This window comes from Bos taurus, chromosome 11 (genome assembly GCF_002263795.3).
Source record: "Bos taurus isolate L1 Dominette 01449 registration number 42190680 breed Hereford chromosome 11, ARS-UCD2.0, whole genome shotgun sequence".
NCBI classification, from domain to species: Eukaryota; Metazoa; Chordata; class Mammalia; order Artiodactyla; family Bovidae; genus Bos; species Bos taurus.
In genome coordinates, this window is record NC_037338.1 from 87,500,594 (window position 1) to 87,570,983 (window position 70,390).

Here is a 70,390-nt window from a genome sequence, read left to right on the forward strand (position 1 = left end):
TGTCCATCTCTGCAACCCCATGGACCAGAGCACACCAGGCCTCCCTGTCCATCACCAACTCCCAGAGCTCAGTCAGACTCATGTCCATCGAGTCAGTGATGCTATCCCACCATCTCATCCTCTGTCGTCCCCTTCTCCTCCCACCTTCAATCTTTCCCAGCATCAGAGTCTTTTCTAATTAGTCAGTTCTTCGCATCAGGTGGCCAAAGTATTGGAGTTTCAGCTTCAACATCAGTCCTTCCAATGAATATTGAGGACTGATTTCCTTTAGGACGGACTGGTTGGATCTCCTTGCAATCCAAGGGACTGTCAAGAGTCTTCTCCAACACTACAGTTCAAAAGCATCAATTCTTCGGCACTCAGCTTTCTTTATGGTCCAACTCTCACATCTATACATGACTACTGGAAAAACCATAGCTTTGACTAGATGGACCTTTGTTGGCAAAGTAATGTCTCTGCTTTTTAATATGCTGTCTAGGTTGGTCGTAACTTTTCTTTCAAGGAGCAAGCGTCTTTTAATTTCATGGCTGCAGTCACCATCTGCAGTGATTTTGGAGCCCCCCAAAATAAAGTCTGTCAGTGTTTCCATTGTTTCCCCATCTATTTCCCTACATAGTTACAATTTTTTTTCTTGGGTTGAGGACTTTTAGGATCTACTCTCTTAGCAATATTCAAATATGCAATACAGTATTATTAACTAGATATGCATTACACCCTATGACTTGTAGCATAATGTCTTCAGCATTCAGTCATGTTATAGCCTGTGTCAGACCTTCATTCCTTTTTAAGGCTGGACAATATTCCCCTGTGTGGGTATCCCACAGTTTGTTGATAAGACTTCCTTTCTGCAGTCCATCGGGCCCTGCCCTCCATGGAGTTCTTTTGTTTCCCAACTGCTAGGAAGCAAGTCAACCCTCCTCTAAGCCAAGCTACATATGTGACTCTAGAGCACCTCCTTCCTCTTCCTGAACTTGGCACCGCCCCCTTCAGACCTTCTGGATGCTCAGACTCCTCTGTTGAAAACACATCGTTGGGAAGCAGGAAGATGGAATACTCCATTCCAGGCATGACTGTGGGCTGTGGAATTTCGAGAGCAAGACAGTGGGCTGAGGGGTGGGGTTGGGTCCACCTCCCTCTGCCCTCCAGTCTCTCTGCCTAATGCCAGAAAACTTGCCAAGGGACGTCCCCCTCCATATATCTATCTCCTTTGAAAATGCACCCCTCTATCTTACGCCAGGGGGACCCCATATTATCCTCCCTCCTCCAGCCTGGGCCTTTCCTTGCTCTCCTGTCTCCAGAGCCCTGCTCTGATCTTCCTGGGCCCAGGTCAAGCCCCTCTCCCAAAGGCTGTGGGTTTGCCCCTTCCAGGCTATGTCTGAAAGACTGACTTGAAAAAGAAAGAAAAATAAGAATGTCAGACCATGATTGTGCAGGTCTAAGGTTAGTTTATTTCTCTCCCCAATTCAGCTTACTGTCAGCTTATTACTGAATAATTTCTTCTCTAATAGCCTTCTTCCCTGGATAAAGAGGCCATCATATTGACTTTTTTCTAAGTACAATGGTGTGGGTGTGTGTATGTGTGTGTGTTTGGGAGGATAGGGGTGCAGCCAGCTTAATGTTACTCTGAGCTGGTCGACTGAGAGCAACCTAAGCAAATAGGATGCGATTCCTGGTTTTAGTGAGCGTGTAGGGGGCTGGGGGCTTGCTTCCCTGATGGCTCAGTGGTGAAGAATCCTCCTGCCAATACAGAAGACTCAGTTCAATCCCTGGGTTGGGAATATCCCCTGAAGATGAAAATGGCAACCCACTCCACTATTTTTGCCTAGAAAATCCTGTGGACAGAGGAGCCTGGTGGGCTACAGTCCATGGGGTTGCAGAAGAGTCAGACATGACTTAGGGAGTAAACAATAAAGGGGCTGGGGAGGGGAGCGGGGAAAGCAGGGTCAGCTCCAGCAAAGAGATAAAATATCCTAGGCCACCGCCCACCATCTTAGCTAAATAACAACTTCAAGAGGGAGAGAAAAGCCCAGGAAAATCCACCCAGCAAAACCCTGACGATTGACTTCCTGGAAGTTCAGGTGCTTTTAGACCAGATCAGTATAGTGGAATAAAGGGCCCAGCACTGGATTCAGGTCTGAATTTGTGTCACTTCTTATTTATTCGATGACCTTGGACCAATCACTTGACATTTCTGAGCCTGCTGCTCTACTGATAAAGTGGGTGTGATGATTTCTACACCACAGGGTGAGCCTAAGGACTAAATGGGATAAGATATTTAGTTCAATCCTTGCCATTTAGCCAGTCTCGCTGACCACTCTTAGCTCCTTGGAACACAAAACTCAAATAACTCCAGGGTGTTTTTCTTAGGTTCCTAGTTCAGTGCTTCTCTGGGTCGTCGGGTAACCACAGCCCTGGATTTGCTATTCCAGCTCCTCTGTCCCGATCTTTTTTGTCTCCTCCCTGTCACCACCACAGTATTCCTCATGCCGATGAGTGAAGCAGAAGCAGCCCCTGTCACCCAAGCCAGAGGGCCCTGCTGCACCTGCCGGCCATCACAAGTGGGGACCAGGTTTCCTCCAAGGAAACAAAGGGGTAACTCATTAGGAAGAGGGAAACAGGCCCAAGTGTCTCAACTCCACAAAGCCCCTATGCCTCCTCTCCCAATTCTTACTCTCATGAAAGCATCCATCCTTTGACATTCTGACCTGAGGCCTGTCCTAACTAGCCAGGTCTGATGACATCCATGCTAAAGGGTGTCACCTCTGGACACCCCAGCTACAGTGTGTGCCTGGTCTGGGCAGCAACTTGACTACTCTCTGCAGGCCTGATGTCTGTGTTATGGGGCTGCCCCATCACTCCTCAGCTTGTCATTGTCTGCTGTGCCCTCTTAGGTCGTCACATTGAGCATGGGGATGGGGATGAAGAAGGCAGTGCCCATGAGTGGGCACACAATGGTTGAATGAAAAGAATGAGGAAGAAGAGGCATCATGGCATAGAGATCTTGAACCTAGACTGTGCATCCCAGCTACACCAAGAAGCACTTCCAGCCTGCAAGAACCTTGCACTGGACCAAATTCAAGCACAGCCTTGATGCCAAAGAACAAAGAGATACATGGGGCGGCTTGGGTCAAAAGCCCAGGAAAAATTTTGTGCTCCTTCGTGTCTAACTCTTTGCAGCCCCATGGACTGTAGCCTGCCAGGCTCCTCTGTCCATGGAATTTCCCAGGTAAGAATACTGGAGTGGGTTGCTGTTTCCTGCTCCAAGGGATCTTCCCCACCCAAGGACTGAATCCATGTCTCTTGAGTCTCCTGCATTGGCAGGTGGATTCTTTACCACTAGTACCACCTGGGAAGCCCACTCAAAAGCCCAGATTTTCTCCTATTTAATGAGAAGGAGGACATCTTTGAAATTCACCTTTTCACTGTTCGAAAAGAACTAGCATTTGCTAAAGAGAATGTCTCTTCTTGGAAGAAATGCTGCCCACAGGTTTTCTCTAGTTGCATCCAGCAGGGGCTACTCTCTGGCTGTGGCAGGCAGGCTCCTTGGGGCAGTGGCTTCTCTCCTTACAGAGCACAGGTTCTAGGGCACCAGCTTCAGTAGTTGTGGCTCGAAGGTTAGGTATCCTCATGGCATGTGGGATCTTCCCGGACCAGGGATCGAACCCATGTCCCCTGCATTGGCTGGCAAATTCTTAACCACTGGACCACTTGGGAAGCCCTGGCCTACCTTTTAGTTAAAATTTTGAAATTAATTTATGTACGGCTCACCAGAATTGGGCAGGAAATGGTTAAACAGGAAGAGCCCCACCCCTCCTTGCCGCAAGCAGTTGGAGCCTTTGATGTGGGCCTTTAACCACACCAAAGATGGAAGAAGAATTCAGGCAGTTCTTGCCCCCACAGCCTGGTGGAACCGTAAATTCCAGACAAGCAGATTCAGGGCATCAGTCATCCAGGTAGGATCAGGCAGCCAGCACAGCGCAAGGCTGAGACCAGGGCTTTTCTTTTTGCTGGGGTAGCCCCTAAAAACTGACATTGAAAAGTAGCATGCTCCTTTGTATGCATATAAGTTGATCTTTAAACATCTTCGTGGTAAGTTAAAGTGGTTGTAGGGGATGTCATTTCCACCATGTGGCACAAATATTAGCATCTCAAAAACAATGTGTTTCTTAAAATCCCAAATCCACAGATTTCTGTAGGCTTATGTTTAAATTCTTGATCTTTTCCTTCTAATCTCCAGTGTTGATGGTATGACTTCCATTCCAGGTGGCTCAGAGGTAAAGAATTGCCTGCCAGTGGCAGTAGATGCAGGAGATCTGGTTTGATCCCTGGGCTGGCAAGATCCCCTGGAGAAGGAAATGACAACCAGCTCCAGTATTCTTGCCTGAGAAATCTCATGGACAGAAGAGCCTGGCAGGCTACTGTCTATCGGGTCGCAAAGAGTTGGACATGACTGAGCAGGTACGTGCACGAAAATCCAGTTTGTTGTTTTTCTTTTGAAGTTAGTTTACTTTGTTTGCCTGGGAAGGGTATCACCTCCCCAGGTAGAGCCGGCCTTGGAGAGCTCTGGAGAGGGTGGTCCCCCTACATAAGTCAGCACCTTCTGCATCCTCCTGGAAGCTTCACCTTCACCTCAAGGGACAAAGGAGCCCCAGCCAGAGGAAGAGCTTTGCAAGACACACGTCCCCTGGCTGGGGTGTGGGGGCTAAGGGCGGCGCCCCAGGCTATGCAGTTCCTATGTATGCTTTTTTTCTTCCAGTTTCATTGAGATATAGTTGACATACAGCACTGTGTATGTGTACAGCACAATGAATTTTGTTTTGTTTTGTTTTGTTTTTTGCTTACGAAAACATGTATTTCATGGAACAAAACATAATTTAGGAAATGCTGATATAAAAAAACAGCATAGGCTCTAGAGTCAGGCTTGGTGGGGACACATCACAGCTGTGTGATCCTGGGAAAGTTACAGAATTTCCCTAGATCTCAGATTTCTATCTCAAGGAGTTAGGAAGACTGATCCTGCCTATCTCATCATTTCCAAGTTGTGCGTGCTTAGTCATGTCCAACTCTTTGCAACCCCCATGGACTGTAGCCCCCTACCCCAGGCTCCTCTGTCCAAGGGATTTTCCAGGCAGAAGACTGGAGTGGGTGGTCATTTCCTACTCCAGGAGCAGAATGATTTTTGAAACCATTTGATGTCATTTCAGGGGCTCCAAAGAGCTCCTGTATCCCAATTCTTTATGTCTCAGAGCAGAAAAGAATTCAGTGGAAGGCAAAGTGATAGATAAGAAGTGGCTTATCAGAATAAGATGCTTGTAAGGTTTACAGTCGGGTGGGCAAAGGGATGCCACACCCCCAAGAACTTACTGCGCTACAGTTTTATAATCAAAGGAAAAGTGGGGAGAGTTAAGAACTTCTTTGTCTTTCTTGAGTAGACGTCATGCTTCCGTCATCAGCTCCTCACTGGCCCGTCTCCCCAGTGGTAAAACAGGTATAATAACAGTGTTTAGAACCTACCTCATAGGATGGTTGTGAGGATTAAACTGAGTTACTACATGTAAAATACTCAGGAAAGTTCCTGGAACATTGAAAGCAACCAGTGAGTAGTAGTTTCCATTATTGCAGTTTGTCTAACCAGCCCCCTGTAACAAGTATGCAAGCCATCTCCAGTTTTTTACTATTATAAATGATGCTGCAACATATATCTTTGTGTTTCCTAGAAGCAGAATTACTGGATCCAGTGAGGTAAACATTTAAAATTTGGATAGGTGCCACCAAGTTGCAGGTTAGACTGTTGGCCAATCCTTACTCTCACTGGCAGTGCCTGGGAACGGCTCTTCCTCTGTATCCATCAGTCTTTATGGATGGAAACTCAGATTTCCTTGTCTTAATCTGAATGTATTTGATTATTAGTGAGGTTGAATGTAAACATATGAACATTTATATTTCTTCTCTGAACTTCCTGATATTTGTCCACATATTGATTGAGCTATTTATTTTCATGGTGATTTATAGGAGCTCTATACATTTTGAATGGCACCTCTTTTTTCTGTAATATATGTTGCAGTTTTATTTCATCATTTTTCATTTACATCTTTTTTTACTAAATGATAAGTTTTTATTTTGAAAGATTTCGAGACACACAAGAAACTGCAAAATTAGAACAGGGTTCTTGTATATTTCACCCAAGTTCCCGTCACACCTTACACAACCATCGTGCGTTGTTAAAACCAGGAAGCTGGCACTGGTGCAATCCTGTTAAGTAAATTATCAACTTTATTTGATAATTTCACCAGTTACTACGTGCACATTTTACCAGTTACTACATGCATTCGTCTGTGTGTGTATGTACATGATTCTTGGAAATATTATCGCATGTGTAGATTTGAGTAAGCATCACCAAACCAGGATGCAGAACTGTTCTGTCACCAGAAGGAAACTCCCTGGGCTACTCCTTAATAGTTGTCTTTTTAAAACCATATATAATTTATTTATTTATTTTTGGTTGCACTCAGTCTTCATTGCCCGCGGGCTTTTTCTAGTTGCAGCGAGCGGGGACTACTCTTGGTTTCGGCGTGTGGGCTTTCATGGCAGTGGTTTCTCTTGTTGCAGAACATGGGCTCTGGGCACGCGGGCTTCAGCACTCGCAACGCGTGAACCCAGTCGGAGTGGCACAGGGGCTCAGTTGCTCCACAGCACGTGGAGTCTTCCCGGACCAGGGATCAGAGCCGTGTGCCCTGCATTGGCACGTGGTCTCACCAGTGTTTTATTATTTCAGCTGTTCTAATAAGCCTGTAGCATTGTCTCATCAATGCTACATGCCTATTTGAACACACTGATCTGAGTTACTTAGCAGGTCAAAAATGTTAATTATCCATGTTGGTTTGATTTCAGTTTGGGATTCTTATCCACTGCACCACCAGGGAAGACCTAGTCCTTAACAGTTACACCCTCCCCAACCCCCGACTCCTGGCAACCACTGGTCTGGCCTCCTTCCTCACAACTCTGTCACTTAGAAAACATCATATAAGTGGAATCCCAGTGAGTACCCTTTGAGACAGGGTTTTTCCACTCAGCATAGTGCCCTTGAGATGACCCAGTTTGCCGAGTGGATCAGAAGTTTGTTCCTTTTTGTGGCTGAGAGGTGTCCATGGTGCAGATGCGCCACCTGGTACAGGACCTCGGGGTTTTCTCCAGGCTTTGCTGAGAACAGATGAAGCTGTTAGGAATGTGTGCACACAGGTTTTGGTGTGAACACATGTTTTTATTTATCTAGGATGACTACACGGAGGTGTCACAGCTGCATCACACGCTGAGGGGATGCTAACCTTTACAAGAAACTGACAGACTGTCTTGCACGGTGGTTGTGCCCTCATTTGCATCCTCACCAGCAACGAAGGAGAACCCCGATCACTCCCCTTCCTCACGAGCACGTGGTATCACCAGTGTTTTTTTATTTCAGGTGTTCTAATAGGCCTGTAGCATTGTCTCATCAATGCTACATGCCTATTTGAACACGTTGATCTGAGTTGCTTAGAAGGTCAAAACTGTTAATTATCCATGTTGGTTTGATTTCAGTTTGGGATATCTTTTAGTTTCCACTCTCAGTTTTTACTGCAGTAGTTTGAACATTCTTTGGCATTGCGATCAGAAGACGTGGCATGTTTTTCTTCCTCTTTAAAAAAAAATGTCTTTCAGGGGACTTCCCTGGCAGTCCAGTGGTTAAGACTCCCAGCTTCTGATGCAAGGGGCACACGTTCTATCCCTGGTAGGGGAACTGAGAACCCATGTGTCACACAGCCAAAAAAAAAAAGTGTTCTTAAGTACAGAGAATAATCTAATTTTTTGAACAACTGCCATATTGTTTTCCACAGTGGCTGCATCATTTTATATTCCCACCAAGAGTGCATAAGGGTTCCAATTTCTGTATCTCCTCACCAACACATTATTTCATGTTTTTTTAAAAAAGAGGGACTTCCCTGGTGGTCCTGTGGCTGGGACTCTGAGCTCCCAATATAGGGGGCTTGAGTTAGATCCCTGGTTGGAGAATAGGATCCCACATGCCGCCTCCTGAATGTCACAGCTAAGACCTATCACAGACAAATAAATATTTAAAAAAAAAAAGTTGTGGTTTTTATGTACATTTCCAGCATTAACTTTTATAGGAGTATTTTAATAAGTGGACCATGTAGAGTCTGGAACAAAATTGATACTATTATCTGTTGCATATCACATGACACCATTCAGTGAAAAATGTTGACAAGAGACCAGATTCATGTGAGGTGGACATGGAAACGGCAGGGGCCTTTGGAGCCAGACACCCGAAGGCAGATCCTCCCTGCCACCTCCTGGCTGTGTAACTGGACAAGCTGCTTTTCCATCGCGCTTTACCTCCCTCATCTGTGAAATGGGTATCCGCACTGCAGTAGGATGTTGTGAGGCTTAAGTGAGGATCCACGGCAGGTCTGACACAGTGGCTGGCATGCTGCGATCCTCAGAAAATGGTAGCTCTTACTATGCTTTTGAATTTGCTCCAGGAGTTTCCAAGGCCCCTGCCCCGTACCCCTCACCCAAAAGGCCCACTGCCACGTTGCCCGAGGAGACCGGGGAGGCGTCGCTCTCCTCTCTCTGCTTGCGCCTGATGGGAGACTTATCTAGGCTCAGCCCCAGGCAGCAGGGGGAAGATTAGACAGGTGGTGACTGGGCCTGACCGATGCACATTTTCAGAAACCTGCAGAATCATACTTAGGGTGGGTAGACATAACCCAAAGGGGCCAGAAAATGTCCCACGAAGTAGAAGGATGAGGATAAGGTCATGGAGATAGTGCAGACGGGGGCCAGGATGTCAGGGTCCCACATTCTGTGCTGATCCTGATGCCCTTTGTCTTCACCTGTCTCATCCCACGAAGAGCAGAAGTGCAAGTCCTTACAAGGCCCTCAAGACTCATGAGATTTAACATACAACTCATTCCAAACAGTGCTTTTCCAAAGGGCATCAGTCAAGGTCCATAGCCACTCCCACTCCCTCAGTTTAGGGGCAGGTGACAGCCCCTCCACCTCTCCCATGTGGAGGTTCTGGGAGCCCCCTTACTGTTGTTCTTCAGTCCCTAAGTCATGTCTGACTCTTTGTGACCCCATGGACTGCAGCATGCCAGGCTTCCCTGTCCATCACCATCTCTCGGAGTTTACTTAAACTCATGTCCGTTGAGTCGATGATGCCATCCAACCACCTCATGCTCTGTTGCCCCCTTCTCCTCCCACCTTCAATCTTTCCCAGCATCAGCGTCTTTTCCGATGAGTTGGCTGTTCACATCAGGTGGCCAAAGTATTGGAACTTCAGCATCAGTCCTTCCAATGACTATTCAGGGTTGATTTCCTGTAGGATTGACTGGTTGCATCTCCTTGCTGTCCAAGGAACTCTCAAGAGTCTTCTCCAGAACCACAGTTCAAAAGCATCAATTCTTCTGTGCTCAGCTTTCTTTATATTCCAACTCTCACATCCATACATGACTATTGGAAAAACCATAGCTTTGACTAGACAGACCTTTGTTGGCAAAGTAATGTCTCTGCTTTTCATTATGCTGTCTAGGTTTGTCATAAATTTTCTTCCAAGGAGCAAGCGTCTTTTAATTTCATGGCTGCAGTCACCGTCCGCAGTGATTTTGGAGCCCCCCAAAATAAAATCTGCCACTGTTTGCATTTTCTCCCCATCTATTTGCCTTACGCAGCTCCAACTGGGATTCTTGTCCTGGAGAAAGTATCCCACTAGTGGTCAGCAGGGGGCGTGCTTGGCCTTTGGGACGCAAACAAGTTTTTTCCGCTCAAGGCTGGGAACCAAACAGAAGGCAGCCTTGCTGCTCTCCAGAAGCTGTGAGAGCGACTGTGAGGCGACACATGACAGAATAAGACATGGAAGAAGGAAGCCCAGGCCCCACGTGCCGAGGCCGAGAGAAGTGGCATAGTCGTTCATTGTATAGAGGACACCAGGACATGTTACAAAGGAGACATTTTAATCCATGCAGAGTCAGTTAAGGGCTTCCCTGATAGCTCAATTGGTAAAGAATCCCTCTGCAATGCAGAAGACCCCAGTTCGATTCCCAGGTCGGGAAGATCCTCTGGAGAAGGGATAGGCTACCCATTCCAGTATTGTTGGGCTTCCCTGGTGGCTCAGCTGGTAAAGAATCTGTCTACAATGCAGGAGACCTGGGTTCGATCCCTGGGTTGGGAAGATTCCCTGGAGAAGGGAAAGGCTACCGACTCTAGTATTCTGGCCTGGAGAATTCCATGAACTGTGTAGTCCGTGGGGTCGAAAAGAGTCGGACACGACTGAGCGACTTTCACTTTCACTATCAGTTCAGTTCAATAGCTCAGTTGTGTCTGACTCTTTGCGACCCCATGAATCGCAGCACGCCAGGCCTCCCTGTCCATCACCAACTCCAGGAGTTCACTCAGACTCACGTCTATCGAGTCAGTGATACCATCTAGCCATCTCATCCTCTGTTGTCCCCTTCTCCTCCTGCCCCCAGTCCCTCCCAGCATCAGAGTCTTTTCCAATGAGTCAGCTCTTCTCATCAGGTGGCCAAAGTACTGGAGTTTAAGCTTTAGCATCATTCCTTCCAAAGAAATCCCAGGGCTGATCTCCTTCAGAATGGACTGGTTGGATCTCCTTGCTGTCCAAGGGACTCTCAAGAGTCTTCTCCAACATCACAGTTCAAAAGCATCAATTCTTCATCAGTTATTAATGTGGTTGACATCAAGAGCGTCAAAGAGATGATTCTGGAAGCAGACAGACCTATATTGAATTCCTCTCCCTCACCAGCTGGTGACGCTGGGAAGCTGTGTGCTCAGTGTAACAGGCACCTTGTTAAGATGCTTCATCCACGGGCTTCATTCAGTCCTTACAGCAGGACGTGGAGCTTGGAGGAGGGAAGCAGTGTGAGGTGCATGCCAGCTGTGTGACCCTGGGCATGGCATTTGCACCCTCTCCAGGCCTCAGCTTGATCATGCTGAAGGGTGGCCTTTAGACTGTCGTTGCTAAGGGTAAGCTTCCTTGGTGGTGCTAGGGGTAGAGAACCTGCTTGCCAGTGCAGGAGGCATAGGGAACGCTGGTTTGATCCCTGGGTAGGGAAGATCCCCCGGAGGAGGGCATGGCAACCCACTCCGGTATTCTTGCCTGGAGAGCCCTGTGGACAGAGGAGCCTGGAGGGCTAGAGTCCACGAGGTTCACAAAGAGTCGAACATGACTGAAGTGACTTCGCACCAGGTTCTTTGAGTTCTGCCCTACTTTGCTTTCTGATCCTATTGATAAAATGAGTCTGGAGCCAGCAGGCAAAACCAAGTTGTGCAGTGGTTAAGAAGTAAGAACTGCCTGTCATGGCTGCACTGGCCAGCGTGTCCCCAGTGAATGTTCACAGAACTGGGACCAGCCTTAGGCTGATTATACATCCTCAGTTCAATTACCAAACTCTTCTCATGAGCTCTAAGGAATAATTAGCTTTTTCTATTCATTCTCTTGCAAAATGTATTTTGGATTTTAAACAGTCACCTTTTACAAATGCATCTGAGCTCACATTCTTTGAGTGCTTGTTATGGGCTAGACGCTGTTTTAAACAGTCACCTTTTACAAATGCATCTGAGCTCACATTCTTTGAGTGCTTGTTATGGGCTACACACTGTTTTGTGCTGATGGCTTGACATGCATGACCACATTTAATTTTATTCACTTCTCACAGAAGCTTGATGAGGCAAGTACTATTAATCCCCATTTGATGCATGAAGAGACTGAGGCACCATGAGATTAAGCTACAGAGATGGTGTCAGAGTCACACCCAAGTGTCTCCACTTCCAAGGTGCCACTGCTCCATAAAGCTGACACTTGAGAACAGACCCCATTTCTGGGTTGGGCTTGGCAGAACCACGTGCATGTGACATATTTCTGTTCTGGAGAAACAAACACCTACAACAGAACAGTTCTGTGAACAGTTTGCCCCTGCTTGTCCCTGGAGAGAAAGAGTGACTTCTCTCCCACTAGTCACTGACTCAGCAAATAGTTACCAAGGGCCAACCACTATTCTAGATGCTGGGGTCACCATCAGGGACAACACAGAAAAAATCCTGGCCCTGGGAGCTTGTATTCTAGCAGGAGAAAAGCAGAAGCAAAGTATCAACATAATTAATAAGTATATCAAATTGTATGTTAGAAGGAGAATGGGCTATGGAAAGAAAATAGAGCCAAATAAAGAGGGTCTGAAGTGTAGGAGGGGAGATTTAATTTAGAATAAGCTTCCTTGTGATAATGAAATGCGAGGGGACATTGCGGGGGGTGAGATACGGACAGATATGAGCTGTACAGCTTTCTGGAAAGGTGAGGCAGACACAATCAGTGCATAAAGCCCTGAGGTGTGTGTGTTTGGCATGGCTGAGGATGAGCAAGGAGTCCAGGGAGGCTGGAGAGAGGTGAGAGACGGCAATGGAGGTGGTGAGAAGGGGCCAGATTCTAGATATGGAGTCAGAAGGCAGAACTAAGGGAATTGCTGGTGGCTTAAAGGGGGGTTGTAAGAGAAGAGGAGTCAAGAAGGACCCCCAAGTAACTGAGTAACTGGAATAATAGGGACTTTAGAATGATGCTGTAGCATTAAGAGGAGGCCAGTTCTCTGAACTTACGGTTGCTAGGGGGAAGGGATAGTTAGAGAGTTTGGGATGGACATGTACACACTGCTATATTTTAACTGGACAACCAAGAAGGACCTACTGTATAGCACAGAGAACCCTGCTCAATGTTATGTGGCAGCCCAGATGAGGAGGGAAGTTTGGGGGAAAATGGATACGTGTATATGTTTGGCTGAATCCCTTTACTGTCCACCTGAAACTATCACAACATTGTTAACTGGCTATACCCCAATACAAAATCAAAAGTTGTATTTTTTTTTTTAAAGAAGAGGCCAGTTCTCGTCTCTGCTGTCCATGGTCTCTCTAGACCTTTGCCCAGTGGTCTGGATGGCATGACTGTGCCAGAATTAGAGGGGCAAACACATAGGCAGTATGACAAAATTATTTTACAGTGTGCCAAGATACTGAAGCCAGAACCTCCTTTTATTTCCATGAAGAAAAACACACAATTTTAGAAACTTTTTATTTTGAAATAATTTCAGGCTTATGGAAGAGATGAACTGTACAGTTTCTATACTGCAGCCAGCTCCCCCTACTGTTAACATGTGGCATAACCACAGAAAAGTTTAAAAATAAGACATCAACTTTGGTGCAACACCACTAACTACACTGCAGACTTTACACAGATTTCCAGAGTTTTCCCCCTACTGCCTTTTTTTTTTCAACTTTTTACTTTACATAGGAGGATAGCCGATTAACAATATTGTAATCGTTTCAGGTGGACAGCAAAAGGACTCAGCCATACATGTACATGTGTCAGGGGAGTGTGTAATTTCCTTGGTTCTGTCTCGCCACAGCAGAAGTTTGAAGCGGCAGACCAGTGTTACGGCTCGTTACAGCTCAGTTTTATTTGGCAAGCAAAGGAAAATACGTCCTTGAGGTGTGAGGGCAGGCCGACCCAAAAGAAGAGAGCAGTTCAATTTTGGCTCCTCTTTTTATATGTTTTTTTCTCCTTCCCCTGAGCCTGCCCTATGTAAACTGGGCTAGCCAGGAGGGCTGTGTGTTTCACCTGAGGTTCTCACTCGGGTCCTCGGACCTTCCTTTTTCTATTTTTGGGGGGCTTTTCCCTCTCTGTCTTTTAGCCACCGCTATTCTGTACTCCTTCTTCCCATTCTACCAGCCTAACACATGTATCCCTTCTCCCTCACACTCCCCTTCCCCCCAGGCTGCCACATAACACTGAGCAGAGTTCCCTGTGCCCTACTGTACTGCCACTTTGATGATACAGGGTCCCTCCCTGAGTTTTCTGTCACGCCTCCTTTAATTTAGGATTTCTCCTTCAACTCGAGATGGTTTCTCTGTCTCCTTGGCAGTTGCCTGGCACCTCTGTCCTTTCTCCTTGGGCCCCAGGTCTGGGCAGGAGTCTGGGGCCAGGGTGGAGCTCTGGTCAACCACCCAGGGAGCCCACCCCCCACCAAGAGAGGAGCAACCCAAGCTTGGTGTCTCCCTTCCCCGGGCCACCACCCTGATCCCCACCTCACAGCCGAGGACCACCAAACCCCCTGGTCACCACGGCCACTTCCGATCCACAGAGCTGGGTCTAAGAGGCAGAGAAACATCCCCCCACCCCTTGTGTTTCCCCAACAAAACACAGATGGTTAAGGAAAGGGAGGGCCCCTCGGTCAGGATCAAAGCACTGACTCTGAAATTTTCCCTGGGGCTGAAGAACATGGCAGCCAGTAAGGAGAGGCCCTTCTGCACCTCCCCCTTGGCCCCCACCCTCCTCACTCCCCTCACCTCTTCTCACCCCGACCACAGGAGTTCCGCCCCAACTGTGCCCAGCCAGACAGTGAGCTGCTGCGGGCGCCTTTTGGAGCTGAGACACAGTGGTGTTGCTGGCACTGTTAAAATCAGGAAGAGGCTGATGGCCCAGTTACCATGGCAACCAAAGTTTGCTTTCACAGCAGCTGGTGTTCAGCTCTTGCTTGGACCTAGAGAGGCATGATGTCACAGTGGTGGTCGTGGCTGCTCCAGGCACAGTCAGATGAAGCTTTCCTGGGGGTGGGGCAGTGCTGGAGAGGGTATGGTGCCGCCAGGTCGAAGCTGAAAGATGGACTGGGATCTCCCCAGGGTCTGGAAGATGCTGATACTCCCTGGTCTAGGAAAGAGGCTCCTCATGGAGCCTAAAGGAGCACATGCTTTAAAACTGTCACCAAAGCCATTTATGTCACCGTCTGCTGCTCTGCTAGTTAGGGTGGCTCGTTGGTAACGGAGGGACAGCCAGGGCCCAGGTACCTGGGCTCAGTGTTAGGACAGGTGTTGGGGGCCGGTAGGGATTTGTAGCAAGACCACCGGAGGCTGCAGCACAGATTGACTGTGTGACTGTGGCCAAGTGTCTTGGGCTTTCTGAGCCTCAGTGCCCCATCCATCAAATGGAGGACCACAGACTCTACCCCGTGATGCTCCCAAGGGTCAAACCATCAGAAGCTCACAGAGTGCCAGGGCATCTTAGCTCTCAGTAAACAATAGCTCTGAAATCTTTGCCTGGGGACCCCACAGGAGCCACTTTTCCTTCTTCAGGACTCTGTTCTGAGCATGCCCTACCCGAGGGTCCCTCAGGGCCGACCCCACACCCCAGCCTTTGCTGTGTGCTCCTTCTCGCCGTGGCTGCCACGCGTGGAGGACCACGTGCTCCAAGTGGCAGAATGACATCTGTCTGTCCCGGGAGGGGGTGATGGTCTGGGGCTGGAGAAGCCATCATTTAATTTAGGATTTCATTTTGTACCAAACGCAGGATTCTTTTTAAAAAATTAGGGTGCTGCCTTCCCCACTATAGCAGTAAGCTAAGGACCAGGAGGGCATTGGGCCAGAAGCACCAACTCTCATTTCCCTCCTCACCCTCCAGTATAGGGAGCATCCATATGTCCTTCCACATCTTGATCCTTTCTCATCTGCATTTTGGAAACTCTCCTCCTTTTAACACCCAGCTCTAGTGTTTTCTCCATGATGCTTTATTGACCTCTCCTAGACTTATTAACTCGTTTACCTTGTCTTTCCTCAGTATTTATACCTGTTATGTCACATTTCTCTGTTTTAATTTTTGAACACGGCTGTCTCCCTCACTGGTCTCTGAGTTCCTGAAGCCAGGGACTATGAATCATTTATTTATATATTCCCCAAGTTTCTCACATGGTAAAAGCTTTACAAGTGCTTATAGAGTTGAGTCAAACTGCATTTCTGTGAGATATATACTAGAAACAGATTGAGTTTCTTTTCTGGTGATTTCATTTTGGTGTAAGTTTGCTTTCAGTTTAAATAATCAAAACATAGTTGGATAAGTATTCCTGAGTAGATTAAATATAACTCTTAATATATTCCTAGGGTTGATACTTGCAAAAACTCAGAAAGACTTTTTATTTGTATCTAAATAAGAGAAAGAACAGGAAGGAAATGCTGATAACATTTTATCTGTAGAGAAAAAATAAAATCTAGAAGTATAAAAAGATCTCATTATTATAAAAAGTATAATCAGATCTCGTTTCTGGTTCACATACAAGAAGGAATTTAAATATTAAGAGGGCTTATTTGTCTACAAGAACCTTTTCCCTTGGGTTTCATAACTCGACAATCTCACCTGGGGCCCCAAGTGAGCACGCTGAGTTAGGTATGAAGGCAGAAATAAGTTACTAAAAACTGTAGGTGGTTAATATTAACTTCCTTTTCTTTCATGAATAAACCCTATCATCTGGGACGAAACTCAGAGCGCTTTCAACTAAACCAGGGCTCCACACAGTTTATGTAAAGGGCCAGATGGACATATTTCAGGCTTCATAAGACAAATGATCTACAAGTCTTGAACCTGTGCCCTCCGCAGTGAAAACAGAGTCCTAACCACTGGCCCACCAGGGAACTCCTTTTTTTTTTTTTTTGACAAATGGTCTTTGAAGCAAACCTTCATACACCAGAGGTGTTAACCTTTTGACAAATGTAGGAAGTGTTAGTCGCTCAGTCGTGTCCGACTCTTTGCGACCCCATCGACTGTAACCCGCCAGGCTCCTCTGTCCATGGAATTTTCTAGGCAAGAATACTGGAGTGGATTGCCATGCCCTCCTCCAGGGAGGAATGCAGGAAAGGAATCACTAAAACGATACATGTGCATGCGTGCTAAGTCACTTCAATCGTGTCCAACTGTTTGTGACCCCGTGGACTGTATGTAGCCTGCCAGGCTCCTCTGTCCGTAAAATTCTCCAGGCAAGAATACTGGAGTGGGTTGCCTACACAATAAACCATTAACAGTGGTTACCTTGGGAGACCTGGATGGCCTGTGGTATAGAGCATGCTTTATCTATACGTTTATCTTTCTGCACTCATTGTACTTTTTTCCCTCTGCCATAAGCATGCATGCTTTGTAGTTTAAAACACTAGTTAATAAAATAAAAAGCTATGTTAAAAAGTGAGGGGGAAAATGTAGGAAAGGAAATCTGCCTCTTTTATTACTCAGGGATTTTATGTGACTTACTGTATTAGTCAGGCCTCTCAGAGTAACAGAACCATCAGGATACTTGTGCTCAGTCACGTCCCACTCTCTGAGGCCCCATGGACTGTAGTCCCCCAGGCTTCTCTGTCCATGGGATTTTTCAGGCAAGAATGCTGGAGTGGGTTGCCATTTTCTCTTCCAGGGGATCTTCCCTACCCAGAGATTGAACCCATGTCTCCTGCGTCTCCTGCATTGCCAGGCAGGTTCTTTACCACTGAGCCACCTGGGAAGCTCAGAAGAATACATAAAGAGATGTATATAAGAGGACACAGTACTGGAATTGGCTCACAGGGTTATAGAGGATGAGAAGCCCCACAACCTGCCATCTGCAAGCTGGAGACCCAGAAAAGTCAGTGATGTCAGTGAGTCTGGCTCTGAAGGCCTGAGGATGAGGGCGGCTGGTGTCCACGAGCAGGAGAAGACAATGCCCCAGCTCAGGCAGAGAGCGAGAATCTTCCCTTCCCCCACTTTCTGTTCCCTGCGGGCCCTCAACTGCATTGGTGAAGGCCTCGACTACATTGAGTCCACCGACTCTTCTTGAAACACCCTCCCAGGCACAACCAGAAATAATGTTTTGCCAGCTATCTGGGCATCCCTTAGATCTGTCAAGTTGGCACATAAGATTAACCATCACAACTACCATTAAAGTAACTTTTACTAAATATATATATATATATATATATATATGACTAATGACTATTAAACATACTCATGTTTTAAGTCTCCAAGGAAATAGTGGTCTGTGACAACTACAAACCTGACTTTTTTACTTTCTAGGAGCCTGCCTCATTCACAGAATTGAGTGTCAATATCTTTTATATTTGGGGGAATTTTTTCTTTAATTTTAAAATTATATATTTATTTTTTGGCTGCACTGAGTCTTAGTTGTGGCACATGGGATCTTCAATCTTTGTTGCAGCATGCAGGACCTTTGAGTTGGGGTATGTGAGATCTAGGTCCCTTATCAGGGAACAAACCCCCTGCCCTCAGCACTGGCAGCTCAGAGTCTTAGCCACTGGACCACCATGGAAGCCCCAGCATCAATGTCTTTACTTTAGAGTATCATTGTCAGTAGCCTGGATTATGTCACAGGAAGAAACAGCCCCAGTGGAACTGGCTTGGAACAGCCAAGATTTAGTTCTTAGAACTCAAGATGAGTTCTTTAGCTCATCCGTCATGAGCGGGATGCTCCAGAACGCTCACTGACAGAGCTGCCACCAGCTTGAACATGGTCCATCTCCACGGTGGAAAAAGAGAATTTGAGGGGCTATTTCAGCAGAATTGACTGCTCCAGTCCATAAATGACACACTCACTTTTTTTCACACAAGATTGTCCCAGGACCATCCGGTCCCATGAGGGGAAGTCATCCCACTCCTACATCCAGGAGGAAGCATTTGCAGAGCAGTACTGGAGACCACCAGACACTGCATTCTAGATCTACTATATTTCTCCAGCTTCCTTTCCCATCTGTGACTGGACTAGTTTGTAAGAACATGACTGGGACTTTGTGTTTTGATGTTGTGTGCGTGTGTGTACAGGGATTGGGAGAAATTCTTTGGCAAGATAGGGTAAAAGCTTAGTTTAAAATGAAGTCATTACCTTCATCACTACTGGGTCAACAGTGTCAGAAGAACTGGTGGAGCCTTGGTAGAGCCCATGTTGCCCTTATCTTGGGGGATGCAACTCTGCTTCCCAGGGGACAGCCTGGCAAATGGAACGTGGCTGGATTGCAGCCTTGACTTGCTGCTTGGTCTGGTATTTTTGTTCCATGAGCAACCTGTGCAACCCTACATGGAGGGTGATCTACTCATCTGCTTGAAAATTCCATGACCCGGAAATACCCCCAGACCCAGGCAAGCAGGAATGGTTGGTCACCCTCCCTGCACGGTAGCCCTGGGTACCAGAGTAGTAGTTCCTTCTACTCAGAGGTCAACTTGTCTATTCGGCTAGGTTTCTCATTTATTTGGGCATAGTTAGCATGATGAAAGAATCCCAGGGACGGTGGAGCCTGGTGGGCTGCCATCTATGGGGTCACACAGAGTCAGACACGACTGAAGTGACTTAGCAGCAGCAGCATGATGAAAAGACCTTGTGGACTAGACAGACCTGGGTTCAAGTCCCAGCTCTGCTATTTACTAGCTTTGAGAACTTAGGTATCCCGCTCTTCTAAGCCTCAGCTTTGCATCCATAAAACAGAGGACCTCAGAAGGCTGTTGAGAGGCTCCTTCAGTGAGTTACAGCCTGGAAGGGCACTGGGGCAGCCTCTTAGGAAGAGGCAGTCAATGGCCTAGAGAAGGAAGTTGTGTTCCTGAGAGCCTTCCCAGCAGGAGGACTTGTGCAAACAGCTCACCAGCGTTCATCAGGAACAGTTATGAGCAGGCTAGGACTTCAGCTCCACTTGACAAGTTAAAGAGCTGTGAACAAAAAAGTCAAGAGATTTAATGTTTAACCTGAGCTTTAAGCAGAGACCTCTGTCCCTTCAGCTCGTTAACTCACTAGTTCATTCTCAGGTCTCCAGTGGGAAGTGGGGAACTGTATGTTTTTCCACCTCTCTGGGACCATAGGCTGTTTCTGTGCAGAATGGACCATCCAAATAGGACAACTTCCACATTGCGGAATTGCCATTCTTGGTGACAACGTTTAAGCTTAAAGTGGGACATTTCAAGTATGTTACTCCTTTAAAAAGTGTGTTGATTTACTGGCTGCATCAGGTCTAGTGACAACACACTGGGTCTTCATTGTGTCACGTGGGATCTTGCGTTGGGCACATGGGCTCAGTAGTTGTAGCACGGGATGGTTGCCCTGCACATGTGGGATCTTAGGTCCCTGAGCAGGGATGGAACCCACATCCACTGCATTGCAAGGCAATTCTTAACCACCGGACTACCAGGCAAGTCCCGTGTTACACCCTCCTTTTAGCCAGTGGTACTGCAAAGGTTGACTTCTGTGATAAGCAGAACATGTTAATGGCCACATTTGCATAGGCTTCCTTGCCCCCTCCCCACCTCCCTTTCTGCTACACAATTTCCTCAGGGTGATCAGTTCAGTTCAGTCACTCAGTCGTGTCCGACTCTTTGCAACCCCATGGACTGCAGCACGCCAGGCCTCCCTCTCCCTCACCAACACCAGGAGTTTGCTCAGACTCATGTCCATCGAGTTGGTGATGCCATCCAACCATCTTATCCTCTGTTGTCCCCTTTTCCTCCCGCCTTCAATCTTTCCCAGCATCAGGGTCTTTTCCAATGAGTCAGGGTGATAAATAACCCTACCAAAGCCTGGAATCTGAGTGTGCTTTGAGTGGCCTCCAAATCTCCAACTCAAAACTATGAGTTCATGGAAAGGAGAGTCAGCCTGTGGCCTCTGGGTGGCGGCTCTGCCAGAAGAGGGGACTGGGCCACACTGAGGCCAGCAGATACTGAACTATGTAGTCAGGGGGCCTACCCTGTCCACTGCCCCGGGGAAGGACAGTCCTCCAACAGGAGCCATCACCATGGTTCAGTGGGCAGGTGTGGGCACCGGAACCCGGGGGAGCCCACTCTAGAGTGACCAGCAAACTCCCCCCCACCCCCCTCCCCCACCCCACAGCTCCACACTCCAGGTAAAAGCTCAGCAGGAAAAGAGTCTTCCTCACACAGAAGCAGAGTGAGCCACGCCGGCCACCTGGGCCCTTTTCCTCACACATGAAGGGGTTTGGGGGTGATGCACCATCCACAGGAAGAGTCCCAAGCCTCGTCTGTCAGAAGGCTGACCCCCGTTTCCCCGCCAGCCCCTGACAACATATCTTAGGTTGTCACTTCTCTTCCTGTTTCATCTGGCAGCTCTCTACCATCGGCTTTCCATCTTCCAAAAGTGTGTGGAAATCTCTCATTTGTGGATTTCTCTCCCTTTTACAATTCCTTCCCCAACTCCCCCTCCTTTTTATTCTTTTTCTGAACTTCCTTTTTTTAAACTTCAATATCTTAATTTTAGAGTAACAAGGAACAAGAGAAGCAAACTCTGCCTGCTCTGTCCTTTTGAACCAGAAGCCCAGAGATGTCTCTTTAAGCAGTGAGACCTGGTCAACTAATGGACAAATCTGCATCAGGAATCCTGTTTCCTACCTTTTGTTCAAAAGGATGTAAGTCACCCATGTTTTACTGCAGGGGGTCAGACTCTTACGGTGTTATAGAATGAGCCAAAGCAATCATGATGCAAACATGCCAGTTCTGAGGACTGAAGATATGGTTTTTTTCTATTTTTTATTTTAAATATGTTTTTAAATTTTTTACAATGTTGTGTCAGTTTCTGCCATACAACAATGCAAAGCAGCCATCATTATACACACATCCCCTCTCCCTCTCCCCTCCCCCACTCCAAGGCCATCACAAAGTGCCAGACTGGGCTCCCCAGCTGGTGCTGCCCAGCAACCTCTCACCAGCAAGATATGTTTTTTTCTGAGTAAATCTTGCAAAAGAGTCCTGTAACTCATTAATAGTCCTTAATGAATGGTGTTGACTCTCCCTTACTTCTCCTACCCTTTTCTGTGGGGAAGCCATGAAACAGGATGCAAAACCTTGGAGCTTTGCAAGAAGACAATAGCAATTATATGAGATGCTGCCCGTGGAAAGGTATCAGCAATAATTGATAGCACTATGGCTCTCTCAAGTTACTGATTAAGCATTCAAAACTGAAATCTGGCTTGCCTGTGTTTCAAATACTGTCTCATTTCTCATCTGAATATAAACATTATCCTTCTGCATATTCATAATGACCTGCACCCACACAATATCTCTCTCCTATCTAATAGCTTGGGATGGGCAGGAATGGTGGGAAATTATACTGGTTCTCAGGAGGGAGAAGAGATCTGGAGAGTCCCGGAAGAAGGGTACTTAAGTGTGGCTTTGAAAAGGGAGCTGGTGTTGGCAGCCTACTGCAATGAGGGTGGTCCCCAGGCTGCAGTAAGGGGAGGACCTCCTTCATGTCCAGATGCCAGGCTAGTCCCGTTGCCAAGAGAAACATCAGTCAGGACAGCCTGCAGAAAGTATCAAGAACTGCAGTTCTCTCCCGAAGTTTACTTTGTTCATTGCAGGATGTTCTTATTTTCCAGGAGCTCCCAAGCAGAGCCTCATCTTCCACCCCCTCACCAGCCACCACTCCAGTCACTACATAAAGAAGTCTTTTAATAGTGACTGATGAACCTACATGCAGGGCAGCAATGGAGACACAGACTTAGAGAACAGGCTTCTGGACATGGCAGGGGGTAGGGGTGGGGGCTGGGGGGAGGAAGGAGAGGGCGGGATGTATGGAGAGAGTAACATGGAAACATACACTATATGTAAAACAGATAGCCAATAGGGATTTGCTGTATGACTTGGGAAACTCCAATGGGAGCTCTGTAACAACCTAGAGGGGTGGGATGGGGAAGGAGGTGGGAGGGAGGTTCAAGAAGGAGAGGATATAGGTATACCTATGGTTAATTCATGTTGATATTTGGCAGAAACCAACATGCTGTTGTAAAGCAATTATCCTTCAATTAAAAATAAATAAATTTAATTATATATAAAAAAAGAAGTTCTTTAGCTGGAGGACTGTGGCTGCCAGGATGCTTCCCTAAGAGGGATCAGACCCATTTTAAATGTCCCAATATTCCTTTGTCTCTTTGGGACAAAGAGATTCTTGTTTATTTCTAAATAAGATCTTAGGTGACCTTGGTCATATGGGAAAATTCAGGCTGTTTGCTTGTTATGGGAAGGTGCTAATAAAATCAATCTGGGTTTTAAGCACGAATAAATGGAAGCCAATCCCAGAATGTGGCTGATTTTAAATGCACTCTCAGAGTGGAAAGAACACAGGCTTTGGCACTTATGCTCACTGAAGCCCAGTGAGCCAGAGAAGTCTGGGGAAACAGGGTTAGAATTAAGAGCCATCAGAAAAATCAATTGCCCTGGGAGGTGAACACAGGGAGCTCTGGATATATTTAAACTATGAGTCACATGACTAGACGCTACTTAGGCAGAAGTAAAACATGTTTTCCTTTAAATGATTAAACTTAGTTGAACTTAGTACAAGAAAAATTTCTTTTCCCTGTGAATGTTTTTTTCCCCGGGCTTAAAGAACTTCAAGATGAGATTTGTTTTCTTAAAGAAAAACTTATATCCATAGCTTCAAACTAGATACATCTGTGGACTCAGAACACCCAAATGACACCAGATAAGGTAGCCCATCTCCTGCATCTGGATGGTTAAGATAGCACATTTTAAAAAAAGAAAGGTTAGCCAAAATTCATCTTAACAGTTATTCTGCAGTCCCATCTGGATTCAGGTTAATGTCAAGATGGGAGTTAAAACTCACCATGTTGGAGCTGTCTTGCTTTGGAGAGATTGGATTTTTTTTTAAATAAGTGACAAAGGGAGAGAAAGAAGTCTTAAATTAAATGCAAGCACAACCAACAATTACACCATCGGTTTCAGTTTGAACTGGACACGTCTGGCCTGTTTGCTGTTCTTCTTTTGGGGTTGGTTCACTTAAAAACAATAAACGTTTTTGTTCTTTCTTTTTTACTATCCAGTGACCAAAAGCTAGAATTAATTATGATCAGTGCCTACTGGCTTTTTCCCTGCGTGGAGAGAGAATGCTTTCTGTGTCTCCTTTTAAATCTTTTCTTTCTCAAAAGTGGTTACCTTTCTGAGGAGGGTTTCTAATGAGGTACCAGATCGCCTTTGGGGCAGGAGCCGCGGGACAGGAAACCCAGGGCACCACTTCCTGCTGCCCGCTCCCTGCTGAAAGGCTGGAGGGGGTAGTCGGTCCGAGAGCGTCGCTCCTTTCCCTCCTTCTGTCCTGTCTTAGGTCTGTCCATGCACGCGAGGGAGAAGGGCAGAAATGAAAGGGTGCGAGGCCCTGCACCTGTGTCATCTTACTCCATCCTCAGAGGTATCTTTACCGTCCTCCCCCCTCCCCCAACTCAATCTTTGAGGAACAGGAGGCTGGGACAGGTGACGTCCCCATGCGCTCCACACTGGGGCTGGACCGGACCGTGGAGTCATCTCCGCGCGCATCATCACCGCAGGCAAGCCGGGGTGGCCTCTGCAGTGCTTTCCATAAAGGAACGAAAAAGCGCGGCCGAGTTAGCCCGAGCGCCGGTAGGGGCTCCAGGGTGTTCAGTTCTTAACTGGTTGCGGGGAGTAGGAGGGTCCCTAGTCCCCAGGAGCCAGGGACTGGAGGGCAGACCCCCGCAAGAAAGCGCAGGACCCAAGGTGGGGAGGGGCGAGGAGGAAGGAGTCGGAGGAGGAGAGGATGCCGGGCTCCAGTGCCCTCGTCCCCGAGCCAGTGCCCCCAGACCCGGCCCTCGGTCCCCACTCCCGGCCGCCGGCTCCCCTAGAGCGCTCACCAGCCCCCAAACCACCTCCCCGGGTCTCGGCCCCCACCGCCAGGCCCCGGCCAGCATCCCGCTCTCAGCCGCCCCCGGCCACCTCTTCGCCGCGGGATCTCGTCCCCAGCCCGGCCCCTCCTCCTGCCCCGGGCCGGGCTCAGCACCCCGGCCCCCAGTCGCGCCTACTCGCACGTTCCCCCCGGTCCCGGGCTCTGGTCCCCTCACCGCGACATCAGGCCCCGCTCTCCCAGCACCGGCGGCTTCGCCCCGCCCCCGGCCCGGCTCGCATCCCCGCCCCCAACTGCGTCCCAGACCTGGGATCACCTCCACCCCCCGAGCCCCGGCCCGGCGCGCCCCCCGCACCTCCCGCTCCCGGTTCGGCTCGCATCCCCTCCCCCAATCGCGTCCCGGGCCCGGGATCACCTCCACCCCCTCTTCCCGGCCCGGCGCGCCCCCGCCCCGCCGTCCCGCTCCCAATCGCGTCCCGGGCCCGGGATCTCCTCCCCCCGCCCCCGGCCGAGCGGCGCGCCCCCGGGCCTCCTCCCGCCCCGCCGCCGGCCCGCTCCGCCCGCGCGCCATGGGCAGCGGCAGCAGCCGGAGCGGCCGCGCCCTGCGGCGTCTGCGCAGCCCCGACAGCCGGCCGGCGGGGCCCGACGGGGCAGCCCCGGAGGGCGGGACTGGGCCGCCGGTCTCGGCGCCGGCGGCGGCGGCCCGGGAGGAGGCCCAGGAGGCGGCGGCCGGCAATGATCCCGGCCCCGCGGCGCCCCCCGACGGCGGGGACGAGACCCTGCGCTTGCTGGACCAGCTGCTGGCCGAGTCGGCGGGCTGGGGCCCCGGGGAGCTGGCCCCGCGGGGCCCGGCGCGGCCCAGACCCGCAGCCGGCGCCGGGAGCCCGGTGAGTGTGGGGGCCGCGGCGCCCGTTCCCGCCCAGGGCGGGGGTGCCCTCCCCTCCGGCCCACACCCCGCGCCCTGTCCCCCAGCCCCTGGCGCCGTCCCGCCGTGCGCTCCCTGCTCGCTCCTCTTCCTCCCACCGCCCCCAGTCCCTGCCAGGCTCCCTGGGCTTGCACGATGCCCTGTCCTCGTTGCCCTGTGTCACCCACCGTCTGGCCGTCCCCGAATCCCACCGGGTCTCTTGCTGATCGCACGGCCTCTCTTTCCCAGACATCCCCTCTGAGTCTCTCTGCCTCCTCTGGGTGCTGGTTTAACTGCCTCCAACTTGGGGGTTGGCAGGGACCCAGACATCCCTTAGCAGAAAAGCATCTCCTGGGCTTTCTTCTGGCCAGAGGTCAACTTTTTTTTTTTTTTTAAACTGTGGCTCCTTCCAACCTAGGTAGGAGCTGGCCAGGGGGATGCTTGTCTCTCTGGTACCTCCCCCCTCAGCCAACCTCCAGGGCACTGTCAGAGAAGAATCCTAGGAAATGGGACCAGTAGCCAAACAGTGGTAGCAAAGCCCGGCGCCCAACAGACGCGTCAGGATCTTTGCCAACTTCGCGAGTTGTCAAGCAACTCGCACCCTGCTAGCTATTTTTAAGATACTGTGCAATTTCTTTTTGGCTTCCCTCTTCTCTCTTCCAGAACACTTGTAATAACATCCCCGCTGTTCTAGAAAAAGACAATACAAATGAGCACTCTCTTTTGGCAATAGCCACCACTCCGGCAGAACTGAATGAAAGAGATCAGTAGGATCAGTTCCCGGGCTTGAGGAGGATGTACAAGACGGCCCCCTGCCCTGGAGTCCCACAGGCCACACTTAACGACTGTTGGGGACAGGAGGGAAGTGTCTTGGGGGCAGCCACCAAGCAGGAGAAAGTGGGAAGCTCCTCGGCGAGATGGAGGTGGGGAGAGGTGGAAAGGACTGAGCCAACCTAGACGGTGCAGGGTCTTCCTCCCCTGACCACCTCCCGCCCATGCCCTGCTACCCTCCCAAAGTGAGCTGCAGCAAGAGGGAGCGAATTATATAACAAGATTCCTTTAGGATTACATCAGTGTTCCGTTATATAACCCTCAAAAGGGATAAACAGTTGAGAAATTCGTGGGAAATTCTGAGGTGGCATGGAAGCAGTCTTTGTGTTCAGTTTTCAAGTGCTTTGGAAGTTTCAGAAGTGAAAATGAAAACTGAAAGAGAGTGTCCCATCCCACCCCCTGTCCCACCCTCATTGGCTGAGTATCTTAGAAACTCCTAGGGTGCTGAGGCTGCCTTATTCACCCTTTCAGTCATTTCTCAAGTATTGTTTGAGCATCTGCTGTGTGCTGGGCATCACTCTGGGTGCTTGAGATGAACACAGATGGCACAGTCTTTGCCCTAAAGAAGTTCACAGTGTAATGGGCGAGAGAGATCCACAGAGTGGAACACCGGTGGGCAGTCCGTCTAGAGAGTCCACTGGAGGAGGAGCCGGTCCCCTGGAGAAGTCACATCAGCATCCCAGCAGGACAGGGCTTGACCTGGATCTGGAAGGGTCTATGGCGCTTGCCGGGCAAACAAGCAGTGAAGAGCATTTGGGCAAAGAGAATCCTGAGTGCGAGCAATGGTGGTTGGGGCACATGGTACCCAGGGTGTGGGTGCTAACAGTGGAGTTGAAGAGGGTGGGAAGGATGAATGCCAGGCTCCAGACATGTCATGCTAGGAGTGTTCCGGGTTGAGGCATTTGGACTTGATCATAAAAGCCGTGGGTATTTTGAAGGGCTAAGAGGAGTGGTATTTTGTGTCTCAGGAAAGTTAGGCCAACAGCCATGGGGAGGATGAACTGGGCCCAGTAAGACAAGGGGCAAGATGGCTCACGGGACTGCTGGAGCGGTCCACACAAGCAGGTCCTGAGTGAAGCAGGGCAGTTAGAGGGCTGAAGGGGAGATGGAGTCAAGAGACATTAGGAGGTGAAGTTCCCAGCTGTGCTGCTCTTTTGTGTGTGGATAGTATATATCTTCTGTGCCGTAGATATTTCTTGAATAAATCCTGGAGTCCTAGATTATTATAGCAGAATAGATGCTCCCGAATCCTATCCATTCTTTTCAGTTCTAGGGAGACTGAGTAAAACGGCTGAAGGTGCTTCATGTCCTGGCTCTAGAAGTCTCAGGTAGAAAGTTAGCTACTTGTATGGCCAAGTGTGGGGGCTTCCCAGGTGGCGTTAGTGTGGTAAAGAACCCTCCTGCCAATGCAGGAGACATAAAAGACTCAGGTTCGATCCCTGGGTCAGAAAGATACCCTGGAGAAGGAAATGGCAACCCACTGCAGTATTCTCGCCTGGAGAGTCCCACGGACAGAGGAGCCTGGTGGGCTACAGTCCATGGGGTTGCAAAGAGTTGGACACAAATGAAGCGACTTAGCATGCACGCGTGCACATATGGCCAAGTGTGGAGTCTAAGCCTTTCTGCTTTATAGTTTATGCCCTTTAATTGGGTCTGGCTACTGCACATTTTCTAAGACTCTGAGTTATTAATAAATAGGTAAATAGTGCTTTCTCTGTTTTATAAACAAAGCCATTTTAGTCCTAGAGAATGATCACATACCCAAAGCCACACTGCCAGTAAGTGGAGGGAGCAGTTTGTAGCAAGTCTGCCAGGTCCCATCAACAGACAACCTGGAATGTTGTATGCCTTTTTCGTTTTCCACGTGTACAATCTGGAATGTTCCATGCCTTTTTCATTTTCCAGGTGTCTAGCACTTCCAATGCTCTACTCACAGCAGCTCTAATGCCTGGCCCATTTTTCTTTACCAAATGACTTTTTAAAAAAAATACATAGTCATTTATTAATTACAACCAAATGACTTTTTTTTAACATTCAGTAATCCCGAGTGTTCCTCATGCAAACTCATCAGAACCTTTATTTTGTCTGATAAAGGTACTCCACCTTGCCCTCATAATATGCCCTGAATGTTATTTTTGGCAGCCTCCTTGTTCATTCAGATGTTTATATGCTTAGGGATAATACCATTTTTACTAAAAGTTGTGAGACTCCCAATTATTTATTTAATACATCTGTCACCAGCATCCTTTTCTTTGAGCGTTTTCATGAGCCTGTGCATGTAAGCATGTTGCTGGTCACCCAGGGGCAGAGGCAGAAGAACAAAAATGAAAAAGACCCAGAATGAGGTCTGGTCCCTGTCCTGTACCAATTTTGATTTCTACTAAACAGAGGGCTCTGAGGTTCACTTACAGTTGCTCAGAAATCGTTAATATGTTGTAATACAGACACTATTTACTCAGGCTATTCCGAGAGCCCACTCCTAACATCCAGTGTTTTACTTAATCCTTGTCAGAATAGGTCCTTGCCGAATTGCTGTCACTTTCCCCTAACTTCATGTCATAGGGGAGGGGAGAAGCCCCAGAGAGGCAGTTAACTTGGCCAAGGCCATGCAGTTGGAAAGAGCCAGTCCGAGTCTTTCTGAACACACCCTCTGCAGAGCCCTGTGTATACTAGAATTTCTTTCCAGCACTCAGGATCTTTAGTTGCAGCATGTGACCTCTTAGTTGTGGCACGTTAAGATCTAGTTCCCAAACCAGGGATGGAACCCGGGCCCCCTGCAATGAAAGCACAGTACTTAGCCACCGAACCACCAGGGAAGTTCAGTTAGAGTTTTGACTGAGCCAATTTGCCATCAGGAGGGATTTTCACTTGTTCCCCAACTTCTCTGGGGCTCAGTTTTTCTCTGAAATAAGTCTCCATTCCCTGGATCTAGGAACCTTCACCCATTTCCCTGACTGTAAAGATGTGTCCCAGTCACTGAATATGAGTCCAACCCAGCAAAGGTTATGCTTACTTTTAAGTGTTTATTTTTGAATTTAGAATAGGTAATATACATGTGCATGAGAAAAATTTTGTTCTTGGCCGTTCTCTCCAATTAAAAAAAAAAAACCTTAAAATGACCTTACTTATGAAAGGGTTTAAATAAAAAGATGAGCCCTATAATTAGCTTCACTTTACAATTATAAAAGAATGTTTGCTCATTGTAGAAAAGTGAGAAAACAAAACAAAACAAAAATATGTATATAAATATATAAAGGAAATAAAGATTTCCGAATAAACTCTGCAGATATTACTGATACAATTTGATGTGGTTCCTTCCAGTTTTCTCTCTCTTTTGTGCATATCTTTTATGTCAGTAAGATCATAGTGTGTGTGTACTCAGTCCCTTAGTTGTAACTGACTCTTTGTAGCCCCATGGACTATAGCCCACAAAGCTCCTCTGTCCGTGGAATTTTCCAGGCAAGAATACTGGAGTGGGTTGCCATGTCCTATACACGTGTCAAAACCTATCAAATTGTATTATTTAAATGTCTACAGCTTGTCCCCTGTTAATTATATATATTATTGATATGTGTACATATACATGTATAAAACTGTTAAAACCTAAATGTTAAGAACAAAAGAAGCAGGATATAAAGGTGGTGGTTTAGTCACTCAGTGTTGTCCAACTCTTTGCAACCCCATGGACTGTAGCCCACAAGGCTCCTCTGTCCATGGAATTTCCACATATTGTTAAATAAAATATGCACTGGATTTTCTATAGATATTTCACTTTTTTTCCAAAACCCCTAGTTGTAAGAGACATGGGAGGCTTTAAGAAATCATCTTATTCATTTCTTCCACATATGCTTCCTGGTTCTCATTCTGCCATGGTGTGGTGTGATTCAGCCTCCCCAAGACCCGGAGTGATGACACGTCACACGCTCGCCCTGAGCTCAGCCCGGTTCCCATGGCCCCAGCCCAGGCGCCATAGCCTCCCTGGGGCTGGACAGAAGTCTGTCCTACTGACCAGGACAGGCATGCAGGCAGCTGGCTGGAGGCGGCAGCTTGCGTCTGCACTCGGCCTGGAGTGGCCACCAGGGGCTGCTGTGTCTTTGCTGTTCATCCAAGTTCCTGCGAAGCTTCCACCAGCTGGATCTTCTGGGAGATCCAGGGTGGGTCAAGCTGGGAGGGTGTCTAAGGCGTTTTGCATCTAAGTCAAGTTACAGACAGATTAACAAGAGAAAGAACCACACTTGCAAACCACAAGCGCAGAAAGGAACACAGGTGAAAAAGTGAAAACACAAAGCTGAACTGTCAGGAAAGTTAAAGAAGAAAGAGTATGATCTTCCGTTTGAGCGCAGCTTCAGGGTGTCCAGTCCTCGTATGCAATGGACCTCATACGTCATTGCCATCTTGCTTGGCCAGCAGCGTGTCACCCTCAATAGTGAGTAGAACAGCTCAGGGAAGTGGAAATAGGGTGATTATGCAAATGTTTGATTCCAATCTGAGCAGTCTTTCACTCAGTTGCCTTTTTTTTTTTTTTGCTTATGGGATCTTAGTTGCCCAACCGGGGATTGAATCCAGGCCCTCATCAGTGAAAGCATGGAGTTCTAACCACTGGACCTCCAGGGAAGTCCCTCAGCTGTCCTCCTGAGGGCAGAAACTATATCTGAACAACCCTTACAAAATCTAGTGATGAAAGGAAAAGCCCCCATCTGGTGATGACAAAAGCTGGTTCCAGCAGAAATGGGCAAGAAAGAACTAGGGTCCCTACTGGATGACTTCATGAAAAAAATTGCTAAAGAATGGTTGGGTAAAAAGTATTACTTTTCTTCTGTGTTGTCCCTGAGACTATAACTAAGCTCAGCGACTGAAAACTGCAGGGAGGCAGATTGGTGTCAGTAAAAGAAAGCTTTCTTATGTGCCTGAGAGAACTGAAGGTAGGAGGCTTTATATTCATAAGAGCATTATTCACAATAACCAAAAGGCAGAAGCCATCCAAGTGTCCCTTGATGGATGAATGGATAAACAAAACATGGTATATACGTACAGGGGAATATTACTCCACCTTAAAAAGGAAGTAAGTCCTGACATAGGCTACAACATGGATGAGCCTTGAGGACATTATGCTAAGTGAAATGAGCCAGGCACAAGATGACAAATATCGCATGTTTCCACTTAGGTGGGGTGTCCAGAGGAGTCACTCTTGTAGGACAGAAAGCAGGATGGTGATTGCTGGGGATTGTGGGGTGAGAGTTGTTTACTGGGGACAGGTTTCAGTTTTGTGAGATGAAAGGAGTTTGGGAGGTTGGTTGTAAAACAATGTAAATGCACCTAGTACTGAAATGTACACTTAAAAATGGTTAAAATTGTACATTTTAGATTCTGTGTATTGCACTACAATTAATTTTTTATTAAAAAGAAATTTAAAAGAATTTTCAGATAGTCTGAGCTGCCTGAGATGAAATGGGCTGTTTCAGGAGGCAGAAGAGGTGAGCATGTGTGTGTGTGTGCAAGTGTGTGTGTGTGCATGCACGTGATTTCCCCTGCTTGCTCTCGTGTTCATTACCCCCTCTTCCCACTGTGAATTCCTTGCTGATGTGAGAAGCATCTCCTCTTCATCTTTGCACTCCCCAGAGGCACGGTGAATTTTCAAGGGAATCTTTGGGGAACACTGACTCCACCTGGCAGATCTCCAGCATCCAGCAGCCCCCGTGGCCCCTCAGGTATCCCAGGACCAAGTCTGTGCACCTTCACTGTGCAGCCTGACTCCACATGGAGAGAGCGCCAGGTGGGCAGGACAGGCTCTTCTAGCCAGGGCATGGGATGCCCACAGTAGCGGATTAGCCACCATGGACCACACCACGGGGCCTGTGTGGTGAGATATACCCGGGGTCAGCTCGCTTCTATTCAGCACCTCAGGTAACAATCCCCAAGAAACACTAGTTTCTTAGGGAAGAAAGTGCTGTCCTGAACCTCTCAGGCCTCAAACACAAGATCTTCCCTGGGCTCTCCTCCTCCTCATGCCTTCAGGTTCTCTTCTCGCTGGGCCAGGTCAGAGGCTACTCTGGGCTGGACACTGGGTCAGATGTTTGTCATGGTGTTTGCAGGTATTATACTAAGGATGAGACAGACACTCTGTCTTCTCTCTGTGGCCCTCAAGGCTAAGTACCTATTACACAGATGAGTAAACTGAGGCTCATAGAGCCTCACAGTCCACCCAAAGGCACATCATGATTAAGTGGCAAAACTGGGCCTTGAACCCTTTTCTGCATTGTGCTATTTTTACTCTTACACCAACTGCTATATAGACAAACTCAGGATTATGCTGCTACTGCTGCTGCTAAGTCGCTTCAGTCGTGTCCGACTCTGTGCCACCCCATAGATGGCAGCCCACCAGGCTCCCCAGTCCCTGGGATTCTCCAGGCAAGAACACTGGAGTGGGTTGCCATTTCCTTCTCCAATGCATGAAAGTGAAAAGTGAAAGTGAAGTCGCTCAGTCGTGTCTGACTCTTAGCGACCCCATGGACTGCAGCCCACCAGGTTCCTCCATCCATGGGATTTTCCAGGCAAAAGTACTGGAGTAGGGTGCCATTGTCTTCTCCAATTATGACTACCCATCAAAGTGACATTGAATCTGATTCAGGAACTATTTTATGTTTATTGTGTGCCCTGCGTAGAGATCTGTAAACTTTAGGCGAAGTGATATTCTTGTTGGGGAGGATTAACTGATGTTAATGTTAACAGCTCTGGGTTTTTCTCCAGTTGTGTCCTCATGTGGGCTGCTCTGGGCGGGGATATCATATCCTTTATGGGCAATAGAACCCTGCGCCCAGCAGGGCACGTGGGAGTTAATGAATGAAGACTTATTCACAGCCTTTGATGACTCCACATATTTGCATATGCTTTTCCTTATCCAGAGTACCCTTCAATTCCTTTCCATCTGGTAAACTCCTAATCTTTCAAAACTCCAGCTAAATGTTATTCATTCCATTCTTCTCGAAAGAGTTTTTCCCATTCAGAGTTGGTTTTCCCTCCTGTTGCAGAGTGTAGGCTTTCCCAGCACCTTATAACTCAGCTATAGAATTCATCACGTGGCATCACATTGCATCTTTATGAGACACGCCCCATGTGCTATGGGCTCCTGGAAGACTGGGTTCTTGACAGCCGCAGTCTGTATTTAGGATGTTGCTTGTGCCAAGGGGGATCTGTTGCACAAAGTAGGCTGACGTCTGGATGGGCTGTGGCCTTGCTCAGCTTCACAGGTCAAAGGCTGGATTCCACAGTGTCAAGTGCCTTATGCTGGGGAACACAGTGAGGAAGCTTATTCAGACAAGCCCCTCTGCTGAAGACGGTTTAATATTCTGGGTATAATTAATGTGATAAGAGTATCTTTGAAGCATAAAGTGGCTCATGAGACAGTGAGGAATTACCAGCCCGGATCTAAGGAAGGCAGAATCCAGAGAGGCAGGTGACCCACCGGGCTGTGCTTGCCTCAGGTGAACGTGAGCTCTGGGTCTGACCATGTCCAACAGTAAAGGGGACAGAGTTTAGGGCCCAGTGAAAACAGAGACTAAGAGTAAATCCTTTACTCGTACGTTCAGGACCCTCACGGGATTGCAAGGCGAGTGTCACAGCACAGAACAGTGCAGGAGGGTACAGAAGCCATAGTCTAGCTATCCCTTAGGTCTGCAGCCCCAGTTCCCATCACCTGGCTGGTCCAAAATACCTGAATCCGTGCAGTGCAGTTCAGTCGCTCAGTCATGTCCTTCCAACTCTTTGAGATCCCATGGACTGCAGCACGCCAGGCCTCCCTGTCCATCACCAACTCCCGGAGTTTACTCAAACTCATGTCCGTTGAGTTGGTGATGCCATCCAACCATCTCATCCTCTGTCGTTCCCTTCTCCTCCTGCCTTCAATTTTTCCCAGCATCAGGGTCTCTTCAAATGAGTCAGTTCTTCTCATCAGGCGGCCAAAGTACTGGAGCTTCAGCTTCGGCATCAGTCCTTCCAATGAATATTCAGAACTGATTCCCTTTAGGATGGGCTGGTTGGCTCTCCTTGCAGTCCAAGGGACTCTCAAGAGTCTTCTCCAACACCACAGTTCAGAAGCATCAATTCTTCGGCACTCAGCTTTCTTTATAGTCCAAATCTCACATCCATACGTGACTACTGGAAAAACCATAGCTTTGACTAGACAGTCCTTTGTTGGCAAAGTAATGTCTCTGCTTTTTAATATGCTATCTAGGTTGGTCGTAACTTTTCTTCCAAGGAGCAAGTATCTTTTAATTTCATGGCTTCAGTCACCATCTGCAGTAATTTTGGAGCCCAAAAAGATAAAGTCTGTCACTGTTTCCCCACCTAGTTGCCATGAAGTAATGGGACCAGATGCCATGATCTTAGTTTTCTTAATGTTGAGCTTTAAGTCAACTTTTTCACTCTGCTCTTTTACTTTCATCAAGAGGCTCTTTAGTTCTTCTTCGTTTTCTGCCATAAGGGTGGTATCATCTGTACATTTGAGGTTATTGATGTTTCTCCCTGAAATATTTTTTTAATTTATTTATTTTAATTGGAGGCTAATAACTTTACAATATTTTGGTGGTTTTTGCCATACATTCACATGAATCAGCCATGGGTGTACATGTGTTTTCCATCCTGAACCCCACTCCCACCTCCTTCCCCATCCCATCCCTCAGGGTCATCCAAGTGCACCAGCCCTGAGCACCCTGTCTCATGCTTCGAATCTGGACTGGTGATCTGTTTCACATATGATAATATACATGTTTCAGTGCTATTCTCTCAAATCATCCCACCTTTGCCTTCTCCAGCTTGCTGGATTTAATTTCAAGTGGGCCCAGACTGAGAGTGCCCCCTAGTGCCTGAACAGAGCAAGTGGATGTCCTCCCCAGAGGAAGGCATCTTCCTCTCAGGCCTCAGAGAACACCCACAAAGGGTTTTCAAGGATAATGAGCATCAGACAAGAAAAAATAATCAACCACCCAGAGAGTTGTTCCTGATGGCTCAGATGGTAAAGAATCTGCGTGCTATGTGGGAGACCCAGACTCAATCCCTGGGTCGGGAAGAGCCCCTGGAGAAGGAGGGAATGACAACTCACTCCAGTGTTCTTTGCTGGAGAATTCCATGGACAGAGGAGCCTGGTGGGCTACAGTCCATGAGGTTGCAAAGAGTCAGACATGACTGAGAAACTAATACTTTCAGAGAGCCAAGTGAAAATCAGAAGAAACAAAAACAACTAAAATAGGTTAGTGAGGGCCTCAGTTATTTATTTGGATTTCCAAAGGTTATTGGCCAACAAAGGTCTGTATAGTCAAAGCTATGGTTTTTCCAGTAGTTGTATACAGATGGGAGAGTTGGACCATAATGAAGGCTGAGCGCCAAAGCATTGATGTTTTCAAGCTGTGGTGTTGGAGAAGACTCTAGAGAGTCCCTCGGACTGCAGGGAGACCAAACCAGTAAATCCTACAGGAAATCAACCCTGAATATTCATTGGAAGGACTGATGCTGAAGCTGAAGCTCCAGTACTTTGGCCACCTGATGAGAAGACCTGACTCATTTGAAAAGACCCTGATGCTGGGAAAGATTGAGGGTGGGAGGAGAAGGGGACGACAGGAGGATGAGATGGTTGGATGGCATCACTGACTCGATCGACATAATTTTGAGCAAACTCCGGGAGATGGTGAAGGACAGGAAATCCTGGCAAGCTGTGGTCCATAAGGTCACAAAAAGTCGGCCACAACGGAGCGATTGAACAAAAACAACAATGTTAAAGAATCCACCTGCACTGCAGGGGATGCAGGAGACACAGGTGCCATCCCTGGGTTGAGAAGATCCCCTGAGGAGGGCATGACAACCCACTCCAGCATTCTTGCCTGGAGAATCCCATGGATAGAGGAACCTGGCAGGCTATAGTCTGTGGGGTTGCAAAAGAGTCGGACACGACTGAAGCGCCTGAGCACACATGCATGTTTATTTGTGGAGAAGAACCTATAGAAATTGACCTAGCATATTTGAAAAACGACCAAATAGAACTTGTAGAAATGAAAAACACAGTAAACAAAATGAGATTCTGATGGTTTGGGTGAACAGGAAATTAGAGATTTAGAGAAGATCAGTGCCCTGTAAAACAGAGCTGAAGAAATGACCAGCACAGAGAGACCAGGATCTGATGAAAGACAGCTTGAGAAAAAAGCCACAGCAAAACTAATATTACATTTGAAATACTTAAGTCTTCCCCTTTCACTACAGGAACAAGGCAGAGATGCCTATTATCATGACTTCTTTTCAAGGTAGTACTGGATGTCCCAGCCAGTGCAGGAAGGCTTGGGGGAAAATATGGAAGGATCAGAAAGGGACAAAACTGAATGGCCATTATTCCCACATAATGTGAGTGGGAAGAAATTAAGTCCGAAAGAATCTACAAATAAATTATTAGGGCTAATTAAGAGAGCTTAGTAAAACTGCTGAACACGAAATGTATGTATTTCAATCGTATCTCTGCACAAACAAGCAGGGAGAAGATAAAATTTTATTTTAAAAAGATATTATCAAGTATCTAGAAATTGGTTTAAAAAGAGGTGTCTATGACTTCTACAGTGAAAATGATTAAGACTTCTTAAAAGACATTAAAGAAATCCTAAACAAATGGAGAGATGTTCCCTGTTTATAAACTGGAAGGCTTGTTATTATAGAGATTATGACATGGGGAAGGGGAAGGGAGGGCAGGGTGACTTGAGAAAGTGACAATATATATATACACACTGTGCTGTGTGCTTCTGTGCTTAGTCGCTCAGTCACGTCCGACTCTTTGCGACCCCATGGACTGCCCGCTAGGCTCCTCTGTCCATAGGATTCTCCAGGAAAGAATACTACAGTGGCTTGCCATGCCTTCCTCTAGAGGATCTTCTCAACCCACGGATTGAACCCAGGTTTCCCACATTGCAGGCAGATTCTTTATTGTCTGAGCCACCAGGGAAGCCCATATCTGTACACTACCATGTATAAAACAGGTGGCTAGTAGGAAGATGCTGTATAGCACAGGGAGCTCAGCTTGGTGCTCTGTGATGACATAGAGGGGGGATGGGGGGAAGGAGGCTCAAGAGGGAGAGGATATATGTATACTTACACTGGATTCACTTCATTGTACAGCAGAAACCAACACCACATTGTAAAGCAATTATACTCCAATTTTTAAAAAGAGATATCAAGTCTGCTTGGAATGATTTGTATATTGATTCAACCCCAACAAAAGCCCCAAGGGGGACAAGCTGACTACAACACACACGTTTGGAAGTGCAAAGAACCAGGACCAATCCAGCTTCATTTGAAGCTGTGGTCATTGAGACGGGGCGGTGCTGGCGACAGGACAGGCATAGATCATTGGGAGAGTTTGCAGACAGACGTGAGCGACGCCTGTGCACTCCTGACTCCGGACAGACAAGGTACAGCAGAGCAGCAGGGCAGGCTGCCAGGCAAGGGCTTGGGTGGACATCAGGACCTCCACTCCCAGAGTGAGAGGTGGGGGCTTGCTGGCCAGTAGCTCCCAGGGAGGAAAGGGCGGGGGGTCTCTTGTTTTGAGTTGTGTAGGTCACTCCCCTCTCCCAGCCTGTTTCCCACCTACCGAACAGGCAGTTGGAGCTAGACAGTAAGGGAGCCTTTCCACTTTCCAGCTCTGGTTTATTAGCCATGGTTGAACGCGGCAGCTCTGTGTCAGCAGGAAGCCAGTGCAAAGGCAGGCTGCAGCACTGACAACCTTCTGATGCCTCTTCCGTTTGTCCTTCTCAAGGTGTCCCCAAAGCGGAGCACTGAAGACCACCCAGAGGGCAGCTGTATCTCTGAGTAAGTATGGGGCAGGGAGGTGCATCTCTGCAAGAAATCACAGCTCCCCTCCTCTGCCACCCCCCAAGCACCTGCATCTCTGCGCCTGCCCTCACTCATTCACTCAGAAACTGTGCAGTGCTCATCTGTGAATGAGGCGCGGTCCTGGCCTTCAGGAGTTTCCAGCCTAGAGGGGTGATGGGTGGGTCCCCAGTAATCCTATTACAGTGTTAGCAGGAAAACACATTTAAACCCCCTGGAAAGTGTCAGCTGAGGACTCCAGCCATCAGGTGTTGGCACAACCCTGGGCTGTGTGAGGATTCCCCGGGCCCCTGGAGCACACTGCACCTGGAGGCTCGGCTGGGTTGACCTGGGCCCCAGCCCATCTGCCCTTGCTTTCTCGTCTCTAAGGAGTCACCGTGATGGCCCTTGTCCTTGGGACGCAGGGGATGGTGGTGCTCAAGACCATGGATGTGAGAAGCAGTGAAAACGCAGGCTCAACAGCTATTTTTATTACCAATTCCAAATGGTTGCGGGGCCAGAACCTTGCTGGTTCCCCTTATTTAACAAACATTTGCCTTATTTAACAAACCTTTCCTTGAAGAGTGGGGTCTCTTCAGATGGGCTCAAGGGAGGTCCAAGAGGGGACAGAAGCAGCCGGAGGGCTCGTGGAGGAGCTGAGGCTTAAATGGCTTGAAGGACAAGTGGTTTCACCGAGGAGGGCAGGAGCGCGCCAGGTGGCTAGAACCACAAGCAAGATGTGGAGGTGTGAACAGGACCCCGGACACAGGCTGGTAGCATTTAGAACAGAGTCTGGGGGAGAAGGAGGGCTGAAACCAAGAGCTGTAGGTGGCCTGGCCTGCACCAGATTGGGGTGGGGGTTGGGTTCCCAGCCAGAGATGGGCTGGGTCACGGCATTGAGAGCACCAGATCCTGGCCACTAGACCAGTGGTCAGTGACAGGGACCCTGGCCCTTCAGCTTTGCAGGAAAAATATCCACAAAGATGAAAAATAGTGAAGCAAGTCACGTATTGATTAGGAAGGAAAAGAGTGCAGTCTGTGGATAGAAACAGGCAGACTCAGAGGGAGAGTCCCTGAGTTGCTGAGCGGCGCTCTCACGGTAGTTTAAATTACTTTTATGGGATGGTGGTGGTGGTGGTTTAGTCACTCAGTCGTGTCCGACTTTTTGCGACCCCTGGACTGCAGCCTGCCAGGCTCCTCTGTCCATGCGACCCGCCAGGCAAGAACACTGGAGTGGGTTGCCATTCCTTTCCCCACTTTTATGGGATATTTTCTCCCAATTTTCCTTTGGCCAATCATTCTGATTTGCCTGGTTCATGTCCATATTTTGTGTATCTCAGGATCCTCCCATGTATGCACAGGTATCTCTTAGCCAAGATGGATCCTACCGGAAAGGTGTCTGGGTAGAACATCCCTTGACACTGCTCCTCTTTTGACCTCCAAGGAGCCTTTTCTATGCATGTATGGTTGGGGAGGTCTCCTGACTTTGGGAATGAGAAATATGTGGTTTGTGCAAGGTACAGCCTCCTTCCTTAATTGCCCTGCTATTCTCGTCTTGGAGTTTCAGAACAGAGAGAATGTATCTCAATTGCTTTACCATGGGGAGGGGGCCCATCTGTTTCCTGCCTCAGGGCCACTGCTGTTGAGTAGGAGGATGCTGGGTGGGCCCTGGACCTCCATCATGGCCCTGGAGGTGAAGCGGTGAGAGCTTGTACGCTGACTCAGCCCCCCGCCAAGGCCAGAACCTCCCTCAGCAGATTGGAGCATCCCTACCCATCCACCCTGATGGCCCCCTGCCCCTCACGTGTTCTGCAGACAGCACCGGCCACGCCCTGCACACCAGCTCCAGGGGGACTCGGCCCCTTGGGCTCCCATGCGGGACTGGGTGCCGGGTCCCACTGCAGTGACCAGGTACCAGTGGCCAGCTCTGCTCAGCTGACCCAGAAACCCATGCCTATGGCGATGCTGAGGACACCGGCCCAGCCTGGTGCCCACACTGCTCGGTCCTAGCTGCCTATTTCTACTGATTGTAAAGATAATTGGCAGTGACTTTCAGTTTTCATCAACCCAAGGACGTTAGGAGGATTAAATTCCACCTTGAAAGAATTAGCTATTTATTCTTATTTTGAAACAAATGGGTGCCTTCCCCTCACACGCACATTCCAGGATGTCCTTCACCAGGAGTACTTCATTCATTCATTCACTCCCTCAATAGACTTTGGTGACAGCGTGCTGAGCACCACCCTAGGCCCTGGGCTCAGGGCTGGGTGACTCCCAGGCAGGTCCTGGCACAGTGACTGGAAGGGGAGAGAGTCTTGCAGATGCGGTCAGGGCTGTGCTGACCCTCGGGAAACAGGCTCTGAAGCCACACAGGCCCTCCCCAGGGTCTGGATTGCTGGCAGCCTCCCTCCTTAGGGGAGTCTGGGGTCACAGCAAAGTCCAGAAAGCCAGAGAGGGCATGGGCTGCGGGTTGAGGCCAGTGGGAACTGGAGTCCAGCAGTGGGATGAGGAGCCAGGACTTGGTCACTTAATACACTGCCCAGTGGGTAGGGGGCCTGGTCACGATCCAGAGGACCCCACGCCAAATCCTGTTCTGTAGGGCCAGCTCCTGCGAGACCCCCAGAGGGTGCAGACACAAGAATGAGTCAGCCGATAGAGGATCTCGACACAGTTCACCTTTCTGAGGGCTCTGCAGGTTGCAAGATTCAGGGTCACATGCCGTCCACGCATGGTCTCATTTATGCCTCAGAATGAACTTAGGAATGCAGTTCTATTTTAGAGAAAACTGTCACTGAGCTAGTAAGTGGCAGAGCCGGGATGCAAACCAGGTCTTTCGACCCCCAGGCCCTCGCCCCGAAGCACTGCCGGCACCGGCTTCCTCACAGGCTAAGGTCTTGGGTTACACAGCAGGAGATGAAACCGAAGAATGAGTCAGGAGCTGCTCATGGAAGAGGTTGAGAATGTGTCCCCAGGGCAGAGGTTTTCAGTCTGAGTTTGAGGATGGATCAGAATTCCATCCATGGCCACTGCGGTTGTCCAGTAGAGATGTGGAGTTTGAAGGTAACATCTTGCTTCCCGTGTCCGTGTTTCTCACCCATAGAGCCCCAGGCAGCTGCCACAAGAAGCCCGAGAGGCAGTCGGCCATCACATATGACTACTCTGAGGAGGAGCTGATGGCCAGCATTGAGCGGGAGTACTGCTGCTGAGGACAGTGCGGCAGCAGCCCCACCGTCACCCAGCAACCAACCAATGTGCCATTCCTCCCAGACCCAGCCCCAGCGGACCGGAACTGGGCTGGGGGGCGCATGTTCCAAGATCTTTCACAACTGGCCTCTTCAAATCCACATTTAGACAGTTCTGAACGTGGCTGGCTGCTGGCCATCATGCTTGCTGGCAAGAGATGGTCAGCCATGCAGACCCAGGCAGAAGGAAGGTGTGGGTGCCGGAGAGAGCTGTCTACAAGGGTCTACTGGATCCTGAAACACTTCCCCTTTCTGATGCCCCCTTGCCACCTGCTCCGGAGGAGGCTCATTAGCTGAGAGTGGCTCAGAGCCGCAGCTTTGGGGCCTCACACGCGTCCCACAGTGCCCCGGGGAGGTCTCCCACTGGAGGGCACATCCAGGAGGTATGCCTTACCGAGCTGGAGGGAGTCACACTTGGGTCTGCGAATGAGTCTCCTGGAGATGTTGCAGATTCTGATTCCATGGGTCTGGGGCACGGCCTGTGAGTCTGCAGGTCTCAGCAGTTCCCAGGCAAGACCCAGGCTGCTGGGTCCCAGCCGCGCCCAGAGCGGCGGGGATGAGCCCGAGCCTTCGGCCTGGCTGGATCTTCCTCCCCTGGTGCTGGAGGCCTCTCGGAGCCACAGCCCACCCCCCTCCCCTGAGAGAGGCCTGTGCTCCTGCAGTGTGTGTGTGTATAGGTGGGGGACCAGAGCCAGAGTCCCCAGTTCTGATCCTTGCCCTCGAACTAACCTGCAGTGACTTCCCCACTCTGGACCTCGGTGCCCCTCTCTAGAAAGTGAGTCCCAGAGGTGTGCCCCCACCCCCCTGCTCTGACCATCTGGGATTACATAATCCCAGGCGTCCTTGGTCTCTGTGGTCCCCCAGGGGCACGGGACTGCCTCCCCTGCTGGGATTGAGCCCTGGTCCCACCTGCTCAGGGCTGCCTGCTCTTCCCACCGGGTAGAAGGAAGAAAATCACAGCGGTGAGGCCAGAAGAGCCTTAGAACATCCCCAGCAGACCAATGAGAAAGCCAACACCTTGTGAACCAGGAGGACCCTGGGGGGAGACCCGCAGCCTGACCGGAAGGGAGACCCCTGCTGTGGGCCCAGCGTGGCTGCTGTCGGAAAGCTCAGGGTGGCAGGCTGTCAAGAGCCCAGGAGGCAGAAGACCGGGAGGCAGGCCCTCCGGAGCAGCTGGCCAGGACATGGGTAAAAAAGGGCATGTAGAGGGCACCTATTCGCCTCCCGAAGCCAGAACTGGTCCACCAGCGTACAGGTGATTCCTCCACGGCGTCACCTGCAGGAGCATCTCGGGGCTCGAGGAACGGCCACCTGGCACCATGCCCAGGTCACAGGCCTGCTGCCCAAATGGGCAAACAGGCATTTCCACAAACCTCTGTGACTTGGCAAGGGTGTCTTTGATCAGATGTTTCATGGCAGGGAGATTTTAAACTTCGAGGTTTCAATGGAACCATGGAGCCTTCCAGCAAACGCCCTGGAGGGTTGGCTCAGAATCTCCCCCAAACCAGAGCTATTTCTCATCCAAGCCCAAACCATTTGTTTTGATATGATACGATATGATAACCATTTGTTATTATCTTAATAATACAGATACTTCTTTTTGAAGTTAAAATTTTGTTTTTCCCTAGTAGACAGACCAGGCCTTGACTTTAACGATGTAAATGTTTAGTTTTACATCATTCATTTGGTGAATTAATTCAGCCAGAAAGTTGACACCTTGTACTTTCCTGTGGAAACCTCATAAAACCCTTCACGAGACAAAAGCATTAAGGAAAAGAATTCCTCATGACATTTGATGTCACTGATGGGGTGAATACACTTCATCAAAGCTGAAAAGTCACAGCGGTCGTTCTCAGGTCTTCATATTTTTTTTTCCCCCAATTCAGGAAAAAATGTGTCTTCTGGATGGTGTTTGAGAATAAAGCAGCATGTCCCAGCTTTGAGGTGTTGCCACCCTGTGTCCAGGGGAGGGAGGCCGATCACGCTTGGTGGCAGGGACTAGGGTGCCAGTCCTGGTAACAAGTGCTTCTTGCAGTAGGTGTGCGGACAGGGCCACCTGGGTGCCCAGCGCTGCTCCGGGCCTTCTCTTGGTCGCTCGGTGTTGCCTCTCAGCTGCAGCTTTCTGCCGTGGAGCTGAGCGTGGGATCTTCTCATGGACACAGGGAATGTGGCTGAAACAGAGGCAGGAAGAAAAACGTCTCTGTGTTGAAAGTGACAGTGACACTTGGATGTCCGGGAAAGTCCCAGTGCCACAGACGTGCCTCCTGCTTTGTATGGTGGCAGGTTCCTCTAAGAGGCTCCCAAGCGCAGGAATTTAGAAAATGTGCCCCGGCCCCAGCTCTGAGAAATGTCGTGTCCTTCTTCCTGGGGAGGGAGCCATGGACTTCATTGTGCCAGCCACAGGCCTTCTCAAAGGGGTCCTGCCCAGTTCAGGCCCCCCATCCTCACCTAAAATAAGTTTTCCCCAAGACACTCCCCTTGATGTGCCAAAGTCTTGGGTCCGATTCTCACTGGGCTGCCATTCTGGGTGGGCTGAGGTTGCAGGGGAGGGTGGAAGTTCCCACGAGCGTCTGTTCAACCCACATTCATTCTCATTTTCTGAGCCCCTGCTGCTTTGAGCCCGGCCCTCTACGAGACGCCAGGGTTCCGGTAGCAATATCTGGTCTCCACCAGTGAGGACGTTCTGTTTCTAGTGAGCAGAGACACACTCATCAGTGCTCCGGAAAAGCTTGTTGTTATTCAGTCACTCAGTCATGTCCAACTCTTTGCTACCCCATGGACTGCAGCCCTCCAGGCTCTTCTGTCCATGGGACTTCCCAGGCAGGAATACTGGAGTGGGTTACCATTCCCTTCTCCAGGGGATCTTCCACACCCCAGGGATTGACCCCAAGTTTCCTATGTCTTCTGCGTTGGCAGGCAGGTTCTTTACCTCCGTGCCACCTGGGAAGCCACCACCCCACCTGGTAGGGATGTCCCTCAGCAAAACCACCTGGGCACTTCTTGTTCCAGTTCTTGTGATCCACACACACAGCCATCTCCCCAGGTTCCAATACCAAGCAGGGGCCGCCAGGGGTCAGGTGCCCAGCACACCAAGCCCGAGGCCCAGCCACTGTCCTGGCCCAGTGTCTGGGCCAGGGCATGTGTGCCTCTCCACGCAGCCCCGATCCAACCACGTCGGGTCGGCCTTTGAGAAGCGATGTGAGTAGACTCCTCAGCCCAGAGGATGGACACGCACTCCTGTGCACGATTTGCCTTTGGGGTCAAGGTGTTCTCCTCCCCTTTAGACACACCCCCTCTGTAGATCTCCTGGGTTTTCTGGGCTGTTTCTCTGCCTTGGCACCCTACCCCACACCCCCGTCACCTTGGCATCCCCGGACCCGCAGGTCCATCTGCTCAGTTTGGGGACTCTGCTGGGTCTCTCATGAGTTCCTGTCCCTGCACCACATCCTGTCTCTTAGGGTCACTGTCTTTCATGACCTAAGGTCTAGTTCCTAGAAAACTCTCATTTGATAATCTTGTCTGGTTACTTTGGGTGTTGAGAGTATATTTGGCTTTTCCTGTTACTCCATCTTGGGTAGAAGTGTGAAATTCCTATTACTATTACGTTCATGTTTAAACTGTCACAACTTGGCCAGTGGGAGCCCTGTGCCATTCAGCAGTCCCTGACACCCTTGATGGCAGCTGGCAACAGAATACTCTAAGCCCGTTGTTATTTCTGTGCTCGTTACCCTTCAAGGAGCCCTGAATGCTTTTGGTAAACAACTAGGGCTTTTTCTTCTATGTGTAAAATAAAACTGCCAGACCCTGAGATAGGCCCCTGCTCTCTCTACCTAGTCTTCACTTTATAAATAAGGAAATTAAAGGTCCAGTATCTTTCTCAACACAACACAGCTAGATGGAGTCAGATCTCCACCCAGGCCTCTCAGGTACTCCAAGGTTTTGCACTTCAACAGCTAGAAGCATAGATTCCCTATTATTTTTAAAGACAGCGGGGTCAACTGTGAGAAAAGCAAGTGTCGGGACAGGGGGAGACGAGGAGTTTGATCATTTATAGGTTGGGATGCTGGTTAGACACGTGTCAAGCAGACAGCTGGATATAGGAATTTGAAGCCAGCTGCATAAATGTAAAGGAGAGACAGAAATGCGGGGGTCTTTATGGTAGAGATACCATCTTTATCTAAATCACAAGGCTGGAAAAGATCACCAAGGTTGTGAAGAGAATACAAGAGGGGTCAGGGAAAGGAACGAAGACAGATAAGGACAGTGAGGTTAAGAGGAAAGCAGGGTGGTGTGGCCTGCAGGGGAGCCATCGACCCTGAGCAGGGCTGCTGACAGAAGAGCCTGAGGACCAGGAACCGAGGCCACCAGGCTGCCTCTGGTGGGGTGCTGATACACAGCCCGGCACAGTGGCTTAGTGACAATGTACTCACATTACTTTGCCAACAAAGGTCCATCTGGTCAAAGATAGGGTTTTCCAAGTAGTCATGTATGGATGTGAGTTGGACCATAAAGAAAGCTGAGTGCCAAATAATTGATGCTTTTGAACTATGGTGTGGGAGAAGACTCTGGAGAGAGTCCCTTGGACTGCAAGGAGATTCAACCAGTCCAACCTAAAGGAAATCAGTCCTGAACATTCACTGGAAGAAGGACTGATGCTGAAGCTGAAACTCCAATCCTTTGGCCACCTGATGCGAAGAACTGACTCATTAGAAAAGACCCTGATGCTGGGAAAGATTGAATGCAGGAGGAGAAGGGGACAACAGAGGATGAGGTGGTTGGATGGCATCACCAACTCAATGGACATGAGTTTGAAGAAACTCCGGGAGTTGGTGATGGACAGGGAGGCCTGGCATGCTGCAGTCCATGTGGTTGCAGAGTCAGACATGACTGAGTGACTGAACTGAACTGACTCCAGAACCAGGCGTGAAGGCTATGGCTCCTGGATGTTCTTTGGAAGCCTGGGCTGGGGGCTGGGGGGCAGGAAGCGGCTGCCTCCCATCCCCACTCTTGGCATACACAGAGCCTGAGGACAAGGGTAGAGGTTACCCAGCACTCATGGTCCTGTTCTGCCAAGACCAGTCCCAACGTCAGAGCAGCCAACATGGAAACTGCCTCTTCACATGATTTCTTTCAGAAAGAATCCTCCAAAGAACCTGAAGGCCGAACAGAACCCCAGAAAACAAAGAGGAGGGGTGGTGGTCAGGCACTGGGAACATCACAGTACAGGACACAGGTCCAGTTTGCAAATCGAAAGAGTTTTATATGATTCAAAGAAAAGAGTTACATCACACATACTCATTTAAATAATATGTCAAAGTCTGTTACATAAAACATAATTCTGAAACATTTAAAATTTTATCATTGAAACTACTTTAAAAGGCTCAAAGTCAAAAAAGAACAAGCAAAACTGCTTGGGCAGTAAAGTGCTCTAGGGGCCGTGCCTCCCGCGTGCTCCTCCGACGCCCTGGCGCCCAGAGGGACCCCATGCTGAACACGCCCCGCAAGGCTCTGGTTCTCACGTTGCGTTTTTCAGGTGAAGCTGTTTTCCAACTTACAATCTTTCCATCAACAACAGAGGGCCCAAAATGTTGTTTACAGAAGGTATTTCAAAGTCTCATCAGGAAATGGAAGTGTAAATCAAAACCTTTTTTCCTTTTTTTTTTTTTAGCACATCTATTCTTTAGAAACAACACTGTTCAGAGAATGAACTTCATTCAGGGTGACAAGCAACCAAACACTCAGAGACATATTATCCACCAGAACCTTATTCGGACCAATATTATTTTGTGTTAATTATGAAAAATATCCGAATTTAATGCCATTTACAGCATACACATAGAAATGTTTATGCTGATCTAGGGCATGAGTGGAAGGACGGGGTGGTGGGGAAACACGAGCTATGTACATTGAATTCTGGTTCTCTTTTAACTGTAGTATATCTCATGACCAGTAGGAATACTTAGATATAAAAGTGATCAAAGACACGGAAGCCTCCTAAACACAGCCAGCACTTACAGACCTGTATGTCAATCAGCGGTTGATACTAAAGAGTAACTTAATGGGTATCAAGTGACATACAATGAATGACTGGGTGAGGGCTATCAGACTAAAAAAGACCTGAACACAAAGCCTAATTGTACTTACTCAATATTTCACCTTATCATCATTTTAATAAAGGCAAATGCAAATAAATAAGCAGCAAAAACAGAATCTGATTACATACAGCATGACAAAAACCATTCCCAGGCTTGAAGGGCAGAGCGACATTGCCATGTTCCTTGCACACATTCTCTTGCCTGGGTTCCCAAGGCTGCCCAGTGGAAGCAGTCTCAGTGACCTCCTGGACACGGGGGTGCAGTCTCTACAACGCTGGGACCTGTGCTCACAGCTTCAGTGAGGTCTGTGGTCTCTTCTCTAGGCAGATTGCAAAATACCCCATTCCAAGTACTGTTCTGTTTGATCAAAACAACTCCCTTCCAACAAAGTGACTGAACGGACAGCTGGGTAGGATTATTGCTGTTCTGTGTCACTAACATTCCCCATCACTAATACTTAATAAGCAATGGAATCAGAATACGGCAGCTGGACCGCACACACAGCTACTTCACCTCACATAAGCTTTCCTTAGGTGGAAAGTTCCTCCAACCACTAAGGACATCTTTTTCTCTAAGAAGTGATTCTACCCACAAAACACTTGGGTAAGGCCACAGCAAAGGAAGTCAAAGGGACAGAGCAGCTGGGTCTGAGTGCTTATGTCATCTTTTCTTGGTGTCTGAGGTACAGACAGGAGACTGTGAATTGACCACAGACACTTAGATTCTACAGCAGCTCTCTGCTCACTGGATATCTACCGATTATTTTAAGTTCATCTCTGGGGCACAGTCTTCACAAGTCACACCACAGACACAGGTGACTAAGTTCTACTTAAAGAAAATTCTAATTCCTTGGGCTACATAAAGCCTTAAAAGGAACTGTTGTCTGGAATTTCCCTTTAGAGTATTAGGAAGAAGCTGCCTGCAAAGGTTTTCTTCGGCCCCCCTTTCTTTAAGAGCCCCTATTCAACTAGTTCTGATTTTAACTCGTAGATCTAAAAGGCCTGATTGCAAAGTTGTAAAGTTTTTTTTTTTTGCCTGAATAATGTGCCAACTTTACCAAAAGCAGGGTTATTATAAAAATGTTAAACACGGAAAAGAAGATTGTAAAATCATCTATATAGAAATCAGTGATCTGAGAACCAACAATATAAGTATCTTTTTTATAAAAAGCAGTATAAAAATTAGTACCCTGTCTCAATCCTACAAAACAGGAATAGGAAGGTTGTAAAAATCCAAATTTTGCAAAATTTATTGCCAAACTGTGTGTCTGAATGCTGGTGATTTAGATTACCAAATTTTCTTCCATTTCCTTAAAAGAACTTCTGAAACTACAAAAGATACTGAACAGGGTCCCAACCAAAAAAAGCCAAGTTAACAGAACGTTCATCAGAACCAGCTCCCCTAGCTCTCAAGACGATTTTGTTGTTGTTGTTTTTGGAGAGAAAATCATCACTTCCATGATTCCTGAAAAGAAAAAAGGCTTTGGAAAATTCCCGCCCACCACCCCCGGTGGCCCTCTCAGGCGGAGGCCGGCGCACACTCCGGCTCCAGCGGGCTCCCAGGGTCCTCCGCAGAGGCCGCCCTGTTGAGCCTGCCGACCGCCGCCTGCCAGCCAGGAACCCTCTTGGTGGCCATGTGGCGCCGGGCGTGCTTCGTCAGGTGGTCGCTGCGCATGAAACGGCGGTCGCACACTGGGCACACGAACTTCTTCTCTCCGGTGTGAGTTCTGCGGTGGCGCGAGAGTTCATCTGAACGGGCAAATTTCTTGTTGCAGCCGTCCCAGCTGCAGCCGAAAGGCTTCTCTCCTGAGGGGCAAGGAAACAGAAACGTAAATGCCCAGCACCTTACTGGACACGTTAACTCATGTTGTTTTAAAATTCTGTGCATGAAAACCTAAGAGGCAAGTAATATTCCGTTATTCCGGGAACAGGTTATTTGCAGGTCAAGAAATCGTTCAAGACGCGTTTCTTCCTGGCACACCTAAAACGCAACGTGTCAGGGGCCCAAGATGTTGAATTAATCTAATCTTTGTTGTTATTTTTGAACTTTCTATTTTGTATTGGGGTGCAGCCGATTAACAATGCTGTGACAGTTTCAGGTGAACAGGGAAGGGACTCAGCCATTCATACATGTGTATCCATTCCCCCCCAAACCACCCTCCCATCCAGGCTGCCACATAACTCTGAGCAGAGTTCCCTGTGCTGTCCAGTAGGACTTCGGTGGTCATTCACTCTGAACAGAGCAGTGTGTACATGTCCATCCCAAACTCCCTAACCATCCCGTCCCCCTGCCAATCATAAGTTCGTTTTCTAAGTCTGTAAGTCTCTTTCTGTTTCATAAGTAAGTTCATCTGTATCATTTCTTTTCAGATTCCACATATAAGGGATGCCATACCATGTTTTCAAATTAAAATCTCTGACTGTGAACTTGGGGTAGGAGCAAGATTCTTGAAAAGAATCAATTCCTAAAAAAAAAAAAAAAAGTAAGTAAAAGAAGAATTCCTTTGCTCTCTGAAGCTGCAGATCTTTAAAAAACCCTCCCAGGACCTTCATGACTTCTCAGCATCATTAACTCCATCTTCGTGTCTGTTATTACACTGACAATGAGGTTAATCACAAGACTGGGGAGAATTCTAATAGCTAACCTCTTGTTGTCACAAGCTTCGTGCGTCTGTCACTCGCTCCATTTCAGAGCAGCTGGCAGCTGTCCCACCTGCACCGGGTCTCCCCGGAGGTACGGAGGGGAGCCAGGGAGCACCTGTCTGCAAAGTCCTCCCGGCCCTTTCCTGCCTCCCAAGGCCCTCGCCTCAACCAGGCTGTGACCATCATACACCACTCGTGCAACTTTGTGAACGGATCTGTTAAATGCTGTTGCGTACGGTCATGACCTTCCTCCTAGAAGGTTTACACCTTGTCTAGTTCATCCATCTATGTACAGTTTAGCTCCCCCGGCACAGCACTTTGTATGAGAGGTGGTGAATAAATGGTTCTGAGTGAATGAGTGCTGAAGAGACATCAACTAAATCTTTGGTATTTTCAAAGCAGATTTAACAGGAAAATTCAGCATCCCAGTCGGTTTTTATGAACCACTCTAAGGGCTTGCATTTCTTGGATTTCAAAGACCCCGTGTTGAAAGCATAAGGTGACCTGTTTCCAGGAAAACGCCACTGGTGGCAGCGTACCAGGTGGCCAGATGTTGCAGAGAGACAACATCTGCAACATTTGGTGTGGGATTTATAAAGTGTCCCATGTTTTCAACTTAGCAAAAATGTAGCCTTTGCCCACTCTACCTTATCCTAAGGAAAACATTTCCAGGTTGGTACAGTGAAAAACCATCTTATCCAGCATAAACTTACCCAAGGTTTCTATTTCTTATGAAAACTCCAACTCAGTGTGTACAAAGTAGCACCAGAATTTGTTTCTTCAGAGCCTTTATGGTTCCTGACACTTAAGAACTTTGGGAAACCTGAAGACAGCTTGCTTGATCACCTTATTTCATGCCATCCTATCAGTATTTCTACCAAGGGAAGCTGACCAAAATGAACAGTAAGACGTCATCCCACTGCATCCCCAGATGTGGAATCTGTGTTTGGATGTGATCTGAAGCTCACCTCAGTAGTCTCAGTGAGAAGTAGAGCTGCCAAGTCAAGGAGCCCCTTAGAGGTACCTGTTCACGCTAACCCTGCAGCACCAATAATCAATCATGACTTTAACTAGAGTCAGGTTCCTAAGACAGACACCGAGTGTATACTCAGTGAGATCAGACAAGTATGCTGCTGCTGCTACTAAGTCGCTTCAGTCGTGTCCAACTCTATGTGACCCCACAGACAGCAGCCCACCAGGCTCCGCCATCCCTAGGATTCTCCAGGCAAGAACACTGGAGTGGGTTGCCATTTCCTTCTCCAATGCATGAAAGTGGAAAGTGAAAAGTGAAAGTGAAGTCACTCAGTCATGTCCGACTCTTCTCGACCCCACGGACTGCAGCCTACCAGGCTCCTCCGTCCATGGGAGTTTCCAGGCAAGAGTACTGGAGTGGGGTGCCATTGCCTTCTCCATCAGACAAGTACACAAGTAACTAAAACACAAAGTGAGAACGTGGTGAAAAACACAGCAAACCACTAGGGGCAAAGAAAGGAGGAGAGATGAGGAAATACTTTAAGAACTGGCTCTTACAGGGTTTTCAGTAAGTACACACGTGTCTCACAGGGTTTTCAGTAAGTACAGACGGGCAGAGGGTGAACAGGGGCATCGTGGGGCTGCAGAGAGAAGGTGAAGCCAGAGAGGCAAGGTCTTCACCAGGTTTGCGGCTCATCCCTGAAGCACACAGCCCCTCCACAGCAGGGAGGGTGGTAGAGCTCCTATAAGGCCTACGTTCCAGATGCAACTTCATTCCACAAGTGGGAGCTACCACGGTTAGAGTTTTAATGTGCTAATTACAAACTGCTCTACCTCAAATGCATCTCAGAGTAAACTACCATAACCACTCCCTTCAGTTCAGCTTTTCCTCAGCTGTATTCTACAGTTCACTGCCATCCCCTAGGCCACCAGTAGACACCTGGGGTTCCATGATCAAGGGCGCTTATGAAACACATCTTGACTGCAGAACCCATGACCTGTTACTGTGCTTTCATGTATGAATGTGTATGAACCTTTGTAAGCTGAGTTTAGTGAACCATTTAGCCACAGGACCCTTGAGAACAGAACTGACACTAACACAGAGAGTAAGAGAGCCACCCGAGACACTCAGGCCAAATCAAACAAGTTCCATCTACCAGCAACCTCACACCCCAAGTAAACAATGTGGTAGCCACCAGTGCCATGCTGCTGCTGCTAAGTCGCTTCAGTCATGTCTGACTCTGTGCGAGCCCATAGATGGCAGCCCACCAGGCTCCCCCGTCCCTGGGATTCTCCAGGCAAGAACACTGGAGTGGGTTGCCATTTCCTTCTCCAATGCATGAAAGTGAAAAGTGAAAGTGAATCGCTCGGTCGTGTCGGACTCTTTGAGACTCAATGGACTGCAGCCTACCAGGCTCCTCCGTCCATGGGATTTTCCAGGCAAGCGTACTGGAGTGGGTTGCCATTGCCTTCTCCACACCAGCGCCATGTAGCTATGTAAATGCAAACTCCATGAAAACGTAAAACTAGGTTCCTCAGACGCACTGTTCACATTTCAAGTGGGTGTCAGTGGTAGCTACCTTCCCAATGGATAGAAAACATTTCCATCACTGCCAAAAATCCTTCTGGATGGAATGGACAGGATTATAGAGAGATCACTAGGTCATTACAGTTAGTTTTCTTCTGTGACTTCTGAGTTAAAACTATGTATTTCCAAAAATAAAAAAACGAAATTCCTTTGAAGTTCAAATATTCTAGAATTTTCCACACTTTGGAGACCTCTTTCCCCACAGTAAGCCTAAGTCGCACTAATAAGAGTGTTTACTGAATCTGAATGGACATTTTCTAAAATGCAAAGAAAAGCCTCCACTACAACATGAAGAAAAAGAGGGTTCGTGAGCCTCACCCTAAAAGCCTATCAATCACAGGTTCAGAGAACGACACTATAAACAGAAGATTCTAGAAAAACCACTGACAGATGTACTAACGTTCACCCCAAGACGATGAAGGCTTTTCAAAACCACAGAAAAATGGTCACCTTCTCCAGTGGGTTCCAGCTTTGCTCCCACCAAGAGAAGACTGGACGTGTGTTTCTTAATCACAGGATCTGACCTACCCACGCCCTACCTACCCTGCAGTACTCACCTGTGTGAGTGCGAAGATGAGCCTTGAGGTGGGAACTTTTGAAGTAGGTTTTCCGGCAGCCTGGGAAGTGGCAAACATAGTTTCTCCTTCGGGAAAAGTCTACCTGAGGGGCACAGCTCTGACTGGATGCAATGAACACTGGAGCAGGGGCAAGAGGCAGGAATCTGGTGTTCCCGACAGGCATGTTGCCGGCTGAGCATGTGGTGGGCTGGGGGAGGGCCCCCTGGGGCAGAAGCAGCATCATGGTTCCCTGAGGCACAGACGTTCCCACGAACACAGGCGGGAGTGCAGGAGCTGCGTGGGGCAAGACGGGCTTGACAAGCCCTGCAGACACCTGGGGAGGCGGCTTCAGAACAGCTGGTAACAGGCCACTGGATCCAGTCACAGGGATCATTTGGCAGAGGACGGGGGGACTAGGAATGGGGATGGAGATCAGAGGGGTGGCTTTCCTTGCCAAGTCGTTATCATAATTCTTTGGTGAGCAGGTCTGAATTCCAATGGGCCACCCTGCCTGCTGGCCTTTGTTGGTGGGGATCAGGCCACTGGACTTGTGCAAGCAAGGTTGACAGGACACTGAGTTCATGCTGAGTAAACTGTCTGTGAGGTGCATGTCCTGCAAAGTTTCAACGTGTCCCAGGAACTGTGCTTCTCCTTCTGTGCAAGCTGAAAGTTGGTGTTCTTGAGTCTGGGCCGTGGGACAGGAGTGGTGGGCAGAAGTGGGACTCCCGCCAGCATGGCCAGTGATACCCGTCACCGTGGCCCTGCAGGGAAAGCTGGCAGCTGGCTCCAGCAGCTCTGGTTTCGGACCAGGCAGGCCCCCCTCCGCCGTCCTGTTCAGCACTCTGGCAGCCCCAGCAGAGGCTTGGGGGACCGCCATGACCACAGGGGCTTTAGAAGCAGTTACTTGGGGAGGAACAACTGTCCCAGTCAATGGTTCCAGGAGGTCAGGGCTCTGAGGAGGAGTCATGCACTTAAAAAAAAAAAAAAAAAAGTACCACGTGAAAAGGTTGTTCTGGTTAAATTTTAAGAAACTTACTTTGATCATGTTGTCTCCCCAAGGCCTTTACAAAGAAGTATCTAGAAAAGACTGGTTGAGGTCTGCTCACAGCAGCACTCAGTGGATACAAAGGCTGTATCAGCCGCTCTACTTCCTAGCTTCCTCCCCTTTTCCTGCCCTCTCTCAAAGCCATCCATTTGCTCAGTTGTAAGAAAACCAGTGCCATGCTTGGCCTCACACATCTACTGAAATGGACAATTTAAATATTAGGACTACAAATGAGAGATAAAAATTTATGTTCAAGATGAGTGCTTTACATGATAATTTTAGATTCTCAAAAAACTTTTAAAAACTCTAGTGGAAATCATCACACTTATCCATTAATCACACATGTATCCTGTGCCTACTGAATGTAAAGTAAAACCTAACAGAATGATCCCTAAAAGGCCATGTTCCAACCAGGGGTTCTGTCTAAACCAAGCCTCTCTTTGTGTAACAGCTCCTCTGCCCCAACAATTCCCACTTATTTTCAGCCTCCGAGTGGAAAATTCCAACGCCAAGTAACTCTGAGAACATGAGGCAGGGCACCTCAACCCAGGTGGGTGGGGGCGTGTGTGGGGTGGTGTGTGTGTGTGTAGAAAGGCTTGATGGAGAAGTGGTATCTGGGTAGAGGTGGAGGAGAAAGAAGGAACCAGCATAAGCTAAGACCTGTGTCACGTGGACACACATGGAAAGGACAAGAAAGTGGACATGGGGTGACCAGGCATTGGCAGCAGGGCCAGAGGAACTGTGTGGGGAGTGCAGAGCCCAAGGCATTCCGACACTTCACCCTGGGGTCAGACATGTCTGGGTAGCCAGGCCTACTACCTGGACAATCCTCTCTACTACCCACAAGTCCCTTCTCATCCCTCCAAGTTGGTTTTCCACACTCCTTTCAATACAAGCCCCCAGACCAGGACAATCAGATTATAATGTCCAGTTTTGTTGGCAACTGACAGCTCTCAATGTCTCCAAGTTGACAAGCAAGTTTTCTCCAGGAACTTCATAGCTGTAGCAAGTTAAGAAAACCAAAACCAGTGCCTGACTGCACCCAACTCACCCAAGAGAGAAGCTGGCTGCCACAGAGAGGCCAGATTTCAATCCAGCTAACAAAGGCCACCTGGCACCAGAGCCCAGGCCCTCCCCAGCTGCAGCTGCTGGTCCTGCCCTTGGACTGGGGAATCTGGGGGAACCAAAGCTCTGCCCTGCAGTTTCCCAAGGAAATCAGTGCATTTTACTTTTTCCCATCAATCTGCAGGTTTCAGTCGCTGGACATTTTCACCCCGTGGCTACAAACTATGATCAGTTGAAAGCTATTTTCAAGAGCAAAAGGAAGTTTTCACTCTCTGGACCCACACAGGGGGAGGACATGAACTTGCTAGCCAGCATCAGGCAAATCTACCTAAGATATCTTCAGCACATTTAATGAAAGTACTTCAGTCACTGCACAAATTGCTCCTCTCCTTCCCTCTTACCAGAGTTGATAGAGAATGGAAGTCCTTTGGTAGCTCGGATGGGACCGTGTCCACATGCACTGACGTGGTGACATCCCCTGAGTCAGAGACAGGTGTGAGGGGTCTGATATTCAACAGGTCAGCTTTCTGAGATCTCTGACCCCAGGAGCTCATGCAAACAAGAGCTTCCACAGCTTCCATGTCATTCTGCTCCAAGATGCTGCATGTGGACCTCTCACTGTCATGCCGTTTCCTCTCCAGGATTGACTCACATATGTCCATGATGTCAACCTAAAGGCATAATAGGATGGCTACTCAGTCCCTGGAAACATAGGGAGGTGCACCCTGACAGACAGCATGGGACACACACGGGAGCCCGCTAAGCCCCACGGGCAGCACACAGATGCACTCTAGCTTTCAGGAAGGATGCCCACAGAGCAGCCGAAGACCACCAAGCTCCAAGATAGCATTCTGCCAACAGGAGGAGGAGGAATGAACTCAGCTGGTCAGTGGCTTCACAGAAAACCCTGATACTTAACAAAGGTTATTAAGTTCCTGTTTTCCGTGGGTAAAATGAATAATAAGACTTATTTCTAGAGGTATGAGTCTGTCTAGTACCTAACTGTCCCCAGCGGAGAAGAAAAGACACCCATGGCTCAGGTCGGCTGAGTTGAGAGCACGGCCCTTCTGAGCCAGCGAAGCCACTAGAGTATCCCCACAGACGCATCTGTGACAACCCTGGGGGATCCACACCAGGCAGGGCATCCATTGCTCAGCAGAGCTTGGGGCAGGAGAGCCCGTGCTGTTTGGCCCGGGTCCCCACAGCCGGGGGCACCAAGTCACTTCTGAGGCCACCAGGCCAGCCAGGGGACGGAAGAAAGTGTAAGATCCGCCACCAGCCCAAGGCCTGAGGGCCTTCCAGCGCAGCACCCTGTCTTTTTAAGCAAGAGAGGGGTGGGAAGCAACTGGAACGGATCTGTTCCCAAAAAAACTTTACATCTACGAAGATACACACTTCTAGTCAGTTCAGTCGCTCAGTCCTGTCCGACTCTTTGCGACCCCATGGACTGCAGCACACCAGACCTCCCTGTTCATCACCAACTCCCGGAGCTTGCTCAAACTCGTATCCATCACACTGGTGATGTCTTCCAACCATCTCATCCTCTGTCGTCCCCTTCTCCTCCCGCCTTCAATCTTTCCCAGCATCAGGGTCTTTTCCAATGAGTCAGTTCTTCATATCAGGTGGCCAAAATATTGGAGTTTCGAGTCAGTCTGCCTCAATACCCCACCTGTCCCACCCACGTTGCCCTCCACCCGACCCCCAGAACCCAGGTAATGCTGCTGCTTTTTACAAAGGCCGCTCTGGCCCCGCTTCTGCCCGCTGCTCCGGGCCTCCTCGAAAGGAGCTGCGAACTCGGAACTCACAGACGTGGGGACTGCTGCCTGCTTGGCGAGGAGGAACAGGGCGGTGCGGGGCCCCCGAACCTCTCTCTCGGCTCCTCAGCGGCCCGCGCGGATCGACGACTAGGCCCCAGATGCAGCCGGCGAACTCCACGCGACCCTCAGGCCTGGACCGGAGACACCCCGGGGTAGAGGCGCGGCGCCCCGCCCCCCGCGTGCTGCCTTCCCGCCAGCACTTGCCCCGCCCCTGCGTTCCCACAGCCCTCGCCCCGCCTCCACCTTCCCGCCAGCTGTTGCCCCGCCCCCTCGGCCTTCTCAACGCCCGCGGGCCGCGTTCCCACAGTCCCCGCCCCTCCGCCGGCGCCCCGCCCCCCGCAGCCCTCGCCCCGCCCCCTCGGCCTTTTCGCCGCCCTAGGGCCCCTTTCCCACAGTCCCCGCCCCTTCGATGGCACCCAGCGCCCCCTCGGCCTTTTCCCCACCCCTACCGGCGCCCCGCCCCCCACACAGCCTTTGCCCCGACCCCACCCTCCCGCCAGCTTTTGCCCCGCCCCCTCGGCCTTTTCACCGCCCAAGGGCCGTGTTTCCACAGTCCCCGCCCCTCCGCCGGCCCCCTCAGTCCTCGCCTCGCGTTCCCGCCGGCCGCGCCCCGCCCAACGGCCCCCTCCTCACAGGGCCCGGTGACGTCATGGCTGGAAATAGTCCCGCACCTGGGGGCTGGCAGGGCGGGGCCGCTGCGGCAGCGCCGGACAAAGCTACGCGTGGAGCGGCACGAGGCACACGCCCCCTTCCCGCTCCTCCCGCCGCGGCCTCGCACGGCCACCGCCCCTCCCGGCGGCCGAACCAGCCGGGGTTCCTAGCTGTGCACGCGCGGCGGCGGCGGCGAGGCCCGGGGCCCTCCTCCTCTCGCCGGGCCCGCACAAGGCATCGCGTCCCCACCTCGCCCCTCACGCCGATGGGTGGCCACTCACCACGCGCGGCGCGTCGCCCGGGCCCGCGGAGCCCGGCGTGTGCATGATGCCGGTGGCCCGGAGGCAACAAAGCGCCCGCGAGGCAGGAGCTCGGGGGCTCGGCAGCTGCCGCACGTGCGCGGCGGGCGGCGGCGGCGACCACCCGGAGCACCGGCGGCCAGCGCGCGCCTCCGCCCGCCCGCGCAGCTCTGCCCTAGCGCGGCCCTCGCGGTGCGGGTGGGGCGGGGCCGGGGCCGGGGCTGGAGCGGCGCGGGGGCGGAGCGCGGAGGCGAACCAAAACACGCCCCGCCCCTCAGGGGCGGGGCCGCTCGGGCGACAGCCAGTCCGGGCCCGGCCAGTTCGCCGCCGGCCAATCGGCGCCGCGCCGGGCCGCGTGATCAGAGCCTGGCCGCGGCGTGATCGGGCAGGGCGGGACGCGGCACGTGTTTTGGTCGCGGCGACGGGGCGGGGCCTGAGGCCCTGGAAAGTAGGGGAAAGGTCCCGGCGGCGGCGGCGGCGGCGGCGGGCGGCGGCGACTGCCGCCGCTGCGCTGCAATGTGACTGCCACGGCTGTGGCGGCTGGCCGGGCGGCCAGGCCCCGGGAACCGACCGGGCAGCTGGGGCCGGGGGAGTCCCTGAGCCTAAGGAACTGGCTGGGGAGAAGGACTCCGCGTAAAGGCGGTTGGGCCGGGGCACTGCCCACAGCCTGCCAGAGCGCAGGTCCCCACCGAGTGAATCCGCACGGTGGAGGCGGCTCACCTATTGGCCTCTACCCAGATTTTGCTTTCTTGAGCCCCAGGTTACGTTTCCTGCATCTGCTCTTTGCAGCGGATGTCCAGAGCCCAAGCTGATAGACCTGTGTCTGTTGGACGCGCCCCCCCGCCCCGCCCCCGTCCCCCCCCCCCCCCCGCCCCCGTCCCCAGGCAGGTCCGGGCTGCAGCTTCCGCTTAGTTGTTCAGGGAGAGTGGGGAATTGAGGGCAAGACGGATGCCCACCCAAAAGTCATCTGGTGAAACCCATTCTCCCCAGACCAGGTGTGAGCATCACTCCCCTCTGGGACGTCTTCAGGCCTGAATGAGAGAGATGCCAAGGACCCCTAGAAACCCCCCCCAACCCCGCCGCCCCCCTTCGCCTCCGCATCTCCCACCAGCATTTCTGTTTCCTGTGTCTCTCTGGGTGTGGTTTATCCATTCGGCAGCTCAAAGTTCCTAAAGAGCAGGCTGAGTTTATTTGTACCCCACAGCAGCCTGCAGCGAGGCATTAGAGCACCCTTCATCCACTCACGTGACCCATGCTTGCTGAGCTCGGATATGGGTTGGCACAGTTCACGGTCCAGAGGCCACGGTCAGGAAACCTCGACCCTAAAAGCTGAGAGCAGGTGAAAGGAAAGGAAACCTGCCCTGTGGGGACTGGCTCCTTGCAAGAGAATCCCTGAGCATAAGGAACAGGCCACCAGAGCGCCAGGCCCTCCTCCTTGTACGGATAAGCAAGCAGATGGGGTCCAGGGCTCTGGCCAGCTTGTTCCTTGTCAGGCCTGCTCTATTGGGCAGTGGGATAATAAGCTGGCCTCCGACTTCTGTCCATTTCATCTTTTTCAGATCATTCCCAGTACCTTTCATGGCCTGTAACTTTTCTGTTTCTTTAGTTATTTGTTAACTGTCTCTCAACCAGAAGGAACCCTCCTCCCAAGTAGTTAGGGACCTTGTCTGATTCACTGTGAACCTCCGGTGCCTGGTTCACTGCAAACACACAGTAACCATTGGTTCAATGAGTGAATGAAGGTCAACACCATCCCCCACAGGCCCTGCCCCTTGGACATCCTGCGGACACCTCTAATTCAATGTCCTTGAAACCGAGTTTCCATTTTACCCCAGTCTGGATTTCTCACCTCTGGAAGGAAACCCACCAGGTACCTCATCCCTTCATCCAGAAATCTGAGAGTCACCTTTGACCCTTCCCTTCCCTACACTTGCTTCCTTCTGCCAGTTACTTTGTGTTCTTCTTCCTAAATATTCCTAGAACTCTTAACTTCTCTCCATTGCCTACTCCTGCTGTGGTTCAAGCCACCATCTTTTCTCCTTTTCTCACCTGAATTATTCCACTGCTTCCCAATGGGTCTCTCTGCCCCATCATCGCTGCAGTCTGCCTCTCATCTCACTGCCAGAATGATCTTCTAGAAGTAGAGATGTTATGAAACCCTCAGTTTGGAATCCAAAGAGCTATGGGACTGAGGCTTATGCCTTAGGTGGGACTCTATGAGTCTGGGTAACCAGGCCCCTGCCAGAGCTTCCTGTACCATTCAAACCAGTTCCCCAAATCCTTTTCCCTCCTGACCCATAGCCCCAGTACAGAGCCCCGTGTTCCCCACACCACATGAAGTCACTCTCTTCTGCTATGTAAGTGGCATTCCCTCTGCGTGGAACACCCCTTCCCTTCTCCACTTTTACTCTCTGACTGCAGTGTGACTCCTCAGTGAAGCCCTTCTTGACCCCTAAGTGCAGGATTTTGGGGTCAGACCTGGATGCAAATGCCAGCTCTGCCAGTGTGGCCAGGCCATGTGGCTGGCTGTGTCGCTGTAGAAGAGGAGGAGGCGGCAGCCCTCTGGAAATCTAGAGTAGCAGCTCCTCTCACCAGCAGCTTAGTTTCTGCTCCCTGGACAGCAGGCTGGCTCAGGGCTCTGCAGGCATAAGGCATTGTCCTTCCTATATGTGTCCATGTGATAGACAGACAGGTCTTGTGCTCGTCCCTCCTCCCTTCTCCACCACCTCTACCCAGATACAGCTTTTCCATGAAGCCTTTGTATACACACCCGCGCACGTGCACACACACACACCCCAAGCTGAGGTTGCTGCCAGACCCCACATTCTGGTCCTTCTTACAGTCAGTGGGATATTGACATGCTTATAAACTGAAGACAGGCACAAGTCATTCACTCTGAGCCATCACCAAAGCCCTCATCGGCACCAGGCCTCACAACTGTCTAGGGCAGAGCGCAGTCCAGTAGGCAGACTGGGCCTCCTGTATAGAGTAGAGTATGTTGCCACCAGCTAGACTCCCACCACTTCTCGTGGGTCCTCCCAGAGTCTGTGTATATACAGAAATACTTTTACACAGAGGATAATGATCTGTGCACCTACTGAATCTTGCTTGCTGATTTCACAATGCATCTCGGAGGCTGTTGTATGTCTGTACACAAAGATCACCCTTGTGCTTTACCATGGTTAAATAACTATTCTGTTATACGGCCGTGTTGTACTTAATTTAACCACTCCTGCTTAAATCACCAGGGAGTTTAGGCTATTTCCAGTTTTCCGGGACATCATCCATGCATTGTCTGTCTACATGCAAGAATAACTTCATAGAATTGAAACTGCTGAACATGCCCTTGGATTTCTTTTTTTAAATAATAATTATCTGGCTGCACTGGGTCTTAGTTGCAGCACACGGGATCTTTAGTCGAGGCATGCAAACTCTTCGCTGTGGCTCGTGGGATCTAGTTCCCTGACCAAGGATTGGACCCGGGCCCCCTGCATTGGGAGCGTTGACCCAGCCAGTGGACCGCCAGGAAAGTCACTTGCATTTCTTTTCCTTTTCCCTTTTGTTCCCCTTTTGATAAATTTTGTCAAAGTATAGCTTAGATATCAGAAAGTGCAAAAACTTAGATGTACAAGGCAAACACACGTGTGTCACTACATGAAGATAAAGACACAAAGTGTTAGCAGAATCGTAGATGCCCCCTCCCTGAGTCCACCCAGGATAATGCCTGTCAAGACTTCTAACATCGGCTGCCTTTGTGTGTATTGAAACTTGTATCAAGAGAATCATTACAGTTTGTTCTCCTTGAGGTCTGGCATGGAGTTATGTGTAGTTCAGATCATTTATTCTTCTTGCTGTAAAATGCAGCATGATCCATCCACCTGTTCTTCTGTCCACGGGCATCAGGATTGTTTCCAGTCTGGGGCTGTTATGACTAAAGCGGCTTTGAAAATTCTGATACATCAGTTCAGTTCAGTTGCTCAGTCGTGTCCGATTCTTTGCAACCCCATGAACCTCAGCACGCCAGGCCTCCTTGTCCATCACCAACTCCCGGAGTTTACCCAAACTCATGTCCATTGAGTTGGTGATGCCATCTAACCATCTCATGCTCTGTCGTCCCCTTCTCCTCCTGCCTTCAATCTTTCCCAACATCAGGGTCTTTTCAAATGAGTCAGCTCTTTGCATCAGGTGGCCAAAATATTGGGGTTTCAGCTTCAACATCAGTCCTTTCAATGAACACCCAGGACTGATCTCCTTTAGGATGGACTGGTTGTATCTCATTGCAGTCCAAGGGGCTCTCAAGAGTCTTCTCCAACACCGTAGTTCAAAACCATCAATTCTTCTGCTCTCAGCTTTCTTTATAGTCCAACTCTCACATCCATACATGACCACTGGAAAAACCATAGCCTTGACTAGATGGACCTTTGTTGACAAAGTAATGTCTTTGCTTTTTAATATGCTGTCTAGGTTGGTCATAACTTTCCTTCCAAGGAGTAAGCATCTTTTAATTTCATGGCTGCAATTACCATCTGCAGTGATTTTCAAGCCCCCAAAAGTAAAGTCTGCCACTGTTTCCACTGTTTCTCCATCTATTTGCCATGAAGTGATGGGACCAGATGCCATGTTCTTAGTTTTCTGAATGTTGAGCTTTAAGCCAACTTTTTCACTCTCCTCTTTGATTTTCATCAAGAGGCACTTTGGTTCTTCTTCACTTTCTGCCATAAGGGTGGTGTCATCTGCATATCTGAAGTTATTGATATTACTTCCGGCAATCTTGATTCCAGCTTGTGCTTCTTCTAGCCCAGCGTTTCTCATGATGTACTCTGCTTGGAAGTTAAATAAGCAGGGTGACAATATACAGCCTTGATGTACTCCTTTTCCTATTTGGAACCAGTCTGTTGTTCCATGTCCAGTTCTAACTGTTGCTTCCTGACTTGCATATAAGTTTCTCAAGAGGCATGTCAGGTGGTCTGGTATTCCCATCTCTTTCAGAATTTTCCACAGTTTATTGTGATCCACACAGTCAAAGGTTTTGGCATAGTCAATAAAACAGAAATAGATGTTTTTCTAGAACTCTCTTGCTTTTTTGATGATTCAGCGGATGTTGGCAATTTGATCTCTGGTTCCTCTGCCTTTTCTAAAATCAGCTTGCACATCAGGAAGTTCATGGTTCACATATTGCTGAAGCCTGGCTTGGAGAACTTTGAGCTTTCCTTTACTAGTATGGGTAGGTGCATTTTTAATTGAGGGAAATTGTCAAATTGCCCTAGCAAACATGCTTTTGTGTCCATTGACCCTGTCAAAAATAAGCTGTGAAGACATTCCCCTATGTCTTCACTAATAATGGGCCTTCTCGAATATCCTGACTTCTACCAAGCTAGGTCGAAAAAATGAGAACTCGTAACAGTTGATTGCATTTCTTTGGTGGAGTTTTCTTGAGGGTTTTTCATGTATTGAAAAGCCATCATGGACTTCCCTGGTGGCACAGTGGTTAAGAAAACGCTGGCCAATGCAGGGGTTCCACCCCTGGTCTGGGAAGATCCCACATGCAGCAAAGCAACAGCCCATGGGTCACAACTGCTGAGCCCCATGCTCAAGGGCCCCATAGTCACAACTGATGAGCCCCTGAGCCGCAAGTGCTGAAGCCTGCGCACCTTTGTGCGCTCCACAAGAGAAGCCACCACAATGAGAAGCCTGCCATTGCAATGAAGAGTAGCCCTTGCTAGCCACACCTAGAGACAAGCCCACGTGCAGCCAAGAAGACCCAGCACAACCAAAAATTAATGAATTTTTTAACAGTCTAACACAAGATATTATATTTAAAAAGCCATCTTGGTTTCTGTTTGTGTGAACTTTGAAGGAATTTCCAATGGCAGTGCGGGGACTTGAATATGTTTGTATGCTGAAGCGAAGGGCTCATCGGAGGAAAACAAGTGACCCTGCAGAGAGGGAGGGAGGGAGGTTGGGGAGGTGGGGAGGATGGGGGAGCACATCACAGGGAAGCAGGCCCCGGGCGGGAGGACGGACCGCTTCATCAGAGGTCGGGGGAGGGGAGAGCAGGCGGCCAGGGAGCTGGGCAGCATCCCAGGTGCAGAGGAGACACGGCCAGGGTGTCCACGTGTAATCTACCTTCTTGGTGACATGGGAGCCATCTGGTGGGAAGGGGGCCCTGGTGAGATGAGAACGGTTTGGAGCCGACTCGGGAAATGTGTTAGGGACTCGGCCAGTGAGAGTGACAACGATTGCCTCATGCCCTGAGGATCCAGGCAGGATGCTGGAGTGATCCTGGACAAAGAATGAGGTTGTGTCCTAGCTCCTGCTATTAAAGGGCTGGATCACCTGGACAGGTTTCTTTGTCATCTTTGAGGCTCAGTTTTCTGACCTGCCAAATTGGCAGGTTGGATTAGCTCTTTGATTCTAATCAGCCGTGAATTGTGATCAAGTTAGTTGTCGTTGTTTGGTTATGAATGAGAAAAATAAGTGCAAGGAATGCATTTTTTTCACATAGTCAAGTACAGTTTAAGGACTATCGTTTGTTCAGACTATCATTAATTTTTTTATTATTAAATCTGTTTTTTTTTCTTGTGACATGTCATGTCTTTTAGGAAGAGCTGGTGATAGCAGATGGTACATTGTACTCTAATTTGTGTGAACAAAACACTGGCAACCCTAAGGCAGCCCCCTCAAAGTTGTTCTGAAATTTTATGGTCAGTGAAACACCCACATCTGGGAATTTCTGGACTAGATGCTTCCGAAGGTCCATTCCACCTTGGATAACTATGGTTCTACAAGGGCTGGTCCTCTTTTCATGTTGAAATGGAAGGAGCTGATTTGAAGGCCTATTCAGAAACAGATGGTTGGCACTTCTCCCTGCCCTGGGCCTGGCAGCCATGAAGAGTCAGAGGAGCTGGGGGCATGCACTCTTTCTTTCTCCTGACCCTCAACATCCCCTCCTTGGGTTGCAGACCGGCTGGCCCAGGCTCTGCTAGCTCTTGAGTATTTCAGTCTTTGGCCTGAGCCCAGCTGCAGAGCCAAGAGGAACAAAGCAAGTCTGGAGGCTGCTCTCCCTGCCCGCAGTGCGGCAGGATGGGTGGGAGGGCTGGAGAGAGCGGACTTGGGAGGGGAGAGCTGGCCGCCTGTGAGGCCTGAGTCCAGCCCATTCTTCCTGCTTTCCTTCCTGGGCTGAGCCCACTGGCAGGAAGCCACACAAGGACCAGAACATGCTATGAACTGACCAGTCGCTTTACCCACAAGCAGGTTGGCTAAATGACCTCATCGATGATTGACTAGTGGATGATTCATGAATCACTGACCCACCAATCTCCCACCTGTTGAATGACTGACCCACCAACCTGACAACAGGCATCTAACACCTTTGGTTTCTTCATCTATAAAATGGGGCAGACACTGAGGACGAGAGACGTGAAGCAGCCGCGGCTGGCACAGGTGGAGCCAGGCTCCGTGTCTCAGACCCATGGCCCCTGCTTCTTTCTCCCAACCATCTCCTCCTGGAAACAGGCCCTAAGAGCACGTGTGAGTCCAATAAGTGGACTTGGGAGGGGGCCTCCACGGCTCCCAGCAGACAAAGGGAACAGTCAGCTCCTTCTGGGTGTGCTTGTGCGCACACGCGCGCACACACACAGACATACACACACACTCCTTCGTGCTGTGCTCTGTCTTCTCTTTGTGTGTCCCCAAGAGGCCAGGATACACCTCTCTGTGCATTGCATCTTCAAACCTAAGAGGGAGAACCGGGCTCTGTGTATGTCAGGCCCCTGGTCCTGGGTTAGAGTGGCCACGTAGTCTACAACCTGCCCCATTTGCCAAAGGAGAGCTCCAGGGTGGGACTGTGGGCACACTGGGTCCCTGGAGGCTTCCCTTAGGGGACGGTGGTGGGGTCTTGAGAGAGTGGGCTGGGCAGCCTGCAGAGCTGTGAGGAAGGAGGGCTCTGCTGTGTGCCTGGTGCAGGGGGACCGTCGGGGAGACCAGACCCACTCCTGTCCTCTGGTCCCACCATTTGGCAGGAAAGACTGACCCATAAACAAGGGCCGTGGGGAGTGGGTGAGGAGGTGGGCAGAGGGGACCTCACAAGCTCTGCCTGCGAGCTGGTGGGAGGGCCGTTTCTGCAAGAGAGGTCATCGGAGCTGGTATTAAGGGACAAGGGGGAGGTAGCCATCCCGGGAATGGAGGTGGCGTCTCAGTGTTGATGACGAACCTAGCCCACCTGTACACATGCAGCGGGTGCTGCTGCTGCTGCTGCTGCTGCTAAGTCGCTTCAGACTCTGTGCGGCCCCATAGATGGCAGCCTACCAGGCTCCTCCGTCCCTGGGATTCTCCAGGCAAGAACACTGGAGTGGGTTGCCATTTCCTTCTCCAATGCATGAAAGTGAAAAGTGAAAGTGAAGTTGCTCAGTCCTGTCAGACTCTTTGCGACCCCAAGGACTCCAACCTACCAGGCTCCTCTGTCCATGGGATTTTCCAGGCAAGAGTACTGGAATGGGGTGCCATTGCCTTCTCCGCAGCAGGTGCTGAAGGTGGAAATAAGCTTGGCAGAAGGCCTGAGACCTGGGGAGAGCGGCCAGTCCAGTGGATCTCACACGTGAGCAGCACCGGAAAGCCCTGGGGGCTGCATCGACACAGACGGCTGGGTCCACCCCGTGTGTCTGATACAGCAGGTCTCCAATGGCATCGGAGAAGCAGCATCTCTGATAAGTCCCCGGATGTGGGTGCTGCCACTTGTCCAGGGACCCAGCTGCGAGAAGCAGTCCTCTTGTCCACCCTCCTCATTTTGTGGGAAGAGAAACAGACCAGAGAACAGAAACCACTCGTCCAGATCACTCTCAGATGACCAGAACCCACCCCTCCGGGCTCAGTGCCCCCCACCACAGTACGAGGCCCTCTGGATGGATGCCTCAGGGCCACTGTCCTGAGAGCAGCCACCCGAGAAAAAAGCCCTTGGAGGTCAGTGCAGCATTAGGCAACAGCACAACGAACCTGCTGGCCTGGGCAGGCAGTCTTCCAAGTGTCCCATGGCTGCCCAGCCTGTCTGCCTGGCCAGCGGCCTGTACATGGGTGTGCTGCCAGCCTGGCTTCCCCAGTGGTCCAGTGCGATGCTGGCACTGGCCCAGGCGGGCAGCAGGGTCAGCGGGACAGCAGCTCAGAGCATTGGCAGAATGGCCAGTCGAGAAGTGTCTTGCAGGGGGCTTGTGTGGGCCCTGCAAGGGTCCTGCCCGGATGCCTGCTCCTCACACCTGCCCTCCAGGAGTACCAGACCCAGCCTCAGTTTCATTGTATCACCCCAGTGGTCCCAAGCTGGCGTGACTCAACATAGGAATGGATTTTAACCCTTCAAGGAGGTGTCAGCTCCCAGCTCAGAGCTGAGCAGGGTGGCACCAGGGGGTGTTGCCCCCATCCCTCAGGTGGGCTGGCCCCACTGCCGGCCTCTTCCTGGGGAACCAGGAGACCCCTGGGGGGCAGCTCCTGCTCCCCATGGCTTCCTCTCTGCCCCGAAGCCCCTCGTCTCCCCCATGAAGCCCCCGCCCCAGGTGTAGTCAGTGCCCCTCCCCGTCAGCGTCCTGCATGCATCTCTTTGGTGACAGTCGCTGTGTTTACCACTTCCTGTCTGTCTCTTTCCTGAACCCAGAGCTCCGACCTCACAGCAGGCCCGTGTGGACGGGGCCAAGACAGGAGTAAACTGCTTATCCAGGATGAGTTAGAAAATGCCTTGAGCTCTGGTTTGCCTGGAGCCCCTGCCCCGACACGCTTCCAGCTCCATGTCACTCTCGGATCCCCGCCGGCTCCCTTGGGTCCCTCCCCATCGTGGCTCTGAGTGACACACTAGCTCGGGCTCTCAGTGTGCGAGCCGTCTTCACTGCCTTTCTCTCTCCCTCCTGCCGGGCAGGGACGCTGAGAGGTGGGAGCCTTCTCTCCCAAAACCCTGCCTCTGCTGGGGCCAGCACCATGACAGCCTCAAGAGACCCGGGGCGGGGAGATGGGAGGACTTGACCCCTGCGCTCAGCTCCCTGGGGCAGGAACAGCAGGCTCAGGGTTTTGCTGTTTCTGTTGAAGTGCAAGCAAGTTCATGTTGAAGCCTGATGCTCTGCCAGCCACTGGGGAGAGATGAGTGTGACACACTCCTAGCTCTCATGGACTTAGCTCAGTACCTGTGTGACCTTAGGCAGGTTGCTTAGCCTCTCTGAACCCCAGGTTGCTCTTCTGTAAAATGGGGATGGTAAAATATTTACTTATAGGAATGTCCTGGGGATTACATGAGATGATGCTTATGTAACTATTCATCAAAGGTGCCTGCCACATCACTACTCATAAATGGTGACTTAAAAGCTGTCTTGTGTCCAACCAGTCCATCTTAAAGGAAATCAGTCCTGAATATTCATTGGAAGGACTGATGCTGAAGCTGAAACTCCAATATTTTGGCCACCTGATGTGAAGAGCTAACTCATTGGAAAAGACCATAATACTGGGAAAGATTGAAGGCAGGAAGAGAAGGGGACGACAGAGGATGAGATGGTTGGATGGCATCACTGACTCAATGGACATGAGTTTGAGCAAACTCCAGGAGTTGGAGATGGACAGGGAGGCCTGGTGTGCTGCAGTTCATGGGGTCGCAAACAGTCAGACACGACTGAGAGATTGAACTGAACTGAACTGATAAGGGAGGCTCACAAGGAAAGTGGTGGTAACGGTGTTGCTGTTCAGTCACTAAGTCGTGTCTGACTCTTTGTGACCCCTGAACTGCAGCATGCCAGGCTTCCCTGTCCTTTACCATCGCCCAGAGTTTGCTGAAACTCATGTCCGTTGAGTCGGTGATGCCATCCAACCATCTTGTCCTCTGTCGTCCCCTTCCCCTGCCTTCCTACAGCGAATGGGAATATGTGTTAGGATTGTAACAAATGCAGGAACTGCACTGTGAAGGGTGAGCTCCCCAACTTGAGATGCACCCACACCAGGCAGGGCAGAAATCCATCGGGGTGTGGATTCCCGCCGACAGTGGGCTGGCTGGCTGCTGGGGCCCCAGGTCCAGTCCTGAGATTCTGGGGGCTCGGGGCCACACTGACTCCACAGCCTTGGGTGGTTCCTCCCAGGACCCCGCAGTGCCTTCAGACTGTCTTACTGCCCACGGCAGCCCTTCCTCACAGGGAGCAGCAGCCTCCGCATCAGGGTGTCCCTCCCAAGCTCTTGCCTAAGTGTCCACGCTAGCAGGTACCACAGTCCTTGAGAGGTAGGCTTAGCTTGTCACCCACACTCCAGCATACGTGCCAACTGTGAAAGTGGCCTGCTAGGGAGTCATTCTGAAGGTCATGCATGGCCTCACTTCAGGGGTCTACCAAGCTGGTGGCCCCACTGGCTAACCAAGGATTCTGAGAGAAACTCAAGTTCCTCCTCTGCATTACTTTGACCGGTGCAGCGGTTAGTTAACCCCCAGGGAAGTGAGCCTCAGCAGGAAATCCTAACTTACCGGCCAGCCGCCCTCTGGGGCCTTGCCTGCCTTCACACTTCCGGACAGCATCCAGCGAGTGGTCTACTCCGCTCATTTCCTCCTGGGTTCCTTTATGGGGCTTCCTGAGGGCTTGGGCCCTCCAGGCACCTGGACGCCTTAGCTCTCAGGCTCAGGAGGAAACTTGAGGAGCCATGGTGTCTGCCAGGTGACATAGCTCCTCCATCCCTGTGGGAGGACGGCTTGCCATGGCCTGGGCCCCCCGCCTGGGCAGTGATCACAGGCCTAGGGAGGCCTGAGTCTCCTGAGAAGGGACTTCTTGGCCTCTGCTTTGTCTGATCTCCAGGCCTAACCCCAGATCTTAGGCCACTTGAGTCAAGAGTGGGGTATGTGGGCTGTAGCGATGATCTCTTATACACACACATTTACAAACGCTTTCCCCCACGTTTTGTCCTCGTGATCCCCTAGGCAGGGACCACTGTCTTTAGGAGGTCAGTTTCTTCAACTCTAAAATGGGAGCAATCACACCTTCCTAGCAGGGTTGTGTTAGGAATTAGAGGTGATGCTCACAAAGCATGGCCCTTACAGGGCGTCAGATGAGCCCCCGTCCAGAGAGGTGATTTCTCTGGTTTGGCTGGGCCCAAACTCCCCCTCATGGCAGACCCATTTGTAATGCTGGGAAAGAGGGGGTGCTTTGTATTCTTTGTCTAGGGTAGAGGGGGAAGCTGGGATCCCCACACTGGGACAGCACCCATCACCCCAGACATGGGAACCCCAGAAACCCTGTCAGGGACAGGGGCCAGAGTCCCTGGGGATAGAGGAAGGCACTCCCAGAACGCTGGTGTAGGACAGGAGGCCACTGAGCTTGCACCCCCAGGGTGGGCAGCTTGGT

At 50.0% G+C, this 70,390-nt stretch overlaps 2 protein-coding genes across 5 annotated transcripts; one reads left to right on the top strand and one right to left on the bottom strand.

Annotated features, from left to right (window-relative positions):
- Positions 1 to 24,126: 24,126 nt before the first annotated feature.
- CYS1 (cystin 1) lies at positions 24,127 to 43,253 on the top strand. Of its 2 annotated transcripts, XM_024999537.2 has the most exons (4): positions 24,127 to 24,156; positions 24,227 to 25,387; positions 38,021 to 38,073; positions 41,174 to 43,253. In XM_024999537.2, exons 1-4 carry the CDS (start codon positions 24,127 to 24,129, stop codon positions 41,277 to 41,279), a joined length of 1,350 nt encoding a protein of 449 aa, XP_024855305.2. In that variant the 3' UTR covers positions 41,280 to 43,253. The 2 variants fall into 2 exon arrangements, with proteins under 2 accessions (XP_024855305.2, NP_001422238.1); NM_001435309.1 differs by lacking the exon at positions 24,127 to 24,156 and having other exon boundaries at positions 25,070 to 25,387.
- Positions 43,254 to 46,549: 3,296 nt separating this feature from the next.
- Positions 46,550 to 58,218, bottom strand: KLF11 (KLF transcription factor 11). 3 transcript variants are annotated; one of them, XM_005213060.5, is made up of 5 exons: positions 58,029 to 58,218; positions 55,681 to 55,950; positions 53,170 to 54,139; positions 49,805 to 49,874; positions 46,550 to 49,215 (listed from the first exon to the last, which is right to left on the bottom strand). In XM_005213060.5, exons 1-5 carry the CDS (start codon positions 58,071 to 58,073, stop codon positions 49,155 to 49,157), a joined length of 1,416 nt encoding a protein of 471 aa, XP_005213117.1. In that variant the 5' UTR covers positions 58,074 to 58,218; the 3' UTR covers positions 46,550 to 49,154.
- Between the last annotated feature and the right edge of the window lie 12,172 nt (positions 58,219 to 70,390).

Excerpts from the sequence above, each read along its gene's own strand:
- KLF11 (XM_005213058.5), bottom strand. The coding sequence starts at position 58,073 with ATGCACACGCCGGGCTCCGCGGGCCCGGGCGACGCGCCGCGCGTG. Across the intron at positions 55,951-58,028 it reads CGGGCGACGCGCCGCGCGTG|GTTGACATCATGGACATATG; the intron begins GTGAGTGGCCAC and ends TTATGCCTTTAG. Across the intron at positions 54,140-55,680 it reads TCCATTCTCTATCAACTCTG|TGCATGACTCCTCCTCAGAG; the intron begins GTAAGAGGGAAG and ends TTTTTTTTTAAG.
- CYS1 (XM_024999537.2), top strand. The coding sequence starts at position 24,127 with ATGCGCTCCACACTGGGGCTGGACCGGACC. Across the intron at positions 24,157-24,226 it reads CACTGGGGCTGGACCGGACC|GAACGAAAAAGCGCGGCCGA; the intron begins GTGGAGTCATCT and ends CTTTCCATAAAG. Across the intron at positions 38,074-41,173 it reads GAGGGCAGCTGTATCTCTGA|AGCCCCAGGCAGCTGCCACA; the intron begins GTAAGTATGGGG and ends TCTCACCCATAG.